The sequence below is a fragment of the Saccostrea echinata genome, unplaced genomic scaffold, assembly GCF_033153115.1.
Source record: "Saccostrea echinata isolate AGI-Se365-2 ecotype Australia unplaced genomic scaffold, CSIRO_AGI_Sech_v1 ptg000016l, whole genome shotgun sequence".
Lineage (NCBI taxonomy): Eukaryota > Metazoa > Mollusca > Bivalvia > Ostreida > Ostreidae > Saccostrea > Saccostrea echinata.
The window spans coordinates 11,964,429-12,028,660 of NW_026889765.1; the positions used below are offsets into that span (position 1 = coordinate 11,964,429).

Here is a 64,232-nt window from a genome sequence, read left to right on the forward strand (position 1 = left end):
AAACACTTCCTGTATATCAATATGACTACCTATGGCAATGTTGTTCTAAAGAATAAGATTTTTAAAAATTTTCCCGAATACGAGTATGTAAATACTCCCATGTAAAACTTTGAATTATCTCCCTTTTCAAGAGATTGTGATCCTTCATTAAAACAAATTTGTATCCCCCCAACCAGGGTGTATTGTGGCATATTTGGCTGAAAAAGGTCCAGTGGTTCTGATGCGAAAAACTCAAAAATGTAATAAACAAATAGACAGTCAGACGAAGGATGACACATTATCAGAAAAGCTAACTTGAATCTTCTGTTCAGGTGAGCTTATAGAAAATGTCACTGAATACAGGAATTACATGTGCCTAAATAAAATTCAAAATGATCTCAACAAGTAAATAAATATTATTAAGGGCACATTTTTAACCGGTTTGGTTCTCCAGTTGCATTGACATTTGAGATGTGTGTGTGTGCATGAAGTGCTAGCTGCTCACTACAGGAATGCTACTGATAGCTATCCTAGCTGTTATATTATGAGACTGGACCTGGAAGAAACAAGAAATCATAGAAGCAAATATTTAAGATCACCAAATAAGGTTTGAAAATAATGTTCTTTATTTGAGAGAGAATTTATTTCACAGAAAAGGTTGTTTTTAACCATCACTGTATGGTAATTCTCACTGGATAGATAGATAATATCAAATGACTATCATTATGACAGATGTCTCTTGTGAGAATGTAGCTTGAAACAATTTAGAAAATGTGCACTTTGACTTTTTCTTAGCTTACATTTTTCATTAAAATTTTGGCACTGACTTACTTGTGGAATTCTCCATGAGAAATATCACTGTGTCTAACAAACACCTCACATCTCCATGCTGTCAGAGATTCTAACCAAACACTACCACCGTTCATGTCTTTGCCCCCAAACAACAGGAGATAGGGCTGAGCTAGTTCCTGTCAAAAAGCAAAGATATCATCTAATCTGTACACCTCCATCAAAGCAAAGGTATGCATTAATGTACAAGGTACAAACAGAACAAACATAAAATATCTTGTCATACCTTTGAACCATATTATTTCAGACTGAGACCTAAATCTTAGCTAGATGCTGAATTCGTCAACTATGAAGACTTAATAGGACATTACTCCAAAAAAGTGAATCATTTCATAAGTAAAGAAAATGATGGAAAAGAATTCTGATTTTTTCAAATTCCACCCATGTTCAAAAGGCAAGGATTACTGATAACCAGTAATCAGCTTTCAAAGCAGGGATTGCTCACCTGACTAATGCAGAGGGATTAGTGCATTCACATCTAATCATCTAATTTTATAGATAGAAAAATCAGTAGAGGTATAATAGTCTTTTAATAGTTAGCTGCTAAACAATAAAATCATCAGTATTTGTGTAATTTTGTACAGCTTGTTCAGTTTCAACATTTTATAGAAAAATGTTTAAGAGTTTTAATGATCATGTCTGCTCACTATTTACAAATTGTGAAATAGATTGATCCACCCCTCCGTTTCTTTACGCTCTTTTATGGAACGCCATAGCTGCCTTATGTGGTTATTTCATGATAAGATGGTGCTTTTTGTCCCCCACTTTCACTGAAAATGGGTGATATTAATTTGGGTCTGTCTGTCCGTCCATCCATCTGTATTTCTGTCTGTCTGTAACACTTTCGTTTCCGCACGATATCTTGAGAACCCTTTAAGCTTTCACAATGAAATTTTACAGAGCAACTCCCTATGGCCTAAAGAAGACCTCTATTGATTTTGCAGTCAAAGTTCAATGTCGTAAATTCATACATTCCGACTGTGTGTAACACTTTCGTTTCCGGGCGATATCTCAAGAAGCTTTTGCAATGAAATTTTATACCATAACTCCCTGTGGTCTCTCTCCCCCCTCTCAAAGTGTCCCTCCCCGTTTTTTTTTTTTAATCTATTGTATTAAAAGTTGCTTGGCACTATTTTTAGCACAGGGGCATGTGGAGAGTTATTACGTATAATACAGGTTGTCGGCGGAATTTATATTCTAATTATATCTATTAGAACTGTTTAGTAAAGGCTAAATTAGACACCATGTATTGTGTAAAATTTTGACAATATCGAATGTGAATATAAACATTATATGTGACCTTATGTTTGCATTTAATTTGCTGTATAATCAAGTGCCTCCGTGGTCTAGGGGTATGATTCTTGCTTAGCAAGTGAGAGGTACCGGGTTCAAATCCCGGACGATCCTTTTTTTAGGATTTTTTTTGTGGATTTACTAACTGAAAGTATTCAACGTGTGAAATGAAAAAGTTATGACGTCTGGCGTGAACTTATAAAATCATTATTACAGTGTGATAAATATTCTATATAAAAGAATCTTTTATACACATATTAAAGAATAAGCAATCAAATCTTTATATCCATACTGGCATTTTTTATTTCCTTCAATATACATGTATACATTTAATAATTCTACAAATCTGGTGAGGGGTCCAACCCCCCCCCCCCCCCCAGGAACTGCGCATGCTCTTTGTTCACTAAGTGGGGGACATAAATTCTCTGAATTAGCTTGTTTATGTTATGCTGTGGTTATTTCATGTGAAGATGGTGCTTTTTTATGTTATGCTGTGATTATTTCATAAGAAGGTGGTGCTTTTTTATGTTATGCTGTGGTTATTTCATGTGAAGGTGGTTTTTATGTGAAGGTGTTTTTTTATGTGAAGGTGGTTTTTCATGTGAAAGTTGTTTTTTTATGTGAAGGTGGCTTTTTATGTGAAGGTGGTTTTTTTTTTATGTGAAGGTGGTTTTTCTTGTGAAGGTGTTTTTTCATGTGAAGATAGTTTTTTATGTGAAAGTGGTTTTTATGTTTTGCTGATGTTTTTTTCATGTGAAGGTGTTTTTTTTATATTTAATGAGAAGGTTGTCACTCGGAACTCCTCACAAACAAATAGTCAATGTAATCAAAATCATTTTAATACTCCATTGCTAGTTCCTCTTTTTTTTTTTTTTTTTTACATAGGCGCCTGGTTTCAGGATGGTGTATTTTGTGTATTATGTTTTTTTTTTCCTAGGTGTGTCTGAACACACTCGATAACATAAAAATAAAAAAAAAATCACTGAAATTAGCACTAAAATAGTCTTGCAAATTAATCAATATCTACAGATTTGGGTGAAATCTACATTAAAAAATGATTGAATAACGCCCTTCACTCGTCTGCCAATTTGAACTTGGCGTATAAAATATGCAGTAAACAAAAACATCCTGATACCTAGCACTGAAAGTGACTGTGTAAAATGTAGAGGCATCCCGGAATGACACGGAAAGTCTAGAGAGAGATTTTCCGAAAATCGCATCTGTCATACCTTCAATCTTATTATATACAGTAATATGACATTTTTAAAACGTGCTAATTTCAGTGATTATTTTTTTTATTTTTATGTTATCGAGTGTATTCAGACACACCTAGAAAAAAACATAATACACAAAATACACAATCCTGAAAACAAGTGCCCATGGAAAAAAAGTGGAACTAGCAATGGTGTATTAAAATGATTTTAATTACATTGACTATTTGTTTTACTTTCAAAATTTTGAGATAATAGCTGTTTAACTCAGTCTTCAAAAATATGAGGAGTTCCGAATGACAACCTTCTCATTAAATATAAATACACCTTCACATGAAAAAACATCAGCATAACCTAAAAAACCATCTTCACATAAGAAACCATCTTCACATGAAAAAACATCTTCACATAAAAAACCACCTTCATATAAAAAGCCACCTTCACATGAAAAACCACCTTCACATGAAAACCACCTTCAAATAAAAAAAAAAAAACATCTTCACATAAAAAAACACCTTCACATGAAATAACCACAGCATAACATAAAAAAACACCACCTTCACATGAAATAACCACAGCATAACATAAAAAAGCACCATCTTCTCATGAAATAACCACATAAGGCAGATATGGCGTTCCATACTCTTTTCTTACAAGTCAGTGACATTATAGATGATCTGTTAATGCAGTGAGATCAAATCCAAAAACACAATCAGTTTTATTACATTAAAACAGGACATAGTCAATGCATTGCAAGCAGGGCTCGAAATAATAGATGGCCCCTATTGTCTGGGGCCAGTGAATTTTCAACCTGGGCTAGTACATTGCAGAGGGCATGTGCCCTTTTGGTCAGCATTTTTTTATGCATAATAAAATTCATTCACAGTCAGGCTAGTTAACTTGACAGGGTTGTGTGTCCCAACTTCTACTGATTCTTGTTTTGTTAAGTTGTACTTCTAAGTATCACAATATAAAAAATTATTACTATTATTATTATGGTTTTGGGCCAGTCTTTTTAAAATCTACTGGCCTAGTGGGACAGTGAAAGTACTAAGCTGACCAGTAAAAATTTAAGGCGATAGCCCAAGTGACCAGTAAACAAAAACAATTATTTCTAGCCCTGGCAAGCGATTTCTTTGAAGCAGGAAACACAATAATTTTTTTGCATGATTCTCTATACATGTACTTATATTCCATTTCGCTTGTTAAATTTTTGTGTGACTTCACAATTGTTTTTCACGTAGTCAGAAAATGTAAATATGAAGCTTGTTTTTAACGCTTTTGCATTGTTCAACGATGTTAGTTATTAAAATGAAAGACTTTAGTTCAATTGTTAATGTTTGTAAAAATATTTATTGACAGAATTTTTTTTTCAAAAATGAGTTCTTGGGTGTTGGAACTGCCTTGAAAAATGCATAATTTTCTTCAATCCATAAGCAGTTTGAAATAAAACAAAATGCTTTGAAAATCTTAAACTCTATTTATTTTCTGAAATATTTGCCCTTTTTATTTGTACTTAAAAATCCCCATTGTAGACTCAATAATGGATCGAATCAAAACTTTTTAAGGACACTGTAAAGAGCAAAAAGGCAAAATCTCTTGAATAACTCAGGAAATCTTATGACAAAACTGCTTTACAATATGTAGGGTATTCTAAATTAGTAATATACAAAATAAGAAAAAAAATTGACTAGATTTTTTTCACCTCAAGGTCCTATTCTTCCTTAATTTACAAAAACAGGGTATATTTGTTTCATTTTTTGCTCTACTAGTCAGAGACTAGAAGAGCTACGGTAATATGCATTTGCAAGGTGTCAAGATTTATGTTTATATTTTTATTACAAAGTGTGGTGAATTTCAGTATGTATTTCCTCATGTTCATACCTACAAAAGACAATCCTACATTATGTCTGAAAATTCTTGAAATGCTTTCAAAATCCTTCTTCTCCTACAGTTTTTGTCCAATTTCAATAAAACTTGGTACACAAATGGACTATATATATACTAAGATACATAATTATGTATATTGATTTTTTAATTCAATAAACGGTGTTGCCATGGTTACAAAAATAAAATTTTCTTTTAAGTTCCTTTAAACTACTACTTCTCCTACAGTCTTGGTCAATTTCAATAAGACTGGTACACAAGATACGCAAAATTCTTTACATTGGTTTTTTGATTTAGATGAATGGTGTTGCCATGGTTACTAGAAATTTTTTTTGAATTCTTTTTAAATGCTACCCCTCCTACATTTTTGATCTGATTAGACTTTTCACATGACAAGTAAACTATACTAAGATACATCTTTCTTTATTATAAGTACAGACCTGTATAGCTACATGTATTGTCTCGTCAGAGACTTCTGGTTCTTTATTTATTATTTACAAGTCTATCTGACCATTAAAAACTATGAAAGAACTTTTTGTACATTTGTATATATGTATTATATATTTTAAAAATTCTGGTATAATTCTCTTAGTTATTCAATTGACGTTTCAATTACATTATTTACAGTGATAGGTGAATAGCAAAAGGGAATAACTTCTCTCAGAACATAATTAAAGAGCCTTGCCCAACACCAGAATGCTTAACCAAGTGGTCCAGAATTTCAAAAATCTGGTAAAAATACTCTTGCTTATCAGAACTTTGTACTCTGTTTACTCCTTAGATGCCAAGGAGAAGAAAAGATTTTCAAAGAAATAATGCATTTTCACTATAGATTTAACACAGCCCCACCCTAACCCTGACCAAGGGGCCATGAAATTCAAAATTTTGGAACAGGCACACTTGCTCATAGTAACCATGCATTTAGTTTACACAGGCCTCAAAATAATTATTTTTTTCACTGGTCACTTGGGCTACGCAACTTAAAATTTTACTGGTCAATTGATAACTTTCACTGTCCAATTGGGATAGTAGGTATGAAAAAGACTGGCCCAAGACCAGTACTTAGGGCACAGCAAGGTGGAGCATTCCCTCACAAAACAGCACATCAATCCCAATATAAATTATTACTTGCCTAACCACCATTACCCATGCACTCACTCAACCAAACAATCACGTTACTATATCCACTACAACTTCGTTGCAAGGGGGTCTCAAGAGGCCCATGGGCCACATCACTCTCCTGAGCTCATTGGCTAAGAAGAAGCAGAAATCTGTTCAGTATTGAACAGGGGGGCAAACTTTACTTTACACTACCTCAGGATGCTTCCATATCAATATTACTTATCCTGGCTTTTCTCTTCTTAAACAACAGAAGAATTTTAAAGATTTTTTCCATATGTTTTCCTGTGTAAAACTCTGATCTCTCATTGTGGCACCACCCTACCCACCCATAATTAGAATCTACACAAGTGAAGATGCTTCTAATATGACTAATCATGGCTTTGCTGTTTTTGAGCAGAAATTTTTTTTAAAGATGATTCCTATTATGCAAAACTTTGACCCTCTGTTGTGCCCCCACCCCTGGGGGTTACAATTTGAACAAAGTTGATTCTACAATACCTAAGGTTACTTCTGTATAAATATGACTAATAATGTGTTTGTTGTTCTTGATAAGATTTCAAAGATATTTTCTACGCAACGTGTATGATCAGGTTCTTACAAGGGATATATAGGTTTTCCTTTTACTCTGTGTTAGTTAATGTTTGGAATGATTATTAAGACAGCTCTGTCTGATGGTATATCACACAGTACTTAAATTTTCTCTAATCTAGAGATGGGGACTGGGTAAGGTACTACTTGCACCATGTTTCTCCCCTACATTCCCATTGATAGATAAGAACCGGGTGTCTCAATCTTCTTCAGATTTACTACACCCAGAACTTAACATCAGTTTCTTACGATACTTGCCACTGATGTTTATAACTTTTATACTTTTTTTGCTCTTACCCTTAATTAAAGTTTTCAATCCCTAATAGGACCAAATTCTCTATCCTTAGCACATACATAATACTCAGATATTAATTTAAAACATTTTACAGTAGAAAAGGATTTACCAAGAGAAAGTTTCAAAATGTAATTACCAAGCAGTAGTTAATTAACAATGATTACACTGAAGTCTATGGGGACAGGCGATTTTTTGAAAATAAAAATTCAAATAATAATAATATCAATAAATACTGTGGTGGAAAGATGCATCAAAACATTACAAATAGAATGACAATTGAAAATGACTTTTTAAACACAAGTTTTTTTAAAATTGATTTTTTTTTAATCTTTAAAAACAGAGGGAGATAACTCTTACCAAAATTCAAGGTCATAAATTAAAACACATCCAACCCTTACATGCTAATTAATAATAAATGGGAATTATGTCTAAATAAACTAAGTATTCAACCCTTACACATCTGATTTGTATTCAATTTAATTGAATCTGTTGATATTAGGGATGGAATACATTAACTTCTTTATTGCTGATTCAACGTCCAACTAGCTTCTGAATGCCTGACTTTCCCAAAGCTTTGCCTTATATATCCTTCGGTTTGGCTAGTCCATTCCAAGGGTTGTCAGGTCATTTCACTATTTGAAGTCTTCAAAGTGTTTTACTCAAATGCCCCTTAACAATTACATCTATATATTCCTATGTAAAACTTTGACCCAACTGTTTTGGCCCCACCCAACCCCCTGGTGTCATGATTTGAACAATCTTGAATCTACACTACCTGAGGATACTTCTCTATTAATATGACTAATAATGGCTCAGCTGTTCTTAAGAAGATCTTTTAAGATATTTCTTATATATTCATATGGTAAACTCTGACCCCTGTTGTGGCCCTGCCCTACCTCCATGGGTCACGACTGGAACAAACTTGAATGTACACTATCTGAGAATACTTCTGTAATGGTTATAATATGACTAACCATGGCTTTGCTGTTCTCGAGAAGAAGATTTTTAGGTCACCTGAGTCACTCAGGTGACCTATTGCTATCCGTTTTTGTCTGTCGTCGTGCGTCGTGCATCGTCCGTCAACTTTTGAACATTTTCAACTTCTTCTCTAGAACCGCTCAACCAATTTCAACCAAATTTGGCATATAGCTTCTTTGGGTGAAGTGGAACATAAATTGTGAATTTCATGGTTCCTGCCCCCCTGGGGCCCCAGGGATGGGGCTAAAACCACCAAAATTGATGCAATCTTTAAAAATCTTCTACTTTACTCCTGGACATCAAGCAGTCAAACTGTTGACATGATTGTAATAAGCATTGGGCCCTCTACCTAAATTGTGAAATTCATGGCCCCAGGGTCAGGGGTTCTGGTGCTAGGGCGGGGCTTTATTGATTATATAGTGAAAATGCATTAATTCTTTGAAAATCTTCTTCTCTGCTCCTGGGTATTATTTAAACAAACTAAGTGCATGGTTATGACAAGCATTGATGCCTTTTCCCAAAATTGTGAAATTCATGGCCCCTGAGTCAGGGGTTCTGGTATTTGGGGGGGGGGGGCTCTATTGATTATATAGTGAAAATGCATTAATTCTTTGAAAATCTTCTTCTCTGCTCCTGGATATTATTTAAACAAACTACGAGGGGTTATCAAAAAGTTCGTGGACTGACGCGATAAAATTAATAATATGTAGTCTTTGCTTACAAAATTTATGCGGAACATAAAACAACAAAAGTTTAAGAAATGTTGACAATTTTAGCTTGATAAGTTGATAATTTGCCAAATTATTCTAAAATTAAAAAGACTTTATGTGATCACCCGGCGCTGTCGCCGTTTAGTGTCATGACGTCCGCTTAACGTCATTGTTTCTTAATGTCCGCTCTCTCTACCTCATACACTTATCTTGATGAGATTACCTGGAGTTAAGTTAGGACTTAAACCCGTCTTATTTATATGAATTTACAATGTCATGAGCAGCTGTTTTCAATGCATATAATATTGTAAATGGATCTTTATATGGGGAAAGATCCTCACTTGATTATGCCAGAATACTTAGCTTGTTGGAGTTCAATTTCTACCACACATGATCAACGTCACTTTTCGACGTGACTGACTTTTGACACCCTGACTACAAATCGACACTAGCTGTGCATATTTCATCTCTCTGAATCTTTTTAGGCATTAAAAAACAAGTACTCTGGATGCATTTTATTTTTCTGTAGCCAGTTTAAACATTCCTTAGGTCAATACCAGTTTTTCCAGGACCGAAACTCTATAGAGTGTTTGAAAAAGAAACCCCTCCCCCCTTTTGACGTTATTTTCAAGCCCATAATTGTTTGGACACTCCATATAAAATTTACGATAAAATTTCATAGAAATTACAGAATGGGGTAAAAATTCCAAATTTTACTGAACAAATGTGTCATACCACATGCCTGAATTAACGAGATTTTCTGATGACAAATACTCATATCTAAAGAGTTTTTCTCAGTTACACTCAGGTAGGAAAAAACGTCATATTAGAGGTTGCGCCGCCTGGACATACCTTTGCTTACAAAAACACTAACATTTTATTAAAAAATAAAAATTATGATTTATGGTTTATTCTATAGATAGAAAGGATGATGCTAACTAAATGTGTAAAAATTCATTGATGTACCTAAAGCGGTTTTAATTTTATCACGCTAGTCCACGAACTTTTTGATAACCCCTCGTACGTGCATGGTAGGACAAGTAATGATGCCTTTTTAAAAAAAATTGTGAAATTCATGGCCCCTGGGTCAGGGGTTCTGGTGTTGGGGGGGGGGGGGGGAGGGCTCTATTGATTATATAGTGAAAATGCATTAATTCTTCGAAAATCTTCTTCTCTGCTCCTGGATATTATTTAAACAAATTAAGTGTGTGGTTATGACAAGCATTGATGCCTTTTCCAAAATTGTGAAATTCATGGCCCCTGGGTCAGGGGTTCTGGTGTTAGGGCAGGGCTCTATTGATTATATAGTGAAAATGCATTAATTCTTTGAAAATCTTCTTCTCTGCTCCTGGGTATTATTTAAACAAACTAAGTGCATGGTAGGACAAGTAATGATGCCTTTTTAAAAAAAATTGTGAAATTCATGGCCCCTGGGTCAGGGTATCTGGTGTTGGGGGGGGGGGATTTCTATTGATTATATAGTGAAAATGCATTAATTCTTTGAAAATCTTCTTCTCTGCTCCTGGGTATTATTTAAACAGACTAAGTACATGGTAAAGGTGCACAAGGTTGCTTTTTCCAAAATTGTGAAATTCATGGCCCCTGGGTCAGGGGTTCTGGTTTTAAGGGGGGGGGGGGCTCTAATGATTACATTGTAAAAAATGCAATGATTCTTTGAAAATCTTCTCCTTTTCTCCTGGGTATTAAGCCAATGAACAAAGAATATAGTTATGATGAGTAAGAGTGCCTCTTCTAAAATTGTGAATTTTATGCCCCCTGGATCAAGGTTCTGGTGTTAGGGCAGGGCTCTGGTGTTAGGGCAGGGCTCAGGGTGAAGTTGATACATGATACTCAGGTGACCTATAAGGCCCATGGGCCTCTTGTTAAACACATTTCCTATATATATACCTATGTAAAACTTTGACCCCTCTTGTGGCCCAACCCTACCCCCGGGAGTTATGATATGAACAAACTTGAATCTAGAGTATGTACTGAAGCTTTTACCTAAGTTTCATCTTTTCTTGCCCTGTGGTTCTTGAGAAAAAGATTTTTAAAAGATGCCACCAAATTTTCAAGAATTCTTAATTATCTCCCCTTGAATGAGGCTGCGACACTTTCTGTGAACAAACTTAAATCTTTTTATCCATGGATGTTTTGTGGCAAATTTGGTTGAAATTGGCTCAATGGTTCTTGAGAAGAAGTCAAAAATATGAAAAGTTTACACACAACAGATGGACACCGGACACTCTTTGATCAGAAAAGCTCACTTGAGCTCAGGTGAGTTAAAAATTAGACTACATTTAATGTAATCCTGAGTTTGCTTTCCAATTTTAAAATAACCAACAGTTTTAAAAAATCATATTTCTTCACCAGTGAATCTTGATTCTCAACCACCTCTAGTAGTGCCATTTTCAGATTCTGCATATAGCCCTTGTTTACTGAACATTCTGTAGAAGCACAAATATTTGTGGGGATAAAATTTCGTTGATTTGTCATCTAATAAAAAGATTTCATTGGCATTAATTTTCCTTGTTTTGAAAGTAACTCTACACAATATGTAGTCATATTAAAATTTCATGAGGGATTTTATTTCGTTGATAATTGTTAACAAAGAAATAAATGAAATTTAATCCACAACAAATATTTCTGCTTTTACTGTATTTCTTATTTATATAATGCATTGTATTTTGTTCCACCATGGTGAAACAGCATTTAGAAAACATTACAATGGTTAAGAATATATCTTCAAGATAATTTGTTCTTAGAAATATTCTTGATATTGAATTTACATTGTGTTATTTCATCTTACAACCTAATCAAACAAGGAATTAGACAAATAGAACCTGGATGCACAAACCTGTCGATTCCGACTGTGAATCGATTTTGATATGCATAAAATAATCACTGGTTGAGACCAGGAAATTTCTTTAACACTAACATGAGCCCAGCATCTACATCTCGTCCCTCAACTTTACGAAAGTTTAATCTCAATAACCTTACTGCATGATCTTAATGATGTATAAAAACTGTAATTTAAAGCAATTTAGTCTGATCTTTACATGTATATATAATACCTGAATTTCTATCCTGGTTTCTTGTTTTTTATTCGGTGGAACCTTTTTGTTAGAAATAACCTGGTTTTCATGCACAGTCTCTTTGTTCACAGGCTCAGAGAAATCTGTAGTCATTTCTACATTCGTTGCTGGGTTTGCTCCGACTTCTTCCGTAGCCTGATCTGAATCCTCACTTTGCCAACATAACACAGGACTATCTTTCTTTAGATTGTGAAGGCTTTTACTACGTAGGGCTGTTTTGGTTTCTGAAACTTTCTCATTTAGGTTGCGTAACTCCCCGACAGAAGAAGATCTATACCGATCTAATGTCATATCATTTGTACTGTAATTACTTGAGCGTTTCCGTAAATTTTTTATTTCCATCTTGTTTACTTTGTATTTCTTGCTATAGCCACCAAAATGATTTTTTTGACATTCCCTCTTCACAAAAGCTGTTTCATTCAGTTCTGAGAAGTAATTCTCATAAATTTCTAAATCCTCCACAACTAGGTCCTGTGTTAATTGAGGATAGGGCAACACATTGATCACATTATGACTAAAAGTTTGCATTTTTACAGGCTTCACCCTCTCTGGAGGTTTCTGGTGATATCCATAAGACTGAGTGAATGTCTTACATGAAGTAAAGTCCAATGAAGATATACCATCAGAACTGCTTGAGATATCCATCCCCAGGTTGTCTGCTCCTTTTAAGCTGCTTTGACTGCCCTCACTACACTGTGATATATGTCTCTCCAACAGCAGAGGTGATTTTTCTTCCTTCTGTTTTGGTGTTGGAGTTCTCATGACAACAGGGATGGAATCAGTCTGACTTTTTTTGGTCTGTAACTCCATCATTTTAATTGCTGATACAGACTGAGTGTTGATAGTTTGTAACTCTATAGTATGAGGTCTCTGTAAAGATCCTTTGGATGCTGTTGATGTTTCTTTGATAAAAGGATTAGCACTTGACTGACTTTTCAATGGCTGTGATTCTCCTGTTTGTGGTTTTTGTAAAGACATTGATAAATTTTCAGAGTTCACAGTCAAATTTTCTTTGTTCTGTTTTGGTGTTACCCTATTTCTGGCAGAGGAGTAGGCAGGACTTGAGCGGGGGCGGAGATTTTGCCTCCTTCCATGCTTGTTCTGGAGATATGGCATTGAGCTGGTCCGAGCTGAGCCATCCGTCTTTTTAGACTCTATAGTAATTGCTTCCAACGAGTGCCACATTCTTGCAGAAGGAACTTGATTTGGTATTTCTACATGTGTCCACTTCAAACATTCTGTACAAAAGAAAAAAATATTACTTAAAATTAACACAAAAATTTAAATGCTTTAAGAGATTTGAATTCTGATTAATGGTGACATACTTTGTGGCTTTTCATTACAATAACATAGCACTTGATCTGAATATCAAAACTATTTAGTCGCCCACATGGCACACTGGTTAGAGCGTCTGCTCTAGAGTCGCGGAGTAAGGAGCTGATCCTTACATCGCGGATTTGAATCCACTGCGGGACATGGAAACAGGTCCTTCGGATGAGACTGTATAAACCGAGGTCCGGAGTCACAGTAGGTCTTGGCAGGAAAAAGATCCCTCACTGCTCAATGGCCCTAAGTGCTGAGCATAGGTATAAATGCAGCCCTCCATTGGCAAGTGGTTGTGTCTCCATATGAGTGAAAAATTCTCAAGAGGGACGTTAAACAACAAACAAAATCAAAACTATTTATACACTGTAAATTGGGAACCATCTTTGAGTCATATAATGGCAACCAATCACTCTAAATCATATCAAATGAGTCATATAATGGCAACCAATCACTCTAAATCATATCCAAATGAGTCATATAATGGCAACCAATCACTCTAAATCATATCCAAATGAGTCATACAATGGCAACCAATCACTCTAAATCATATCCATATGAGTCATATAATGGCAACCAATCACTCTAAATCATATCCAAATGAGTCATATGCAAGTTCCTTATGTTGATCTGCTGCAAACTTCAAATATTTCTTAATTAATTTTTGTCAATAAAGAACTTCAGTATTTATAACTTTTTCTGAATAGACAATACCTCAAGAATATTTCTTTTTTTAGTGACTTAACCTTGTAAAAGTTGACCTTGAATCCTTCCTGTCACAATGTACAGTTACACAATAATCCACTTAACCTTATTGTCAGCATCTAATGGACAATTTTACAAGATCAGCCTCACTCACAGAATTTTTATAATGACTCAAATCTTTTTGACATATCAAAGTTTGCATGCTTATAAAATTATCCATGCATTTAAATTTTTGGGCTAGAAAATTTACATTTTTGGTGTTTCAGTGATTAAAAATTTGAATTTCTCAATAGTTCTTTATCTTATCTTAGTTATTATTTTCTTAAGGTTTTTAATGGACAGATAAGCTCAGCCTGATCGACTTAAAAAAATTTCATCATGACTCAAAATTTTTTTAATTACAAGGTCAGACAACATGTTCCTCAAAAATATATAATTTTCCCCAATATTTTGATAATGAAGTTCTCTTTCTTTAAGAAACTCCCTAATGTATGACCTTGTTTTCAAAAATATTTTAAAATAACAATAAACTCTATGTTCTTTTAAAGAGAAGGGCTGTTATATTTAACATGTGTAATGTCTCAATACAATTTTAAGAATATCAATCCTTATATTCCATTTTTAATATAATACCATCTAACATAAGACAATCTTTGGGGCCTAACCCTGTACCCAGGGGCCAAAAAATCATATTAATTTGTTCATTATTCAAAATATTCATAGGATTTAAGTCAGTAAGTTTGTATATCTACAGGACCATTTCATGTATAATACTGATCTGTATCCAAAGCAAGTCAGGTAATGTGTAACCCTAGACACATCATCATCTTAGTTTGGTAATTATAGGTCTTTTAGTTACTTGGGATTAGACTTGCCCATGAACTTAAACCAGGATGCCAGTGCATCCCATAAACTTCATCGAGTGAGCCAGAAATGAAAGCAAAAGGTCATCTGAGTGAAATAGTGCCCAGATAAGAGTGTTCTACACATTTATATCATGTTCCCAATTGCTGTCTAATTGATTCTTATAATGTATTGTTCTTGCAAAATTTAGCACTCACTTTATGATGTCCTATCTATTGTTAATTGAAATATAAAATAATTATGTCTAATCACTCACCGAAAGAAAAAACCCAGAAGTCATTTCTTAGTTCTCCATTTTGCTCTCCACCTTGCAAAACCATATTGTCTTTGACCTACATAAAACAACAACAAAAGGCCTTGACAAATTGGTGGTAGAAAAGAATTAATAAATTTACCTCATCTTGGTCTGAAACTCTGGATTCATTTGAGATGATCAAGTTTTATTATTTTTAAACAAAATCTTATTCATTTTTACAATCCCTCCTCGATGTCCAGGAGTACAGAATATATTGAAACATCTAAACATATAGGGATAAAAAAGATATCAAGAGACAAATGGGTCACTATTACAACAAACTCTCTGATATCATGGGTCTAGAATATGTTTTTCCATTGCATTGGGCAAGTGAAAAAGTCATTTCAGGAAATTAAGTTATTGTGCCACTCTAACTTATAAGGAAAGTAATAAAATCCAGAAACACATTTTATATATGTACATGGTTGTTCATAGTATATGTTATACATGTATTTTTAAATGTAAATATTTTCCTTACATTTCAAAATCAAACCACATATCCTTTTAAAAATCAAATCCTGTGAAAAAGGATGCCCCCGTATTACATCTAAGAGCAAAGGTTAAGTTTCTCAATTGCAAGTCAAACTCCAAGGTAAAGGTTAAGAGATAAAAAATGTAGGTACCCAAAGGAAGGTCTTGTCACAAGGAATAAAAGTGTGAAATGTGTAAACCATAGCTCCAACAAATCAAAAGTTATGAGCAAAAATTTTGTGGAAAACAGACAGACAGAGAGATGGACAGAGCAAAATAATATATGTTCCCAAATCTTCAATTACCCCAACATAAAAATTTGGACACAGTTGATAAATTTTCACCAAATTACGTATCAGTGGATAAGCTTACAAAAAAAACATTTTGAATAGTCTCTTTGAAAAAAGTGATATCAAGGTCAAAGGGAGGGTCAAGGTCAATTTTGATGCAGTTCAACAGCACTCACCAAAATGTATCAGTACATGAAGTTAAATAAAAACATCTGTTTCTTTAAAACCGAGCTTCTTATAATTTTGTGAAATGTGAGGTCAAGGTCAAAGTAAAGATCAAGGTGAAAAATGTTGAAGCAACTAAACAACTCTTAACAATATGTATAAGCAAATGAAGTTTGATAAAAATATCTTGAATAGTTTCTTTAAAACAGCTAAACATAAATTTAAGAAAAGTGAGGTCAAGGTAAAAGAAAAGGTCAAAGTCAAAAAATTATGACAAAGTTGCACAGCTTTTAACAATTTATATTACATGTAGCATATAAGGTTTAAAAAAAATATCTTGAATACTTTCTTTAAAACTTAGCTAAACATTGAAATCAAGGTCAAAGAAAAGGTCAAGGTCAAAAAAGCTGATGCAAGTAGCTCTAATCAATATGCATCAGCATAAGAAGTTTAAAAAAAAAAATATCTTGAACATTTTCTTTGAAATGAAATATGGAAATATTCAAGCTTAAAGTCCATTAAAACAATACAAATCGGGATCAGAGTAAACATGGACCTCCAAAAACATCAGAGGTGGGATCAGGTGCCATGGAGGAGTGAGCATCCCATGCCGACTGTTCACACCTTCCGTGTGCTCCTTGTCATGATCAGGAAATAACGGAAAAATCTGTTGACAATTCAGTGTGTAAATGATGGCCTAACAATTAGTATGAAAAACGTCAGTCAGCATATGACTTAATGATAGATTGTATTTGCTAACAAGGTCATTGTATCGACTATAGAACTTAGGAAATAACTTTAAACAAGACTGTTGATATTCTTGTTTCATCAACTTGTTTGTCAATAACTTACTTCGTTTCAGAAATTGCTCATACGTAGGGCGTGCTCTTGCATATCGAATCAACTGAGCTAAACACAGTGTGATAAAAGAACAGACCGAAGGACGGAGGGATGGAAGGATGGAAGAAGGACATGACAAACACTGTATGCAGAGACCATATTCATGGTGGGGAATAAAAATAAAAATGAATCCAAGTTTCAATCAACAATCAGAATTCTACATATGCTAACTAATGCGATAAATCAACTATTGCAGTAAAATTACGCATGCATAAATCGCTTTTCATGGTTAATGAAAAAAATTTAAATTGAAGAATCAAACAAACAATCATGTTATGGTTTTTTGTTTAAATATTGCTTCATTTAATTAGAATTTTTTTTTAAATTAAGTTATCAAATAATGATGTTTAATGAATCTAATATACATCACCATTTTTTTTCTTGGGCAAGGTGAATTTGGGAGTTGAGCAAGTGAAATTCCTCTTGTTATTCTGCTTAAAAAGCTGTCCAATGTTTTTTTTTTTTCATTATAAAAATTCAAATATGCATTTTTTCTCTTTCTTTGTCTGAAGAATTGAGTCAATGAATAAATTTGTTCAATTTATTTCATCATCTCATGATGAATAAAACAGGATAGGTAATTTGGGACAATTGCTATTTTCTCCTCTTGGTGAAAAATCTTTCCTTTAAGGCAGCTTCAGTGTCATGACTGCTACATTGTATGCTATATCACTTAAAATCAATTCTTTGACTAATTTTGAAACAAATATAGCATCATTATTTATCCAGGTGAGGGGTTAAAAAATAATTTCTTTCTGAACTTTTACAAAAATCTTCATAACATGAACATGGTGAAGATTTAGTTTCTTCATTATAATTTGTGTATAATCATAAACAAGAGGCCCATGGGCCACATCGCTCACCTGAGTAACTTTGGCCATGCTGTTCTTTACCAGATTTTCCCCCTTGTAATACTTATTGTGGCCCAGCCCTACCCCTGGAGGTCATGACTTTAAAAATTTAAAATCTACTGGAGTACACTATCCCAGGATGCTTCCACATAAGTTTCAGTTTTTCTGGCCCAGTTGTTCTTGAGAAGAAGATTTTTCTTACACATTTCAATGTAAAATTGGATTCCCTATTGTGGCCCCACCCTACCCCCAGGGGTCATGATTTTTACAATTTAGCATCTACACTACCCCAGGATGCTTCCACATAAGTTTCAGTTTTTCTGGCCCAGTTGTGCTTGAGAAGAAGATTTTTCAAGATTTTTCTTACATATTTCAATGTAAAACTTGGATTCCCTATTGTGGCCCCGCCCTACCCCCGGGGGGTCATGATTCCACATAAGTTTCAGTTTTTCTGGCCCAGTTGTTCTTGAGAAGATTTTTCAAGATTTTTCTTACATATTTCAATGTAAAAACTTGGATTCCCTATTGTGGCCCCGCCCTACCCCCGGGGGTCATGATTTTAACAATTTAAAATCTACACTATCCCAGGATGCTTCCACATACCGTATATACTCACCTATAAGTCGGATTTTTTGGAGTTAAACTTTGATCCAACACTGTATGTCCAACTTATAGGCGAGTTATAAAAAGAAAGGTATTTTAGAAGGCCAATCCCTCTAATATAAGCTTCAAAAATACAACCGACTTATAGGCGAGTATATATGGTAAGTTTCATCTTTTCTGGCCCAGTGGTTCTTGAGAAGAAGATTTTAAAAGATTTTCCCTATTTATTTCAAATTAAAATTTGGATTCCCTATTGTGGCCCCACCCTACCCCTGGGGGTCATGATTTGAACAATTTAGCATCTACACTACCCCAGGATGCTTCCACATAAGTTTCAGCTTTTCTTGCCCAGAGGTTCTTGAGAAGAAGATTTTTCAAGATTTTTCTTACATATTTCAATGTAAAACTTGGATTCCCTATTGTGGCCCCTCCCTATCCCCAGGGGTCCTGATTTTAACAATTTAGAATCTCCACTACCCCAGGATGCTTCCACATAAGTTTCAGTTTTTCTGGCCCAGTGGTTCTTGAGAAGAGGATTTTTCAAGATTTTTCTTATATATTTCAATGTAAAACTTGGATTCCCTATTGTGGCCCCGCCCTACCCCCAAGGGTCATGATTTTAACAATTTAAAATCTACACTATCCCAGGATGCTTCCATGTAAGTTTCAGCTTTTTTGGCCCAGTGGTTCTTGAGAAGATTTTTTAATGACCCCACCCTATTTTTGTCTTTTTTTGATTATCTCCCCTTGTAAGACGACTTGGCCCTTTATTTTAACAATTTAAGCTCCCCTTTACCCAAGGATACTTTGTACCAAGTTTGGTTAAAATTGGCCCAGTGGTTCTTGAGAAGAAGTTGAAAATGTGAAAAGTTTACAGACGGACGGACGGACGACGGACAACGGGTGATCAGAAAAGCTCACTGGAGCTTTCAGCTCAGGTGAGCTAAAAAATGAGCAGATACCAACTCAGACTCTGTGAAGAGACTTCAACTGTTCATCGAAGATTAACTAATCACTGAAGATTAACTGATCATTGAAGATTAACTGATCATTGAAGATTAACAGATCACTGAAGATTAACTGATAGATTAACTGATCATCAAAGATTAACTGATTGCTGAAGATTAACTGATCATTAAAGATTAATTGATCACTGAAGATTGACTGATCATTGAAGATTAACTGATCATTGGAGATTGACTGATCACTGAAGATTAACAGATCACTGAAGATTGACTGATCATTGGAGATTAACAGATCACTGAAATTTAACTGATTATTGAAGATTAACTGATCATTGAAGATAAACTGATCACTGAAGATTAACTGATCATTGAACATTAACTGATCATTGGAGATTGACTGATCACTGAAGATTAACTGATCATTGGAGATTAACTGATCACTGAAGATTAACTGATCATTGGAGATTAACTGATCATTGGAGATTAACTGATCACTGAAATTTAACTGATTATTGAAGATTAACTGACCATTGAAGATAAACTGATCACTGAAGATTAACTGATTGCTGAAGATTAACTGATCATTGAAGATTAACTGATCACTGAAATTTAACTGATCATTGAAGATAAACTGATTACTAAAAATTAACTGATTGCTGAAGATTAACTGATCATTTGAGATTAACTGATCACTGAAAATTAACTGATTGCTGAAGATAAACTGATCATTGGAGATTAACTGATCATTGAAGATTAACTGATCACTGAAGAGTAACTGAACATTTAAGATTACAGGGTGTAAGATATCTTACCACAGCTGCCGCATGTCCTACTAATGGTGGTGGACCAAACCTACATTTCATCCGTGTCCACTTACCAACATCTACAAAATATAAACATAGAATAAACTTAAAGTAATCAAAGTCTGAAAAAGAACAAGAGGTCCACGGGCCTTATAGGTCACCTGAGTATCATGCAACAACTTCACCACGATTAAATTATATTCATGTTTTAAACCAGAGGCCATGAAATTCACAATTTCATGGCGCACTTGATCATCTTAATTTTACATATAGGAAGCTTACTTAATACCTAGAAAGAGATCAGAGGATTATCAAAGAATTAATGCATTTTCACTATGTAATCATTAGAGCCCTGCCCTAACACCAGAACCATGACCTAGGGGCCATGAAATTCACAATTTTGGAAGAGGCACCTCACATATCATAACTATACTCCTAGTCAGCTTAATACCCAGGAGAAAAGAAGATTTTCAAAGAATTATTGCATTTTTACTATGTAATCATTAGAGCCCTGCCCTAACACCAGAACCCCTGACCCAGGGCCCATGAAATTCATAACTTTGGAAGAGGCACCTTTACTCATCATAACTATGCATCAGTTTGTTTGCTAAATACCCAGGATCAAAGGAAAAGATTTTTAAAGAATTAATGCATTTTCACCATATATTTAACAGAGTCCCGCCCTTACACCAGAACCCCTGACCCAGGGGCCATGAAATTCACAATTTTGGAACAGGCACCCTTACATATCATAACTATACTCTTAGTTCATCGGCTTCATACCCAGGAGAAAAGGAGAAGATTGTCAAAAAATTATTGCATTTTTACTATGTAATCATTAGGCCCCTACCCTAAAACCAGAACCCCTGACCAGGGGCCATGAAATTCATAAAATAGGAATAGGCACCCTTACTCATCATAACTATGCATTCAGTTTGTTTGCCCTGGATCAGAGAATATTTTTAAAAGAAATAATGCATTTTCACTATATATTCAATAGAACCCTGCCCTAACACCAGAACCCCTGACCCTCGGGCCATGAAATTCACAATTTTGGAAGAGGCACCTTTCATCATCATAACTACGTATTTATTTTGTTTTCATAATATCCAAGAGCACAGAAGAAGCTTTTTAAAGAAATAATGCATTATCACTATATATTCAACAGAGCCCCACCCTAACACCAGAACCCCTGACCCTTGGGCCATGAAATTCACAATTTTGGAAGAGGCACTCTTTCTCATCATAACTATGTACTTAGTTCATTGGCTTAATACCCAGGAGCAGAGGAGAAGATTTTTGAATAATTAATGCATTTTTACTATTTAATCATTAGATCCCCACCCTAACACTAGAACCCCTGACCCAGGGGCCATGAAATTCACAATTTTAGAAGAGACATCTTTCCTCATCATAACTATGCATAATGTTTGTTTCCTTAATACCCAAGAGCAGAGGAGAATATTTTTAAAGAATAATTGCATTTTCACTACATATTCAACAGAGCCCCACCCTAGCACCAGAACCCCTGACCCTGGGGCCCTAAATTTCACAATTTAGGTAGAGGGCTCAATGCTTATTACATTCATGCCAACAGTTTGTCTGCTTGATGTCCAGGAATAAAGAAGAAGATTTTTAAACAGATAGCAAGAGGTCACCTGAGTTTACTAAAAACAAATCAGATTCAATTTTTTGTACAGGTACTCTTGATACCTCAAAGTCCAGGGGACCATGGAAAAGTTTCTAGAGATCAAAGGTTGGAGTTTTCAAGAATCCAGAATTTTCTGAGTTGGTTGACAGGTTTTAAAATTAGTCTAACTGGATTTATGATTCTTCATTTTCAGTGCTTAATGATGCACAAGCTTTAACAATGATACTCCTTTGTTTTTTGGTTTTTTTTCAGAATGATGAATATAATAAAGATTTGGATGTTTTATTAAACTCAGAATAAACCAAAAAAATGCATATAATGTGATATATTGTCATTATATTTATTTATAATATGTACTTGGAATGTAATATTGTTTTGTCAAAATTAGTGTCTCATTGATAATTAATATAATTTTACTTTCACAGTGTGTCTTCAAATTATTGTAGGATGGTCAATGTTGATAATTTTAAGAATTGACAGGCAACACTATGATCAATCATTTAATTATCACCTTGCAGTACAAGTGTCACCTGGATAATCATCCCAATACATGGGTCATACGTCTAACACCTGGAGCCATTTAAATGTCCAGATGAAGGTGTTAATTAGGTAATGCTTGCATACACATAGCCATTTCAAGGTATCCAGGGTAAATTACAATGGATTATGTATACAGGACTGCATTTTGACTTTGAGGGATAAAGGTTTTCTCAAGATTGAGAGTTTGAAAAATCAAGAGTAAATCAAGCCATGAAGAGTTACATGTATTTTATTTATTATAAAGTGACATCATACCAGTACATATGTAGATGTACATGTGGATTTTCACACACTTATTCTGAATCACAAATTTATTTTTACAAAGTCAAGAAAGAGAAGTCAAGGTCCAAAGGCAAAGTACAAAATTCAAAGCTCTCAGAGAGATTATCTACATATGTTCATTAAAGCTATACAGGATTTGTAAAAGAAAGAGTCAGAGTAATCTTTGACATGGACATTGCTTTTCTTTCTATGATGTTGGGGGGGGGGGGGGGGGGTTTACCAATCTCTTATCTCCATCTTCTCCTATATACCACTGCATGGGACTTTCACAGAATCTTTATTACATAGTGCCATTTTGTACCTCATATTTTTCAATTAAATCAGACAGAGGTTTTCCCATAACAAAACCCGGGCACTGCCATTTTTCTATAACATTGGGGGTACTCTATCACTTATCAGCTGCAACTCCTCCTAAATGAAATTTAATGAGGATTTCACGAAATCTTGATTATATAGTGCTGCATAGTGACTTCCTATTTTACAAATATTACAGCAAAAAATCAACTTTGACTTTATTCTCATATGGGAGCGCAGTGCTCACAGTACCTCTAGTTTTTGGATGTTGTCAGTTGTATAACAGCACCTGTCCTGTGACAACAAATTCAATACTGTGCATTAAAGAGTGGTATTGATTTGTCGGCACAGCAGGTGCTAATACAAATCTGATGACATCCAAAAACAAGAATTCAATTCTTCTATTTACATTCTCTATTTTTCTCTTTTTAAATGTTAATTAATTTCATTCACTTTAATTATAAATTTTGTGTCTTTCAGAACTGGTGTGCAGTGCTTAATAGACTTAAGAGCCACTTTGACAAAAGTTATATAATGCTAATGAATATTACGAGGGGAAAAAAAGACAAATTAATTTTAAATGTACAATTGTTATATTTTTACAACTCAATAAAGAGGGTAGTTGTTTTTAATTAATTTAAAATTGAGCCAAACCAATATACATTATGATGTTTCTAGTATATTGAAAGTGCATTTAGTTCTTATTGCATATTCTACTGCGCTGTATGTGACAAAGTTTCGTGTCTCACAGGGAATTGAATGTGGTAGATTTCCAGTGGATTTCAAAGAAAAAATCACACTGAATGTAAATATTGAAATTAAGTTTTAGCACTAGAGTCTAATAAGTCCTTAGTAAATTTTAATTTTTAAACACTCACGGAAGTTGTAGTACCAAAGGTCTGATTTTGGAGTTAGCCCAGATAGTCCCCCATAGATCCACATATTCCTGCCATGGAGGACAGCCGTGTGACCGTGACGTCCCTCAGGCATGTCTGACCTGGTCTGGCGAGGTGTTATTAATTCCCATTCTTCTTCAGCTGAGAGTAAAAGAATCATAATTACAATTTTAACTTGAAAGGTGAAAAAAAAATAATTTGTTAAGGAAATATGTTTTGCAGAAAGTTCTCTGTCAGCCAATTTACATTTAAATAAATAAATCTATTTTAAAAATATTTCACAGCAGTCATCAGTTATTGCCCCCATATGTCTTATTATCGTAATCCTGAATTAATGTCTTTGTCTACAATATAATGTTTTAAGGCTTTTCTTATTTAATATATCAGAGTTAGCGTACGTAGTTCTTTAGAAAATCTCTTAAATTGTAACATGCATTTCTTACAATAGCCCTGACCAAGTTCAAGAAGAAATTAATCAAAATGTCTTACAAATGTGGAATGCCCATAATTCAGAGCTGCTTCCTCTGAGGTCTACATATCCTCCATACACATACATAATGCCATCATGGACAACAGCTGAATGATGACGTCTGCTGCAAGGCTGAGGAAATCCGGGCTCACATGAGACCTGTCGTACATGCAGGACATCTGTCACAGAGAAAACTAGGCATTATAATGAGCACGATGTGTCTGTTATACAATCTGAAAGCTGATTAAAAGATGTCCTTACAATTACATGTAGGTTGAATACTGGGTGGGTATTTGGCAAGTGTGTGTGTGTGTAGGATGGGAGGGGTCTTGTTCAGGTTATATGCAAATTATTTATTCCTGACAGAATGAACTTTTCTTGTTGTGTGTCCTTGACATAGATTCAACTGTTTAAGGAGGGAGTTTGGGTTAAATGGACTACAATATTGGTCTGGGAAGCTCAGTTGTTAGAGCACCTGACTAGTAATTTAGGGAGCCTGGGTTCAAATTCGGGTCTGGTTCCTCACATTTTTCTCCCATGCTAAAAATTCAATCAAATGATACACTAGGCCCATGGGCCATAATGATCACCTGAGTCCCTCTGGCCTGTTGTTTTGCATCAGCTTTTTTCCCAATATACATGTTTTCCTATGTAAAGTTTTGATAATCTTTTGTGGTCCAACCCTTTACACAGGGGTCATGATTTGAACAAAATTGAATCTACATAAGCGGAGGATGCATCCCCTGGTATATGATTCATCATAACTTTGCTGTTATTGAGTCTAGGAGTTTTAGAGATTTTCCCCTATGTATTCCCTATTATGACCACACCCTTCCCCAGGGGACCATGATCAGGACAATTAACAATTTACACTAAATCAATAAACTTCCACATAAGTTTCAGCTTTTCTGGTCCAGCAATTTTTGATAAGAAGATTTTAAAGTTTTTTTTTCTACATATTTCAATGCAAAACTTTTATTCGCTATTGTGGCTTCATCCTATTCCTGGGGACATGAACTGAACAATTTACAATCTACACTACTTCAGAAAGCTTTCAGCTAAATAAAATCTTTTCTGGTCCAGTGGTTCTTGAGAAGAAGATTTTTCCTAAATATTTCAATGTAAAACTTTGATTCCCTATTGTGGCCCCACCCTACCTGCAAGGGACATGACTTGAACAATTTAATTTACAATTACACTACCTCAGAAAGTTTCCATTTACAACGTAAGTCTCAGCCTTTCTGGTCCAGTGGTTCCAGGAAAGAAGATTTTTAAACATTTTTTTCCTACATATTTCAACGGAAAAATTTGATTACTTATTGTGGGCCCATCCTACCCCTGAAGTCATGACGTGAATGTGAACAATTTAGAATCTACACTACCTCAGGAAGCTTTCACAAAAGTTTCAGCTTTTCTAACCCAGTGGTTCCTGGGAAGAATTTTTTTTTCCTTTATATTTCAATGAATAATTTTGATTTCCACATGTGGCCCCACCCTACTCCTGGGGCCATGATGTGAACAATTTAGAATCTACACTACATCAGGAAGCTTCCACAAAAGAATCAGCTTTTCTAGCCCAGTACAGTGTAGTTCCTGGGAAGAAGATTTTTCCTTTATATTTCAATAAAAAACTTTGATTTTCTACACCCTCCTCCTGGGGCCATGACGTGTCTGAACAATTTAGAATCTATACTTCCTCAGGAAGCTTCCACAAAAGTTTCAGCTATTCTAGCCCATTGGTTCCTGAGAAGCAGATTTTTAAAGATTTAGTATATATTTCAATGAAAAACTTTTATTTCCTAATGTGGCCCTGCCCTACTCCAGGGGCCATGATTTGAACAATTTAGAATCTAGACTAATGAAATATGGAAATAATGAACAGTATTCAAGCTCAAAGTCCATTAAAACAATACAAATCTGGAGCAGAGCAAACATCGACCTCCATAAACATCAGAGGTGAGATCAGGTGCCATGGAGGTGTGAGCATCCTCTCCTGACCGGTCACACCTGCCATGTGCTCCTTGTTATGATCGGGAAATAATGGAAAAATCCGTCGACAATTCAGTGTGTAAATAATGGCTTAACAATTAGAATGAAAAACGTCAGTCAACATATGACTTAATGATAGATTGTATATGCTGACAAGGTCATTGTATTGGCCATAGAACTTACGAAAAGATGACTTTAAATGAGACTGTTCATATTCTTGTTCATGAAATTGTTCATACAAATGACCCATATGCAGTTTATAAGGGTATATTGCTGCATAAGTAAGGGAAGCTGATGAGTTAAAGTCATCACGTTTATCATAAAGCTATGTTGTTAGATTACCATTGACATCTTTTTCTAGAAAAATATCCAAATATGAAACAGGTGTGTCAGACTCTGTGGTATCTTATTTCAAGCTCACTGGGATATATCGTGTCAACATATGAATGGAAATAACTATTGTTAATTCATTTGATAATACATTGTTGATATGTCTAAATGTCAAGTTGAAGGCCAGAGCAAGAGATTTCTTTTTCTCAAGTATAAGATTCTGAATATATTCTGCTTCAAATGAATACAAAACTAGGTCTGCTGACAAGGGGGCACATATCCATTACCCATGGAAATTCCAACAGATTGTTGGAAGACCTGGTCTCCAAAAACCACATAGCTATTGTCAATCAGAAACTCAAGCATCTTTTTAATATCAACTTCAGAGTACTTATGTGTACAATCAGAATGTTCTTTAACAAAATAATTTTGCAAATGACCAATGGCAAGGTTAAGTAAATTTACGAATTCCATTTTTATTAAAAAAAGCAGCTGTCAATGATGTCAAAAAGCCTAGATTTTAATTTATTGTGCAGAATGGTTGTATACAGTGTTGAGTACCGTATTTGGCCGAATATAATACGCATTGGTGTAAAATATGCACCCCCCTTTTTGAGCCTGAAACTGGGGGAAAAAACGCAGTTCGGTTGTATTATACGCAGCAGAAAATTTTACCAAGCGGTGTTCTGAACTTTTGAAAATCGCGGTAATTTGCTATGAAAATCGGCGCGGAGATAAAGTGCCAAAAATTTACAGAACACGATATTTTATTCAAATGCGTTTTTATTTTTTAATCTTGACTTTCCATATCGCGGCAATCTGGAGGAAATTATTTATTTTAACAAAGCACGAGATAATGTTGCATTAAAGTATTAACAGAGTTTATTATTAATTTTTTTTTTTTAGCAAACGGTGATATTGAAATTAAACGTCGCCGTATTCTAACTATTCTTTGTGGAAATAATTTTATTTCAACAAAGCACGAGATATTGTTGCAAGTTTAACAGTTGTCATATTTATTTTTAGTTTAAGGTAATCATGTTGAAAATTATGTAAATTTAACAGGGCAAGCAATATTGCAACAACAAAGTATTCAAAGACTACGATTTTCCTCTTTTGAACTTGAAATTGATTAAATAAATAGCTGTTGTTATAAAAATAAAATCAAAATTTAACAAGCGTATAAAGTGTAGTCATCAACACACCTCCGAGGCTGTGAAAAATGATGTACAAAGGTGGGATATATGTCTTCATACATCGAGGTAATCTTCGTGGATATCTTATTTTCTACAGCGCACGAGTAAATGATAAGCTTAAGTTTCAACATACTTCATATTTCCTTTTTTAACTCTCAAACATTTTAACACGAGGCCGATATAAGATGTAAAATTACATTCAACAAGCGTTTAACTGCTTAATGTGTCGTAATCAACGCACGCTTATACATACGAAAGATCATAAACCAACCCCCAATTTTTAACAAAGAAAATAATCAAAGCCATTAATAAGGGCAGTAAATAATCAGTGCTCTAACTGTAAAAACAATGCTTTGGAGTCGGTAAACAATTGAATTGCCTGGAGGGGTGTTGAGGGGTAATTATCAAGTGACAAGCGCACGTGTTCACAACATTGGCTTCCATTCATTGGAACGTATAGAGGGGTGTTCATGTTGAAATGAATTTTCACTGAGTTATTTAAAACCTAAAATAAAATTTTATTTTATTGTATTTCATTAAAAAATGACTTATTACTTTTTTGACCGAGTGTCTGACTGATAAGGTACATGTGTACTATGATTACAGAAGCACGTGGCAAAGGAATGCGTGAACATCTATAAATAACATCGTTACTGGCGGCCTACACGGAGACGATGAACATGCAGCTCAAATTAATTTTAACTTGCTTTTAAAATTAATTTAATTATCAAAAGGTTATAAATATAACATTTTTAAGAAGTCTACATTCCAACAATAACTTTCCGAAGTTTTAAATACGGCGATAAACAGCAAGAAATTGCACAAGTCTCTAGGTAATACTATGGTATGTGCGTATGATAGCCGTGTTTCACATGAAAGAAAAACCTATCAAAATCCCATTGTGGTGTAAAATACGCACCCCTTTCTCACAGAAAATTATTTTGGGAAAAAAGTGCGTATTATATTCAGCCAAATACGGGGATGCAAGTTTTTATGTTATTGATTTTAAAATTTTGTGATTTCAAATTTTCCAAAAATTCCTTGGAATTTTTAAGTATCCACGTCTGATTTACACCACTCCTCGAATATATTGTTGCACAGCACTCCTGAGGTTTCTCTTTCACTGCTGTTCACACTTCACTAACTCCACAAAAGTTTCAGCTTTTCTTACCCAGTGATACCCCAAGGGGCCATGAATTGAACAATTTTCATCTACACAACCTCAGGAAGCTCCCACATAAATTGCAGCTTTTCTGGTCCAGTGGTTCTTGAGAAGATTTTATAAGATTATTTCTATATACATGTATTTCAATGTAAAACTTTGATTCCCGATTATGGCACCACCTTACCCCAGGGGGCCATGATAAATGGACCTTCCGCATAAGTTTCAGCTTTTCTGGCCCAGTGGTTCTTGAAAAAAAGATTTTTTAAGGAACCCACCCTATTTTTGCCTTTTATTGATTATCTCCCCCTTGAAAGGGGGATAGGTATTTAATTTCAACAATTTAGAATCCCCTTTACCTGAGATGCTTTGTACCTATTTTGGTTAAAATTAGCCCTGTGGTTTTTGAGAAGACGTTGAAAATGTGAAAAGTTTACAGACGGACAAAAAGAGGGACGGACTGATGGATGGATGACAGACAAAGGGTGATCAGAAAAGCTCAACTGAGCTTTCAGGTTAGGTGAGCTTAAAAGTGAGCAAAGCAAACTGTTCACTACTTACCAGGATTAATTATCCACAGAGATGAATCTGTGACATTATCACCAAATGACCCTCCAAACAGCAAAAGATTTTTCTAAAGCAATGAAATTATACTGAATTCATCATCTACCCATATAATCTGAATTAAATTTATACTTTAGTTTCATAATCTCACATTGTTACATGTATATGTATACAAAATACATTCAGATCCATATTTGGTCACTACAGTGTATATAACAATATTAAAGCATTCCAAAATCAAAACAGAAAATCTTTTTTCTGTAAATTTCCCCCCAAAGAATATCACTGATACAGTATTCATGCCTCAGAAAATGCGAACATTACACTTTGAAAATCCCAGAACTCTACAGGGTAAATTTCCTCTCAAAAATGACATTGATACCGTTTATATATAGTAGTTCAAAGCAAAACCAACCATCTCGATGATAGCAAGACTTTACGGGGTAAATTTCTCCCCAAAGAATACCACTGAAACAGAATTTATGCTTTGCAAAATCTTGGAGGTAGTAAAAATCTATGGGGTAAATTAAAATCCTCTCAAAAAATATTATTGGTACAAAAAAATTCCTAAGATTCTGAGAGATATTTATCCCCTTATTTCTTAGTTTTGAAAATATTGTCAACTATTTTGATTAAAAAAAATTATTCCTTGAATTCTTAAATTTAAAATTTTAATCTGTAACTACTTAAGGAAGGATTCTTCTCATATTTCTTGTATTTAACAAGATGTGTTCGTGAAACACTGATGTCCCCATATGGCAGCTTATGGCGAAGGTTAAAGTTTCTCAAATGCAAGTCAAAATCCACGCCAAAAGATAAAAAATGTTGGTACCCAAAGAAAGGTCTTGTCTCGAGGAATATACCTGTGAAATTTGAAAGCCATTAGCTGCAACTGTTCAAAAGTTATGGCGAAGGTTAAGGTTTTTTCAAAATAAGTAAAACGTCAAGGTCAAGGTCAAAGTTGTTGGTATCCAAAGGAAGGTCTTGTCACAAGAATTACATATGTGAAGTATGAAAGCCCTAGCACTAACCATTCAAAAGTTATGGCCATGGTTAAAGTTTCTCAAAGGTCCATGTAGGTCAAACTCCTAGGTCAAGGTCAAAGGGTCAAAGTGGTTGGTATCCAAAGGAAGGTCTTGTCACAAAGATTAAATATGTGAAGTATGAAAGCCCTAGCACTAACCATTCAAAAGTTATGTCCAAGGTTAAAGTTTTTCAAAAGTAGGTCAAACTCCTAGGTCAAGGTCAAAAGGTCAAAGTGGTTGGTATCCAAAGGAAGGTCTTGTCACAAGGATTACATATGTGAAGTATGAAAGACCTAGCTCCAACCGTTCAAAAGTTATGGCCAAGGTTAATGTTTTTTCAAAAGTAGGTCAAACTATTAGATCAACGTCAAAGAGGTTGATATCTAGAGGAAGGACTTGTCACATGGAATACACATGTGAAGTCTGAAATCCCAAGAACCAACTGTTCAAAAGTTATGGCCAAGGTTAAAGTTTTTCAAAAGTAGGTCAAACTCCAGGTCAAGGTCAAAAGCTCAAAGTTGTTGGTATCCAAAGGAAGGCCCTGTCACAAAGAATACACATGTGAAGTTTGAAACCCCAAGCTCCAACTCTTCAGAAGTTATGGCCAAGGTTAAAGTCTCATAAAATTTTGCAAAAGTAGGTCAAACTCCAAGGTCAAGGTCAAAATGTCAAATATGATGGTACCCAAAGAAAGGTCTTGTCACAAGGAATACACATGTGAAATATGAAAGTCATAGCTCCAACCAATCAAAAGTTATGGGCAAGGTTAAAGTTGACAACAGACAGACAGACAAACAGACAGACAGGACAAAAACAATATACTCCTGGGATCTTTTGATCCAGGGGCATAAAAATAAATGAAATTTTCATAGATTCAAGAAGACATTATCAATAAGTGATCATGGTATCAATTATATTAAATTTGACCATTTTTTTTTAGAAGCAAGGTCAGGTCAAGGTCATTATCTTTTTCCTTGACATTAAAAATAAAAAAATTACTGTTGCCATTATCATGCAATGTTCTATTACAAAAGATTAAATGTTTTTCTTTTTGCACAAAAAGATATTACCACATAGGGTCTATCAGATGATACTACCCAATTGACATAAATAATTTAACTAAAATAGATATTGGCTAATCCAAATTTCTTCTATTTTTCTTAATTTTTAAGATATATTAGTTATTTTTATATGCTTTGTATATTTAAATTTTTTCTAATTTTCACATATGGTAAAGTAGTCATATAAATTAAGATACAAACATTACTGATACAAAAACAAAAACTTTTGACTGTTTACTAAGAGAGAAAAAACACTTTTTACGAATTTTTTGCTTAAATCTGTACTTAGATTGGACGCTTTTAAAAGCTAACAAAATTGTAGTTTGCATGGAAAATCATATTTTTATTTAATATAGTTTAAAACTTAAGTCCTTTATTAATAATTTTACTTTTCTTTGAAAGTTTCTTTAAGTCTATGATTGTTTAAAATTTTAACTAAATTCATTCTGTAATTTTGAGAAGCAAAAAAGGAGTTATTTTCATATGCCAAGGTTCCACCAAAAATATAGTCCCTGCTAGATTTCAAACTCAGTTTACTATTTCTATCTAAAGTTGTACAGTTATGATGAGGAAATAAAAATATGATCTTTTAAATCCCTTGCATCTAAATATATAAGACATATAAGCAAATATACTTTGAATATTTCATCTAGATGTAGTCAGAAACCAGACAAGAATCCCTCCTTAATCTCAATTGACTAGTCTGTCAGATACTGAGGAAAATTTTAGTTAAGCTATCGGGAGGGGGGGGGGGGGGTTACCCTATAAAGTCTTGCTATCATCAAGATGTAATGTTAGTTGCTTTTGCTTTTAATAAAATATACTGTACATTGATATTCTTTGAGGGTAAATTTACCCTGTAGAGTGTTGCTAGCATCAAGATCTTAAGTTTGTATTTGTTTTTGTAAATATGACGTTTTGTCTGCCCCAATGAGTCTTCCTTAAGAGCTTGTTTGCATTTGATGTGAAAACTATATTTTATCATTGATATTTTTTTCTTGGGGTTGGGTGGGGGGAGAGAAATTTACCACGTAGATTGAGTCTTGCCATCATCAAGTTGTAATGTTGTTCGTGCTTTGGGGAAAAAAGTATGTTATTAATATTCTTTGAGATGAAATTTACCCCCAGATCAGTCTCTTATTGCCATCAAGATGTAATGTATATATACATGCTTTTTCTGTAAAAAAAAAATATATATATATATATGTATATACATGAAGTATCAGTTTTTATTCTGAGAGGAATTTTGCCATGTAAAGTTCTGCTGTTTTCCATAAGTAATGTTTGTTTGTTTTTTTTCTGTGAATTATTAAAACTGTATCAGTGATATTCTTTGGGGGAAAATTTACCCCGAAAAGTCTTGCTATCATCAAGTTGCATGTTTGTTTATGCTTTGAATAATATAAACTGTATCATCGAAACTCCTTGGGGGAAATTTACACCGTAGATATTTGCTATTTTCAAAGTGTAATGTTTGCTTTGTCTACGTATAATATAAACTGTACCAGTAATATTTTTTTAGAGGAAATTTACCCCGTAGATTTTCAATACATTGTACCTCTAAGATTTTGCGTAGCATAAATTCTGTATAAGTGATATTCTTTGGAGGGAAATTTACCCCGTAATGTCTTGCTATCATTAAGATGGTTGCTTTTGCTTTGAATCACTGCATATACGCTACATTAATGTCATTTTTGAGAGGAAATTTACCCTGTAGAGTTCTGCAATTTTCAAAGTGTAATGTTCGCCTTTTCTATGAGGAGTGAATACTGCATCATTTATATTCTTTGGGGGAAATTTACCCCCCTAAAGTCTTGCTATCATCAACATGGTTGCTTTTGCTTTGAATTATGCATGTAAACTCAATCAATGTCATTTTTGAGAGGACATTTACCCTGAAGAATTTTTTGCTATCTTTAATATGTTGCCAATCATAAATACTGTATCAGTGATTTTATTTGGGGGGGGGGGGGGGGATAAATTACCCTGTAAAGTCTTGCTATCATCAAGATGGTTGCTTTGCTTTGAAATACTTAAATATAACCTGTATCAGTGTCATTTTAGAGAGGAAATTTACCCTGTAGATTTTTGCTATCTTTAAGATGTTGTGAGTCATAAATACTCTATACCAGTGATTTTCTTTGGAGGAAAATTTACCCCGTAAAGTCTTTCTATCATCAAGATGGTTGGTTTTGCTTAGAATTACTATATATAAACTGTTGCAATGTCATTTTTGAGAGGAAATGTACCCTGTAGAGTTCAGTGATTTTCAAAGTGTAATGTTCGCTTTTCTATGAGGCGTGAATACTGTATCAGCGATATTCTTTGGGGGGAAATTTACCCCGTAAAATCTTGCTTTCAGGAAGAGGTTAAGTTTGCTTTTGTTGCAAATAATAAATACTGTATCAGAGATATTCTTTGAGGGGAAATTTACCCCATAGAGCCTTGCTATCATTTTATTGTAGATACGTCAAATTGTCAGTATTTCCTCTAAATATTTACATTTAAGTTTTTAGTGACGGTAGATCGTCTTTCTATTACAAAAAAGCTGATTTTCACATTCTTACCAATATCTATCTTATAAAACTGTTTTTTGTTAGATTTTCTCAATGCCTGAGGGCAAAATGTTAAAAACAGAAAAAAAGATTTTCTGTTTTGATTTTGGAATGCATTATATATCATTTTCTTTCTGCTTGAACTCAGGTTTGCACAGAAAGGTTGACCACAATCAGTTGACAGAAACAACAAGCATTCTGAGAGTACTGCAATAGCAGCATAAGGAATAGAAGTCCCTTACATGTACCTGTATGCCATTATAATGGTAATTTTGTCAAAATATTATTGAAGCAGAACAAAATATCAATTTGATATACAAGTTATAACTTGGTTTTTGTATAACTTTTAAATTCATTTCTTGACTCGGACAACATTTTTTGGTTTATTTGAGTTTATAAGGTGAAGATTATGCTCATTTGACATCATATTGTATATCTAGTTTTTCCCCAATAATAGCTATATTTTCTCGATTGTTTTTTAAGATTTCAATATTATAATTATTTCACCCTAAAACAATTTTAAAAGGCTGTTTTTAAAAAAATGGGTGAAAAACTAGATATATGCATCTTGGAATTATGCAGAGATGCATGTATCCTCAATAATGAGGTTTCGGTTTGTGTAAAAGTGCTTTATTGTCTTCTTAGGCGAAAGTCTTAAGCAAGCTTTGATTTTTATTTTAAAAAATAGACAAATGTATTTAAAATTGATTACTTGAAAATAGATGCCTTTTTTCAATTTTTATAAAGAAATAACGTTCTTTCAAAAAATCGGTCTTAGTGCAAAAAGGTCAAATTTCTTTATTTTAGATGTAAAAGCACACATTACGTTTAAGGTAGCTCCATGGTTTACTGTCTGCCTGAAAACATATTCTGAAAATTTGTCAGATCCATTTGTTTCAAAATTTTATTTCTGAATTTTTTTGAGATTCATCTGCTTGAGTATGTTGTAATCGTATCTCAAATGCACCCATGTTGAAGGACACAGATGACACCATTTCAATGAAACGTATAGTAGAATGCACCTTTCAATAGAGTGTTATATGCCAAAATGGTTGGATCTGGTTCAGAGGTTCCAGAAAAGAAGCTAAAAATGTTGAAATGTCAAAGCACAACACACAGCACATGATGGACAACAAACAGGCTTACCTTGTAAGAGACCAGGCTACAATGTATGTCCCTCTAGATATGACAGCTAGAGACACAGTGACAGAACAAACAGACCAACCTTGTAAGAGATCAGGCTGTGTCCCTCTAGATATGACAGTTAGAAACACAGTGACAGAACAAACTGACCTACCTTGTAAGAGATCAGGCTGTGTCCCTCTAGATATGACAGCTAGAGACACAGTGACAGAACAAACAGACCTACCTTGTAAGAAGGCTGTCTCTCTCTAGATATGACAGCTAGAGACACAGTGACAGAACAAATCGACCTACCTTGTAAGAGATCAGGCTGTGTCCCTCTAGATATGACAGTTATAGATACACAGAACAAACAGACCAACCTTGTAAGAGACCAGGCTGTGTCCCTCTAAATAAGACAGACTGTCTCCTTTTAGTGTTAATCTCTCCCATTGTGAAGTTTCTGTAATAACATAAATTTTAAATTTGGTATAATTTATTATTAGTTAAGGGTGTGTAGGGATTTACCCTGGGATGTATTCCATACTCCCTACAGCTGAAGGTGTTTGGTGCAAACTTTTTCTGTAAAACTCCTACAAGACTAGTATAAAGTCTCTTTAAATTTTGAATTATTATCATTGACAAAAAATGTTATCACTACAGATGAAAGTAAATACAAAAAAATTCAAATGAAGTAAATATGAATAGTGTTATTTGAAAGTAATACATGTATTGTAATGCAAATTACATGTATTTGGCAAGTAAACACTTTGACTGAATAGTCTAATTAGGCAATATTGGACATTTTAATATATCCTAATGAAGTCATTTATTTTGTTAATACAATTGGGTTTAAATGACTTCAGCCTGTGCATCCAGAATTTGTTTTTTCTCTTAACATCAGTCCATCTTGGGTTATGGCCAATAATCACTACTGTCATGTCCTCCCATTGTTGATCTTCAAGGATGAAATGTTCCCCAACTGGTTCATTGTTTTTCTTGGTCTTAATGGTGGAATGATGATTATGGATTCTTCTGCGTAGATCTCCTGTTTCCCCAATTTATAACATACTATTTATAGGCAATAACCAAACAGTTTTCAGAAAAAAAGCAAAGAAAAATTGATTTCAGAAGATTTTTTCTTATATATTCCTGAGTAAATTTTTGACCCCCTGCTTTGGTTCTACCCTAGCCAACACCCCACCCTTTTCTGCCTAATTGGCTCTTGGAAAAAATTTTTAAATGACCCGATCCAATTACCAACCTTTGGTAAAGGGGATGGCCATTCAATCAAAGAAAGTTGAATCCTAATTACACCCAAGGATGCTTTGTGGCAGGTTTGAATGAAATTACAGCCCATGCAGCATTGTTAAGGCTCCATAGAGGAGGGGGACCTATTTTTTTTTTTAGAAATGTTTACCGTCATGCGAGATCACACAAAAATAACAATTCCTCATTATACCAGAAAATGAAACAAGAGGCCCAAGGGCCTTAACGGTCACCTGAGTATAATACAACAATTTAGAGGATCCATAGAGTATAAAATGAACTGAAAGGTGAAGCTTTGTTGCCCAAAAGCAAGAAAAATAGGGTGATCAGGATTAACAAAATAATTAGTCTAGTATTCACTAACAGTTCATAAATTAGGTTCTAATCTGTTCCCTATTTATCACTCTCACCAGACAATATATTAAGAAACTATCAGTGCTTCTGTACTCTTTTAATTCCTTGTGGAAATCTCTTACATTGGCCTGAGTAAGACTCTTGGTCTTTGATGAACATTTAAGGTACTGGTATTCCATCCCTAATAGTCTCAGATTCAATGAATTTGAATACATAACAGATGTGTACGGGTGGAATACTCAGTATATTTAGACATAATCTACATTTATTTCTATTAGCATGTAAGAATGGAAGTGTCCTAATTTATGACTTGACCTTTGTTGAAGAGTTATCTCCCTTTTTTTTTAAGTAATAAAAATCAATTTTAAAAAAATATACGGTAAAAAAATTGTTTTCAATTGTCATTCTTATTCTAATGATTTAATGGATCTTTCCACCACAGTAGTTATTGATATTCTTATTATCTGAATTTATATTTTAAAAAAATCGCTTGTCTCCATAGACTTCAATGCAATTTCTATTAATTAAATACTGCTTAGTTAATTACGTTTTTGAAACTTTCACTTGGTAAATCCTTTTCTACTGCAAAGTTCTTTGAATTAATATCAGAGTATTATATACATGATTGATATTTAAGGATAGAGAATTAGTTCCTATTAGGGATGGAAAACCTTAATAAGACAAGTCTACCTGATCATTAAAACTATGAAAGTACTTTTTGTATTATACAATAAAAATTCTTGCATAATTCTCTTATTCTATTAACCTTTCAAGTACATTATTTACAGTGATTAATTATCACAAGTAAATGGCAAAGGGGAATAACTCCTCTCAGTAGAATACAAATTAATAGAGCCCTGGCCTGGACTAGAACACTTGACCAAATGGTCTTGATGTTCAAAAATCTGGTAAAAATACCCTTCCTTATTAAAACTTTTACCCTTTTTGCCTCTGATATGCCCAGGTGCAGAGAAGATTTTTAAAGCTGCATTAATGCATTTTCACTATATAATAAATAGAGTCCCGCCCTAACATCAGAACCTCTGATCCAGGGGTCATGAAATTCACAAATTTGGAAAAGGCATCCTTGCTTATCATAACCATGTATATGTTTAAATAATACCCAGGAGAAGAGAAGAAGCTTTTCAAATAAATAATGCACTTTCACTATATGATCTGATATAGCCCCACCCTAGCACCAGAACCCCTGACCCAGGGGCCATGAATTTCACAATTTTGGTAGAGTCACTCTTGCTCATCATAACTATGTATTTGATTTGTTTCAATAATACCAAGGAGTAGAGAAGAAGATTTTCAAAGAAATAATGCACTTTCACTATATGATCTATATAGCCCCGCCCTAGCACCAGAACCCCTGACCCTGGGGCTATGAATTTCAAAATTTTGGTAGAGTTACTCTTGCTTATCATAACTATGTATTCAATTTGTTTCAATAATACCCAGGAGTAGAGAAGAAGATTTTCAAAGAATTAATGCATTTTCATTATATAATCAAAAGAGCCCCGCCCTAGCACCAGAACCCCTGACCCAGGGGCCATGAATTTCACAATTTGGTAGAGTCACTCTTGCTTATCATAACTATGTATTCAATTTGTTTCAATAATTCCCAGGAGTAGAGAAGAAGATTTTCAAAGAAATAATGCACTTTCACTATATGATCTATATAGCCCCGCCCTAACACCAGAACCCCTGACCCTGGGGCTATGAATTTCACAATTTTGGTAGAGTCACTCTTGCTTATCATAACTATGTATTCAATTTGTTTCAATAATACCCAGGAGTAGAGAAGAAGATTTTCAAAGAAATAATGCACTTTCACTATATGTTCTATATAGCCCCGCCCTAACACCAGAACCCCTGACCCTGGGGCTATGAATTTCACAATTTTGGTAGAGTCACCCTTGCTCATCATAACTATGTATTCAATTTGTTTCAATAATACCCAGGAGAAGAGAAGAAGATTTTCAAAGAAATAATGCACTTTCACTATATGTTCTATATAGCCCCGCCCTAACACCAGAACCCCTGACCCTGGGGCTATGAATTTCACAATTTTGGTAGAGTCACCCTTGCTCATCATAACTATGTATTCAATTTGTTTCAATAATACCCAGGAGTAGAGAAGAAGATTTTCAAAGAAATAATGCACTTTCGCTATATGATCTATATAGCCCCGCCCTAGCACCAGAACCCCTGACCCTGGGGCCATGAATTTCACAATTTTGGTAGAGGGCTCAATGCTTATTACAATCATGCCAACAGTTTGACTGCTTGATGTCCAGGAGTAAAGAAGAAGATTTTTAAAGATTGCATTAATCTTGATGGTTTTGGCCCCACCCCTCAGGCCCCAGGGGGGCAGGGGCCACGAATTTCACAATTTTTGTTCCCCTTCACCCATAGATGCTATATGCCAAAATTGGTTGAAATTGGTTCACTGGTTCCAGAGAAGAAGCTGAAAATGTTCAAAAGTTTATGACCGACGAACGACGGACGACGACGGACGAAAAGAGATAGCAATAGGTCACCTGAGTGACTCAGGTGACCTAATAATTTGCAATTTTAAATGTATCTGAATATTAATTATGGTAACTACATCAAGATTGCATTTATTTTTGTCAGATGTTAATAAATACCACACAACAAGGTATGCAAAAGTAAACTGATCTCAATTCACCTGGCATCATGATGTCCATAAAATTTGTTGCAATTTATGTGCAGTAAGAGGTCCATCAAGTAATTTAATGCATTTTATTATCAAACAGAAAGTATACAATGATGTTTATTAGACCATTAAAACCAATGTGTAACCTTTGTTTAATATGGCATCATTTAATTATTATGGAGAGAGTTTAAATAGAATTTCTAAAATACAGGGATGGCCTATGTTTAACATTGATTAACCTCATTAAAATGCCTTTTCGCAAGGGCATACACTTAATAGATCTTGACCACTTATAGATAAAGGGAATGTTTCTTGACGTGAAAAGTGCTGCTGGGTGCTTTCATGAAATCAAAAATGTTACTTAATACGTAAACACATAAAATACTTAATTGGTAAAGGGCACTCATACGATAGTTGGAAATGTGGGATAAATTGCATAACGGGCAAAGCCCTTAATGCATAAACTATCCCACGTTTCCAACTATCATTGATGTCCCTGGCATACTCTACTAACTAAACAGTGATTCCTTAAATTTCCATTTCATTGTGAAATAAAATTGTAAATTCAGATTTTAAAAATGTAGACTAATAGATTTAAATTATACGAGGCCTCACATGTCAATTTCAATAGTCCCCGCCCACTGACTTCAAACACAAAGACACCCACACAAGAATTACATGCATATTAGGCCTCCTTAGCGTCAGACGCAAAGACAGCCGCACAAGAATTACATGCATATTAGGCGTTCTTAGCTCCTGACCTTTCGCTTGGTGAAATTTACATTCCGGTAGAATGATCAAGAAATCAACTCAACTAACTTTCAAAGAGTTATACCAGAGAAAACAAATAGAAATGGAAATATTAATCAATATAGGGACACATGAGGGGTTAGTCACAGGAGGGGAGTGTCTATAGTGCCCCTTCCACTTTTGAAAGTGATTGTGAGAAGTGTAGAATATAGAGCTCTGAACTTGAATGACCACATCACCAGCCTAATTTACTTCATTTCATAATTATGGATTTTATGAAGCCAACGATTACCTAGGGCAGCTATTGTCTTATCTAGTCTACCTGAGCTCTGTGTGCACTGACGCGATGGAAAATTTTGTTACTAAAAAGAAAAAAACAAACAAGGTGACAAAAAAAATATGACATGCCCATTGCTAAAATAATTTTCTCTTCCTTTAAATTTCTTTTTGTCTCTTCAGAAAAATCAAAATTTTTGAAAATGTGGCTTCAACGTTCTTAAGAAGAAATTTTTTTTTATATTTTTATACATATTAAAATTGATACAGTCAAACCTCGTTATCTCAAACTCTTCCCAATCACTTCGACATATCCATGTTATTCAAGATATCTGTGTTCGAGATACCAAAGTTCAACTGTATATCCTTATATACCTTTGTTTAACTCTGCTCCCCTGTTATGGCCCCTCTATACTCCCAGGGGTGTCATGATTTGAACAAACATGAATCTACATCACATGAGGATTATTCCATATAAATATGACCAATCATGACTGTTCTTGGGAAGAATTTTAAAGATTTTTCATATGTATTCCTATGAAAAAAATTTTGATCCCCCATTGTGGCCCAAGCCTATCCCTGGGGTCATGATTTGAACAAACTTGAGTCTTCACTACCTGGGGACCACCTTCCATATAAATATGACCAATCATGGCTTTGTTGTTTTTTGAAGATTTTCACAATGTATTCCTATGTAATACTTAGATCACCTATTGTGGCCCCATCCTACCCCTGGGGGTCATAATTTGAACAAATTTGAATCTACACTACCTCATGATGATTCCACATAAGTTTCATATTTTCTAGCACCGTTGTTCTTGAGAAAAAGATTTTTAAATGATGCCATTAATTTTTCATAAATTTGTAATTATCTCCCTTTGGAAAAAGGCGTGGACCTTCATTTGAAAAAAAAAACTTGAATCCCCTTTACCCAAAGATACTTTGTGGAAAGTTTGGTTGAAAATGGACAAGTGGTTCTTGAGAAGAAGATGAAAATGTGAAAAATTTACAACAATGACTGCGACAACAACAACAACGACAGACAACGGACAAATTTCGATCAGAAAAGCTAACTTCGCAGGTAGGTTAAGGCTTCCTATAGAATATCACAGTGCACTCTGTGCCTTCACTTCTCTGAACTACCAAAATATGACTTCATAATGGAAAATGACGTCAAGTCACTGCTAACTTGAGGTGTTAGAACGGGGAGAGTGTCATGAACTTTACACTTTATTTCAAACTGCATGTAAAATGCTAGATAGCTATTGCAAAATTCACAGGTCGTTAAAGGTTTTTTAAGTTTTATATGTCCGAATATTTTGAAAATAAATTGCTTACGTACCCTTGTTTGAAATTCAGCACGTTCAAAATGCTTACAAAAAATATATTTTTGTGTAAAAAGAGTCTGGCGCAGGTAATTAATGAGGATTAATCTGATATTTTTTTGGCAGAAATCTGTAAGAAGAGGTTGTTCTCTATCTGAGTCTTGCTTGGGAAAAATATTTGATGGCTTTTTTTAATATAGATTATGATATTCTGTGGAAAATACCCTCAAATTTGTAGGTAAGTTGAATTTCTCACGAAATATTTTGTACCCAAGTAACACTATTACTTTTCCAATTGGCAACCTCATTTCAGGTACACAAGGATACGATGAGTTTATTTAACAAATTGCTAATAATTATTGTGTTAATCGGCTGCGCCAAAGTGATTTATGTGAAACACTTCAAAAAATTATAAATGACCATCACATGATCAACAAAGTCATATCATAATAAATATGTTAATATATAGCCGAGGAAACCCTCTACATAAACATGATAAATTGGAAGTACTAAAGTACAATACTTATAAATTAAAACCAAAATTGACCTCGCAATGAAATATTATGTTTTGAGCGCAATTTTAAGCTTCCGGAAGCCTTAACATAGCTGGCGTTGAGCCTTCGGTTCAGGTGAGCTAAAAATCACAAATAATACATGTACATGTAATACATCCCCTCCAAAGTGATGGCTTTTCAAGTGATAGCTATATGTTAAATCCATTGTTGATATGGAATTTGCAGCTATGCAAATTAATAAAATGTATTTATCTGATTATAAATTTACATGAGTGTTAAAATATCCACAATGATGTTAATTGAAGTGGTAAAATTTTTCATTTAAAAGGAATGTTTGTTTATGTACACATTTGCCACGTCTATTTAAGTTATCATAACTCATGTATCGATTGAACAAGTGTTTACCCAGTATTTATGTAGATTGTCAATGTGATTGCCTATTGTATTTATAGAATATTTGTTCTATAGGTATTTGAATGAAGCATGCCAGAAAATTTCGGACAATCGAGGGCTCTCCCTTAGTGCAGACTGGTGTTATCCCGCTCACTATCCTCCACAATAAACCGCTATCTCCTTCCTGAAGAAATGGGTGCATCATTATGGTACATACAACCAATGTTCAAAAGAAAGCTCAAAGCATTTCTTTCCAATGGAAAACTTCAACACTTCAATGTGCATCATTATATACATACAATGTTTCATGTGTGTGACTTTCAAAAAAATCTATAACCTCATTTAATTTCTTGAATTTTGATTTTTACCTAGTCAGACACAACCTCAAAATTCACTGACTTTGGTCTAATAGGACCACTGAGTTTTTATGATTCTATAAATAGTTAAACCTTGTTATCTCGAACTTGATGGGACCGAGAAAATACTTCAAAATATCCGAGAATTCAAGATATGCAGGGTAAAATACTTAAGGAATAAGCGTTTGGGACTTCCAAATCACTTTGACATATCCATGGTGTTCGAGATATCAGTGTTTGAGATACTGAAGTTCAACTGTACATCATTTCCACCATTACCAAGTACAAGACTGTACATGTAATACAAATACTGACCTAAACAGAACTTCCATATATCCTTCAGAGAAATTCTTCCATCCTTTCCCCCGATCACATATACACAATCACCATGGAGACAGGATGAGTGACGACTACGAGACCTTGGTAGTGGTTTCCCTGGTAACGGTTTGATCTGACTCCATCTGAATGTCAAAGAAAGTCCTGACAACTTGTTCTGCATTATTCAGCCATTTTGTTTCTATTCATTCTGTACCCCTGAAATTCAGTCAATTATTTTTACTTTGTGTACAATCAAAATGTCAATAATTGAATGAAAACTCTTTGGATAACTTGTTCAAAACAACAAACCAATTTAACAATTGCATTACATACATTTTATAAAAAAAAAAAAATTGATAAACGTTAATTACCGTCTGTTTATATTTATAAGATATGAATTTAATTTTTGAGAATTCATGAGGTACATTAACTAAAACGCTTCACGTCTGCATATTTATCATGAAGCGCTAACGTGCTTCATGAAATATGCCGGCTTGAAGTGTCGTAGTTCATGTCCTCATGAATTCTCAAAAATTAAATTCATTTCTTAAAGTACATACAGGAAATTTGGTCTCTCATTTTCATAAGACCTGTATCATATGTGTGCAGTGTAATGTAACATGTAATAAATATGACAACTGCATTTGAAGTTTGTTTCACCTGTATTTTTGTCACACTTCCTGAGCATCATTATCGATATGAATGCAATGTATACACATAGGTCACATGCTACCCACAATAACCTGTGTAACATCACAATTTGAATGATGGAAAAAGAACTACTTTGACATATTTGAAGTACACGAAAAACACATTCTATAGTATATTAAAAAGTGGTTGCTGTCATCTGATAATCTACTTCTGCACATGCAGTCACAATGTAATGTACTGTATCAACTTTTCACGGAATACAATTTGCGAGAAATGTTTCTTTTTGCAATTATATTAGTTTTTATCACTATAAATCTGTTCTTAAAAGTTTGTGAATCCTTAATTGATCTGCATCTGCATCCATAGCAACTTACATAAGCTTGTATTATGACATCATAGAATTCAATTTATAATGAAAAATCTACAAATATTTGAAATAACCGTAAATAATGCTATTGAAATATACACTTAAAAATAGTTTAAAGTAAGTCAATCTATGTCTGGTCTCACAATAAATGAAATCAAGCAGCACTTTTTCTCTGAACAGTTCACTGCCGTGTAAAATAAAAGTTAAAATTTTGATGTGATTTGTCCCTTAGGATAGAGGTCAGTGTTGGCTTGATGACTCTATGTATAGAATGATATAAATGACCATTTGTTGCTAGTCACAGGAAATGCAGCCCGAAACCCACAATCAAAAATAAAATTGATACAAACACATCATCTTTGTCCATTACTTTTAAATATGAAAAATAAATGTGAAAAATAAAAGATACAAGGTAGAACAATATAGTTCTTTCATAATTTCAATTAAATATCAATTGTTTTTGTCTGTTTATCAAATTATTTATCTTATGCCCTGTTCACACGGATGCACATTAAATATTTGATTTGCAGTAAATTAATCCGAAGTAAAATAATGCAAATTACACTAATGCAAATTAAATTGCATTCACACAACACTTAATGCAAAGTTAACTAATGTGCATCAAAATTCTATAGTTCTACAGTACTGTAAGGCTATTTAGTAAGGCAATTATGATGTCATTTTCAAATCACGTCATCTCATGCCAGTCAGGGGCATGATGTAAACAAGTTATTTTTCAAAGTAACATGCTAAGGTTACTTCACTTATTTATGACTAAACAAAGGATTGATAACTCATTTGAATTATTCTTAAAAACTAGAATGCCTATTAATTTTGTAAAAAAAAAAAAAAACAAAAAAAAAACATCAATTTGAAAATTTTGAGTTTGCTGCTGATATAAAATGATGTATTAAGGCTGAAAAAATTGTAAATACATGTACTTTTCTTGATAGACTTGACAGATCTGATATCTCCTGAGCAGTTAATTAAGATGATATTTATCAAAATATCATAATATTTTTCAGGAAAAAATAATTGCATTTCAAGAACATTTCAGTGATCAATTGCACAACTTCTGCCAATTTTGCCAACAGTGAGAATAATTTTCCTAAAATCCATGGATATTAATGTACAATGTCTATGTCTTACAATTTTTGTGCAAAGCTGTAGATTTTTGTGCAAGAGTTCTAAAGTGAGGTGGGTCAATGATGAAATAACTGAAATAAGTTATGATTTGTTGAATTTCAACTTGTGAAATCTTAAAGATAGATTATACTTAACTGCCATAACTCTTTTCTGTTTATTAAATATCAGCATGAATAAACCTTTTCAGATACCAGTAGGTTGGGAAATAATGAATAGTAAAGTATCAATAACCTGAATAAGTTACTGAAGAAAAACAAAATCAGGGAAATAATAACTCATATTAATGACATTTAATAACTTAAACAATTTATTCAAAAAATAGAATCTGGGTGGTTTCGCCCCTATTACCCGTTTGCGTTGAGTGGTTTCACGCTGTTTCCCTGTTCGCCTGAGTGGATTCGCCCCGAGTGATTTTCTTCAAACATACAGCGTACTTGATGTTTATTTAAGCAAAAGTCGTTTGATCACCGAGTGTTTAGATTAGCATAATTCTTGAGCACTTTAATTAAATTTAATTATGAGTTGTTGATCAATTTCCGATTTTAACGACAGATAATATGAACTTTTCTTTTCGTGAACATGGGAAAAAAAAACAACTTAATTCATCTGTGTTAAAATATGTAAAATATATAAGTTAACTTTAATCGTTTGAATTTTCTTCCAACAATCTCCATCTTTTTCTCAAATTTTGATCGAAGTAGATTTACTTTATTAAAATCGTAATCAAATAGGTGTACAGTGTAGATCGCTTTAGATACTGTAATAATAAAACCTTTCCCATAGCACACACGCAAAAACCATAAAACATTGAAGATTTGTCATAGCAAACTGCCACAATACACACATGGTTAAATTTAATTACAGGTTACAGGTATAACTGGGGCGAAACCACTCAAAGCGAACATGCAATCGGGGCGAACCCACCCTTTACCAAAAAATAATTTGTTTCCACCATGGCCCTGACTGTTCACTAAATATTCACAAAGCCCCACAGCACCCTAGCGCCAAAACCCCTGATCCTGTAGGGCCATGAATTTCACAATTTTGGTAGAGGGCTTAATGCTTATAATATTACAATCATGCCAACAGCTTGACTGCTTGATGTCCAGGAGTAAAGAAGATTTTTAAAGATTGCATTTAGTCCCACCCCTTTTGCTTATAAACAAATTTGCACATTGAAAAATATTCAATAAATACCATCAAAGATCATGATATTATGCAATTCTTTTTATTCATTGTAATAATAAAGTAAACAAAAAGTAATCAAGATTACAAGACTTTTTTCAGAGTTATCGATTTAATTACGATTACTTAAGAATTTAAATTGTAATCAATAAAATCAGAAAAACGGATGATTACTGATTATTCATGATTACAAAACAAACTGTAATCGATTACAGCTGATTATGATTACTATTATCCTATCCCTGTCAGTGATAGTATTGTTGTGGACAAAACATTTTATGAAATGCAAGGGCACCTCTGATCAAAATATACTAACCTTAAGTTAACATGGCATGTGAACTCTTGTGACCAAGTGGAAATTTTCACTGAATTCATCTATTATTGCTAATATGAAATGTTAATTGAATTACTTTGAATATGCGTATATGTAACCCACTAACTGTTTTGACATTTCGAAATTGTAAACATTGAACACCAATAGGGACTTCCGGGTAATGTATATCGAACCCGATCTAAGTCTTGTATACTGGATTCTGCTAAATTGTATAATGGTGTTGAAATGAAACAAATATTTAAAGTTCAGAATTTATTATAATTCATATTCATCAATTATTATTCATTTCATCAATATTTATAAAATCAATACACACAGATGATGGCAACTGATCTTTGACAGTTCCCCTTACTTTCATACTGACATTTTACCGATTAGTTAAAGGAAAAGAAATTCGCAAGACATACCATTTTAATAAATATATACGTTCCTGAACAAGAACTAAAAAGCTACTCCCACCCTACCCCCAAAAGTGATTTATTGAAAATGAGTGGTAAATCCAACACTTGATTTTTTTCCAAGGTGGATCCAACATTTTTAAGTTAAAGAACTACGCACGCTAACTCTCGATTCCCGCCTACATTTTACACCCATTTAATTCAATACTAATGGCAATTTGGCCGTAAAATTTTTGTTGAATGCAAAGAACAGTTCAATTGTAATTGTCTGATAATTTTAATTCCAGTGTTTAACAGTTAATTATCCCTAATTCCAGCTCTTTAAATAAGGGGAGTAGACGATATTTTTCATTGAAATCGGGCTTTAAAGAATCACCACATTTTAAAATATTCTTGGATATGAATAAATGCTCCTTAAATCTTTTCTTATGTTTTAATCATATAAAATTAAACATATATCATTAATAAAATACAATGTTTTAGTTGTAAATCCCTTTGAAATTGGTGAAAAAATAAGCATTTTTGTAGTTTTTTTGTCTGTAAACATATGCCCCCCCCCCCCCATGAAACACAAAAAGCTTTGGTATGAATTTGTGAAATGACAGTCAATATCACCTGTAAAAAGGAATTTTTGTTTCAAGGGGGGGGGGGGGAGATGTTTTAAAACTATTTTCCGTTTTCCGTTGATTTCTATAGTGAAAAACACAAGTTTTACCAAAATTAAAGAGTTTTCTCTCTTCGTATTCCCAAAGAAGTAATGTTTTATGAAAATTCATATAAATATCTATATACATATGAAAAATCATTCAAATATGTTAACTTTTGAAAATTGACTTGGAGGTAGGCGGGAGAACAATATTATCATTCGCAGTTCTTATACAGTTTTTACCCCCCTTCCCCTCCTCCCAACACCCACAGCACTGCCTTTATGTATTAAAGAAAAATAGTGTAAGCACATGTATGACAGCCAATTCCGATATCTTGAATAGTGTTCTTTTTCTCATCTGAGTACAACATCGATTTCAAAACCCACCCACCCTACACCCACCCCCTGCCATACGAAAGACGAAAGCACATGCATCACAAGCAATTCCGTTATCACGAATAAATCGTGTTCTTTTCTCAGCTGATTCTACGTATGGCTATCAGCTGTCAGACAGTCTTTTTCTCGTCATCTCACTGATTTTAAAGAAAGAAGTTACTCGAAATGATGAAATTTATGTTTTTGGGGGGTGTACTTTCCATAACTATTTATAAACTTTTTGAAAAATTAAATTAATGGGATCGGAGGTAACGTCAAGCGAACAACCAGCAGCGTTCTGGAATTTCAAAAATGCGCATGCCTTTATGAAGTTAAAATAAAGTAAGTATACGAAGATGTCTAAAACTAAATTACTTTGATACACAATAAGTAAAGCGAAAAAGTGAAAGATTTAAGAACATTAACATCTTTCAAATTTCAAATCAATGATTGTAATTTGAGACAAGTAATATTCCATTTAATATTTTAAAAATCTTATTTGAGAATTGAGACTATAAAAAATATTACAAATCGAATTTCAAGTTAAAGTAAAAAAATATTTTGATTTATTGTAGTACATATACATGTAAATACTTAGATTGATTTTCTTTAGTAAGCTATTCTTTAATTTCTTTTCTACATGGCCGTAGGAACGGGGGGGGGGTGCACGGGGGGCCGTGCCCCCCAATAATTTTGCCGATATATAGATTACTATAGTAAACATAGATACTATATGCTTGTGTCCCCTCAATAAAAACGTCTGATGACCTTTTTTTTTTTCTTTTTTTTTTTTTCGCTTTCAAGGAATTTTTGGTAGTTGACGACCTTTTTTTCTACTTGTTAGAAAATTTTTGGTAGTGTCCCCTCAAGTGTGAACTGAAAAATGTTTGGCTGTGCCCCCCCCCCCCAACTTAAATTGCTTCCTACGGGCCTGTCTATATTGAAACTATAGTTTGTAAACTAAATGTATGTTTTTATTTTAATTTGTTTCGTTTTCTGTTTTGTTTTTCTTTTTTCGTTTGATTTTTTGGTTATGTTTTGTTTCTTTGTTGATTTTGTTTTGTTTTGTTTTTGTTTGTTTTGTTTTTGTTTTTGTTTTTGTTTTTGTTTTTTTTTTTTTTTTGTGTGTGTGTGTTTTTTGTGTGTTTTTTTTTTATTTTGTTTATTTTTCTTGTTAGGTCAAAATAATCAAAATTAAAGCAATCTTCAAAAAATCTTCTCCAAGAAAACTATAAGAAGCAATAAGCCCTCTACTTTATTGTAAAATTCATAGCCCCCGAGTTCCAAGGAGGGCCTAAAGTGATCAAAACCCATGGGGGATAAATTAGAATTTAATGTATGAGTTGTTACTGAATACTAGACTAATTATTTCATTGATCATCCTATTTTTCTTGCTTTTGGGCAACAAAGCTTCATCTATCAGTTTATTTTATACCCTATGGATCCTGTAAATTGTTGTATTATACTCAGGTGACCGTTAAGGCCCTTGCCCCTCCCCCCCCTTTTTTTTTTTTTTTTTTTTTTTTTTTTTGATAAATATTTTTTACACTACGGGAGCATATGCAAGCCCCTGCAACTAAATCAATCAATATCCGCATGAAAGTGTAGAACGTTTCGCTCTAATGCAGGTTCGTGTCATATCATTGAATAGAAAAGGGAAAATAAGAAAACCATTTTTATTTAAAAATTGTTTAATGAAGTTGACAGAATTTTTTTTACGGAAATTGTTGAAATAGAATGTTTCACGATCACTGCGGTACTTTTGCAGGGCAAAATGATATACTTTGGTGAAATATGTTTTTTTTTTTTTGTTTGTTCGTTTGTTGTTTAACGTCTCTCTCGAGAATTTTTCACTCATATGGAGACGCCACCACTTCACTTGCCGGTGTAACGACGAAAAATTCTACGACTCTACGACTACGACGTTGAAAAATGGCCCCCATAGAAATCTGAGATAGGCATTCATCCCAGGTTTGGGAAGGGTCAGCGAAGGCCAAGAGATAACTGCGTCCCCTGATTTTTTTTTTTACTCTCAAATGTATGTTGGGGAGGAAAGTATACCTCCCCTTTCCTTAACGCCTCTTCGTAATACTAGCATTCGACAAACCTGTAGATTTACTTTTGTAGACTTGTGAACTGCACGGCTGTATATATGTATACTAAAAAACACATAAACTGATTCGTAACTTGCAACATATTCAAGTTATATATCTTAAATATTAAACAGAAATGATATCAAGATCTTTCTCTCCCTACTCTCTCCATGTCAGTTCCCACTCTCTCCCCAACTGCCACCCCATTCACTCTCTCTGACCACTCACTCACTCTCTCCCCACACTCTCTCTATCTCCTCACTCACTCTCTCCTCACATTCTCTCTGTCTCCCAACTGACTCACTGTCTCCCCACTCACTGACTCTCTGTCTCCCCTCTCGCTCTCGCTCTCCCCACTTACTATGTCTCTCCCTCCCCACTTACTCACTCTCTCTCTCCACTCACTCTCTGTCTCCCCACTAACTCTCTCTGTCTCCCCACTTACTCACTCTCTCCTCACTTACTCTCTCTCTCCCTTCTATCTCTGTGTCTCCCCACTCTCTCTCTCTCTCTCTGTCTCCCCACTCACTCTCTCTCCCACTCCATCACTCTCTCCCACTCCATCACTCTCTCTTACTCACTCTCTCTCTCCCCCACTTCATCACTCTCTCTCCCACTCACTCTCTCTCCAACTTCATCACTCTCCCACTCTCTCTCTGTCACTCACCCAATCTCTCTCCCACTCACTCACTCTCCCACTCTCTCTCCCACTCACACACTCTTTCTCTCTCTTCAACTCACTCACTCTCTCTCTCTCTCTCCCACTCAATCCCACCCACTCACTTCCACCCTCTCCCTCCCTCCCCATTATCTCACTCTCTCTTTATCTATTTCTTGTCCGTCTAACTCAATTACTCTGTGGCCTTGTGGAATAAACTATATATAAGCATAATACATATATGTTTTGTAGTTTGTTTAGAATAAAAAAAATAATCGGAAAAATACTTTTTCTATAACAAATAGAAAATTCTTATCGTTATTTTAAAAGAAATTATAAAATGTTTATTCTGGATCCTTTTACTTTAAAATGGATTTAGCAGAATTGTTTATTTATGCAAAAAATGAAATTAATTTAAAATTATAAGGGCGATAACTTCATACAACAGAAAATATTATTACCTAACCTACTATATAATTGTAATTAGGCATTTTGAACTGTTTCCTGATTCTTTTTAATGTTTTTGCAAATCATGAAACAGTCAAAACTGTTTACCCGGTCACAGAATGAACTGTTGCATGGCTGAACTGTTCCATTATGACGTCATAATTAGTTCCCCGTACTTTACAGCTTTAATATTAAATTATGTATTAATTAAAGCATTTTCATTCAATTTGAAATTATCATCTGAAAAGTAATCCTGATATATAATCAATTTAATATCATTTCGAAGAAGAGGCCATGAACACCTTTTCTTGGGGTAATTTGAGAAAAATGTAGGCCACTTTCACTTAGTATAGGTCTTTGCCATAAACGTGTAATATTCAAATCTTCAAGACATCATTATGTTGTTTACGTTTTTATTTAAATTTATTAGTGCATGATAATATCATATCCATTAATTTTTCTGAACACCAATCGGTGTGAGAATTTGATTAATATTCATCTGGTTTAGTTTGTTTTTAAAAAAATAATACATGTACAAACATTTGTCGATGTATTTTAAAAGCCATTGATTATTATGTCGATATCATTACTTTAAGAAATTATATAGTTGGTTAGGTAATAAAACACTTATTTCATGACAACTCGGGAAACAGTCAAACTGTTGTCCCTCGATAATGGGGAAGACCTGGGAAACTGTTGCCCTCGGCCTTCGGCCTCGGGCAACAGTTTCCCAGGTCTTCCCCATTACCTCGGGACAACAGTTTGACTGTTCCCCTCGTAGTCATGAAATAAGTGTATACTGTTTCCCAGTTCACAATTAGATCATTGCTGTGGTTTGTTTGAGCATTTAATGAAGAAGAGTTTTATATGCAAGGAAAATGATATGTCAGCTTGAAATCTCACTTTGATATTATTTGTTGTACCGTTATGAAAAGTATCTAATATCCACATGCTGAGAGGAGGTCTATAAAATATTCTTTATTTGACCAAGTATGTAATAAGGGTTTGACATTCACTATCCCTTTCCCTTGTATGCATTCAGTTTACTTAAATTTTATGTTTTTATAATGTTTGTCTTTGTCCTGTTTAGATATCGTGTCGTTGCGTTGAATGTTAGCCAAAATGCATTTGCATCATGACTCCCTCGTTGTTCTACGCACTATCCGGTATGTCATATTTTCTCATTGCAAATGAATGTTCGTTTGGTGCTTTATTCAAATGCATACTGTTAATAAAACCTACATGTAACCTTTACTTGTTGCATGGTTCTACTCTACTAACCATAGATTTACGATTTATTTTGAATGGATAATGATTTACCGTTTGGCCATCAGTGTAATTTGAATAAATGTTCACCTTATAACAGGCCTTAGTCATGCTTCTGGGAAAATTACAATCATTCCATTAAGCAGTAGAGCCATTCAATAAAAAAAGAGAGCCATGCAAAACGTGTGCTTAAAAATCAATGTTACAAGGTTGCCTCTGTCGCGCATACCCCCCACCTCAAGCCATGTAACATTGTAGAGATAAAGTTTGTAAATCGTAATGAATTTAGAACAATCTGCATTATACAATGCACATATGCATAACGTAAATAAGAGGATTTTCGGTGAAAGGAAAAAAAGATTTCTTTTCACTTTTATCCTAAAAACCCTTTTATATTTTTATATGCCGCAGAGGCACAATCTATAGTACCTATGTTTTCTATAGTATTCTATACATCGTGCCCCCCTCCCTCTCCCCCCCCCCCCCCCCGCGTTCCTACGGCCATGGGAAAGACGTACATGCCCAGAAAGGTTTTTTTCCTATAGGCTACTAGTAAATTTAAAGAGTGGGTTACAACTCTGTAATCCCCTCTCCTCAAAACTCGCCACTATAGATACACTCAAACGAATCTCACATGGTACTTGATTCTAACACAATTTGTTACAATACTATTTTGTCCATTTCTATATTTTTTGCACACGCAACTTCAAATGAGCTAATATTTCCAATCATACTCAAGAAAAAATTATATAAATTAAACTGAGAAGCTTTTTAGCTCACCTCGACGAAGTCGAGATGAGTTTATGCTATACCCCCGGCGTCGGCGTCCCGGTTAAAATTTTAGGAACAAGTCCATTTCCAAGTAACTATAAGCCCTACCTCGACCAAACTTGCATGGATGATGCATCTAGGAATGGACACTACCAGACTTGCTTCGGATGCTGGATCTGACCTACATTTTCCAGATGAGTGACCAGGTTAAGTTTTTGGAGCAGGTCCATTTCCAAGTAACTATAAGCCCTACCTTGACCAAACTTGCTTCTATGATGCATCTAGGGAAGGACACTACCACACTTGCTTCGGATGCTGGATCTGATCTAGATTTTCCAGATGAGTGACCAGGTTAAAGTTTTTGGAGCAAGTCCATTCCCAAGTAACTATAAGCCCTACTTGGACCAATCTTGCATGGATGATGCATCTAAGGATAAACACTACCACACTTGCTTCAGATGCTGGATCTGACCTAGATTTTCCAGATAAGTGACCAGGTTAAAGTTTTTGGAGCAGGTCCATTCCCAAGTAACTATAAGCCCTATCTTGACCAAACTTGCATGGATGATGCATCTAGGAATGGACACTACCAGACTTGCTTCGGATGCTGGATCTGACCTACATTTTCCAGATGAGTGACCAGGGTAATTTTTTTGGAGTAGCTATATATTAATATGGCCTGTTATGATTAAACTTGCATAGATGGTGCATCTAAGGATGAAAACTTCCATACTTGCTTTGGATGTTGGAACTGAGGAACTGACCAAAATTTTCTTGATTAGTAAACAGGTTAAAAGTTTTTTGAGCAGGTCTATTTTCAAGTAACTATAAGTCCTACTTAAACCAAACTTGCATTGGAATTGATCTTGGGATGTACACTAACTAGAAAAAAAATATGATGTGAAATTTGCCTTACTTATAGATAACATTCGTCGAGGTGAGCTTCGTAATCTTTGATTACCTGTTTTTAATATTGAAACATTCGGGTTTTTTTCTATTGGTACATTTTTTTTTTACATGTAACTAGAAAGGAGAAAGACGATACTACCGTGTATAAACTTATGTCAATTCTTGGTATACCAAACACCTCTTTTTTTAAGCTATCAATTTTTTTATGTAAAAAAAGCCTCATTTTGTTAAAGACTTTGTTGACACTAGCAATTAAAAGATAAAATTAAAGACATTGGTAAAGATTCTGAGCTAATCACTTTTAAATTGTGCCCCGAATATCGAAAATCAGAGGCATATTGGTTTAGTTCTCTGTGTTATTTTTTCACAAATGTAATCGTCCCTACTTTTATGAGAAGAAGTTTGAGACTTTATTCATAGAAAATCCAAGATATTCAGGAGATCGAATTTTTTTATCAATCTTCAATTTTTTTTACGCAAATCTTTTGGGTAGGGTTCCAAAACGTTAACCTTTCTTTTAACTTCTAAAGAAAAAAAAAATACATTTTTATTTGTTGCACATTATTTTCCCATCTGAGTAAAATCAAAGAGGATCACAATTACGGAAGCTGTACTTTTTTTTTTTTTTATCTTTATGTTTCTCTTTCTTACACCAGATGGGTACATACCTCTAATTATTTTTAGAATCGGTAGGAGAAGAAAGTAGTGCAGAAAAAAATTACAAGTTCCTTAATTTGTAGACCTGAATAAAAAAAACTGTGATAAGGTATTAAATTGAGCCTCATACTTGTTGATAAGGAGTATGTTCCCTTGCAAAAAAGCTTGTCAGATGTAATTTATCAAGAAGATCAGCAGAATTATTTTATGTATTATAACACCAGTGAGAAGTCTTGAAATCCCCTACTTTCACTTTCATTTTCAGAGGTTAACGCAGACAGACGCATTTTGCCGGAAAACGAATCTGACATGCCACCTCGAGATTTTAACCAAGGAAAGACAACTTGATGTGCTTTGATTTGAGGGGTCACTCAATGCTGAACGAAAATTAGGGACATTGCTATGTGAAGAAACGTTAACATTGCCGCCTATGGGAAAACAATTAGTGGGCTGTACCCAGATAAGAAAATGATCTTGATTTTTTTAAATAATTACAACTGTGGAAACTTATTTTCTTAAATGTGATAAAACAAATCGAAGAATGTACGTACATGTATTCTTACTTTAATAGTGATAGAACATCATTATAGCCTTGCTAGATTTTCCTTTAATGGAGATAAAACATCTTGTATTATTAATGTAAAGTATAGTATAACCTTTTAATTTTGTCATTTAAACTTAAAAGCTTTTAGAAATGAACACTCCATATCATAAGGCTCTATATATATGATTAAGCCTCTATGTATTTATGTATTTGCCTAACAAGAATTTTCCTACCAAAACCATACTTTTTTTTGGGGGGGGGGGGTATCAAAGAATGACATTGGGTCATTATTCTATAGGGTCATTTTTCTGCAATCCACATGAAGAAAAATGACCCGAAGGCCATAATTTCTACAAAAAAGTGGGTCATTTCTCTACGTAGAATAATGACCAGGGGGTCAAATTTCTACGTAGAAAAATGATCCCTGGTCAATATTCTACGGGGGTCACTTTTCGTCGTTACACCGGCGGAGGGCTGCAAATTTTGACCTATACTCAGCACTCAGGGCCATTGAGCAGCGAGGGATCTTTTTCGTGCCAGCACCTACTGCGACATGGGACCTCGGTTTATACAGTCTCATCCGAAGAACCGGCCTCCACGTCCCGCAGTTGTTGGTATGACGTAAAAGCAAACGTCATTTTATTATCTCGCAACAAACCTTCGCCAAACATTAATTTGGCCTACTAAAAGAGTTATCGCGAATATTATTAAATTTTGCAATATTTCCATTCAATATTGATTTTCAAATTTAATAATATTTTTTGTAAAATAATAAAATGTGCATGCATGTCAACCTGACTCTTCTTGACCCATTTTATTTGATATTTACGTTAACAGCAAATATTAATCTCCAAATATTTTATTTGCAACCAAATCTATTTGCCAGGTCGTATAAATTAATTAAGAGCTTATATTGGTCTCTTAATGTTGAATTAATTTGTCAAAAGAAACACTTTAAACATCAATTAAATAGTTTTTGTATGACATACCACCTTGATAATTTTTGTGTATTTCACTTACTCATCTGTGTCAGTTTCACATTTTGATACCACGCTGCACATGGTAGGCAGTAGACATATTAAACTTATAATGACACTGCGTTATTGCATTTCATAGTTGCATAGAAAAAAGTAAATAAAAGTGACATTAGTGTACAACAATTTATTATGCCCCGGGATCGAAAGATCTCGGGGGTATATTGTTTTTGTCCTGTCTTTCTGTTTGTCTGTCTATTTGTTTGTTTGTTTGTTGTCAACTTTAACCTAGCCCATAACTATTGCGCTGTCAAGAGCAAGGCTTTAATATTTGACATGAGTGTTCATTATGACAAGACCTTTCCATTGGTACAGAAATTTTTGATGATGTGACTTCAACTGTGACTTTGACCTACATTTGAAAAACTTTAACATTGGCCATAACTATTGCACTGTAGTCTACGTACAACTCCAGAATTGTGTTACCATCGGGGGCATAGTGTTTCACAAACACATCTTGTTTTTAAACTTATTCTTAATATGTTTTCCTAAACAAAGCTGCAACACAGGTTAAAAAATGTGGACAACTTGTGTTATAATTATGATTACTATGTTTTGTTAAACACAGCTATCAGCTATTAAGAGTGTTAACAGATCAATATATAGATGTATTGTCAAATGTTTTCTTGAGTGTGTCGTTTTATACTACAAACATTATTTTAAAGTGTTCTTTTATGCACGTGCATTCCACAATACATGTGATTTTATTCTAGTTGCAACGTGCTATTTAATTTGGTAAAAATATCCAATAAAAATTTTGAGATAAAAATCTCACAATGGTTGTTTTAGCAATGTTGTACTGGCACAATTCGAATGTCAAAAAACATAATAACTAAATAATTTTTTTTAATAAAATACATACTTTCTGTTGTCAACAATCTTTGAAAATCCAGGAAATAATGGATTTTAAAGTTAGCAAATTTAAAATTTTAGTACAATGTCTAAAAATAAAAAGGTGAAGATAACGAACTGTGAATAATCTCATAAATCCTGTAAACAATACTAAACATGAACATGCGAAAACAAGGATCTCTGGAAACACCAGGCATGGGATCAGGGCCTAGGGGGAGTAAATGTCCCCTGTCGACCGATCACACCCACCATAAGCTCACTGTATTGATCTGGTGAACGTAGTAATCCGTAGTGAACATTAGTATAAAAAATGCCTTACAATGCTTCAGTATGAAGCCAAAATACAACCTCTAGATAGGCTGTATTTGCAAACAAGGTCATTATAACGACCGTAGAGCTTGTATATAATGCTGACTTTAAATGAGAATATAGAAATCCCTGCAGTCAAACCTATATGTCAGTAGCCTGTTTTGATTTAAGGACAAAAACGAGATGTAGGTGATAATGGAATATGATAAATATTATAAATAGAGGACGATAAAAAAGTTGAAGCAGTCTTTTTATCATATAGTTTGGTTGTTTGTTCTCAATTAACATAGTCAGTAAAACACCTAAATATAAAACAGATTTAACACACTCTGTTCTTCTCCATTGGTTATGTTACGTCACACTCAACTTTTTCCTCAACACAATAACAATCCAAATTTGATGTATAACCAACAGTATTTTTTCAGTAAGATCCATGCCAACCAAAAAAACCCAACACATATTCTCTCTTACTGAAACTTTAACTACAAAAACAATCATACTTTTTTAGATCACATTTTGTCCAGCGCCCGCCTGTCCGTTTATCTATGAACTTAACTCTTATTTTTTTACTTCTTCTCCAGAACCACTGAACCAACTGCAGATTGAAGGTTGTTCAAATTTTGTTCCCTGGGGGTAGGGTTGGACCGCAAAAGGAGTTCAAGGTTTTACCTGGGAATAAATGGCAAACAATTTTAAACAAGAGGCCAAAGGGTCTTAACGTCACTGAGTATAATACAACAATACAGCATTTACATAGAGCATAAAATAAACTGATAGATGAAGCTTTGTTGCCCAAAAGCAAGATAAATAGGATGATCAGAATCAACGTGATAATTAGTCTAGTATTCAGTAACAACTCGTAAATTAAGTTCTAATGTGTCCCCCATTTATCACTCTCACTAATTCTATTAACCTTACAAATGCATTATTTACAGTGATAAATTATTAAAGGTGAATGGCAAAGGGGAAAAACTTCTCTCAGTAGAATACATATTGAGCCCTGGCCAGGACCAGAACACTTGAACAAATGGTCCATATATTCAAAACTCTGGTAAAAATATCCTTGCTTATTAAAATTTTTCACTGTTTACCTTCGATATGCCCAAGAGCAGAGATAATTTTCAAAGAAAAAATACGTTTTTCACTACAGATTCAACACAGCATTACCCTAACACCAGAGCCCATGACCCAGGGTCATGAATTTCACAAATTTGGAAGAGGTACCCTCATCATTATCATGCACTTTGTTTGTTCAAATAATATCAATAATAGCAGAGAGAAAGATTTTCAAAGAATTAATGTATTTTCACTGTCTATATAATCAATCGATCCCCGCCCTAACACCAGACCCCTGATTCAGGGGCCATGAATTTCACAATTTTGGAAGAAGCACCCTTGCCCATCATAACCATGTACTTAGTTTTTCTATTTAATACCCAGGAGCAGATTTTCAAACAAATAATGCACTTTCACTATATGATCTATATCACTCCGCTCTAGCACCAGGAACCCTGATCCTGGGGTCATGAATTTAATAATTTTGGTAGAGGACTCAATGCGTATTACAATCATGACAACAGTTCAACTGCTTGATGTCAAGGAGTAAAGAAGATTTTTAAAGATTGCACTTATTTTGATGGTTTTAGCCCCACCCCTCAGGCCCCATGGGTGAGGGCAGGGACCATGAAATACAAAAATTTTGTTCCCCTTCACTCATATGCTGTATGCCAAAATTGGTTGGAATTGGTTCAGTGGTTCCAGAGAAGAAGCTGAAAATGTTCAAATGTTAACGGACGACGTATATCGCACAACGCACGACGACAGACGAAAACAGATAGCAATATTTTTTTTATGACACTGACTTTTTTTTCTAATCCACGTTTACTAATTGTCCCCCGCTTTCGCGAAAGCGCGGGGACATTAATTTGTCCGACCGTCTGTCAGTGTTTTCTGTCACAAAAAATTTAACATTGGTCATAACTTCCGAGTGATAGAAGCTAGGACTTTCACATGTGCATTACCTGTGATAAACCCTTTCCGGTGTAACGACGAAAAGTGACCCCCGTAGAATATTGACCGGGGGGTCAAATTTCTCCGTAGAAAAATGACCCCACCGGTCAATTTTCTACTGCAAGTAGGGTCATTTTTCGACCGTAGAAAACCCTTCCAGGCCGGTAATTCTACGACTCCACACACGTTGAAAAATGACCCCCATAGAAATCTGACCCCCTACTTTTTCACTATATTTTATAATTAAACCTTTAGAAATGAGGTGTGATATGCGTTAATCCGATGTTGGGGAGGGTCGGTGAAGGCCTAGAGTCTCCTGATTTTTTTTTTCTTTCAAATGTATATTGCAGAAGGAGCCTTCCCCTCCTTAACGCCACTTCTCAATACTAGCATGATATACAATGTACGTGGTATGGATTTTTTTTTGCTTGCATCCCATTGAGTATACCTTACTGTGGAGCATAAATTATATATATATATATATATATATATATATATATATATATATATATATATATATATATATATATATATATATATATATATATATATATATATATAATCCGTTTTGTTTGTTTGTTTTTTTTCTCACAGGTTTTGTTCCGAAAATGACATGATATGTTTCTGACAACGATATATCTGTATGGAATGGATGTTATCGGAAACCATTTAAAGGATAAGTTTGTAGCCTCATACTTCTAGCTTAAAATTTGTGCCCGCTTTCAACCTACCTCCACCCCAGCTTTTACATGTATCAGTTTCTGGATACACCATTGCATTGAAACAAAAAACGTATTATTATTTTTAAACAAGGAAAGAATTAGAGAAAGCATGGCATATGAAGCGTCCAATATGGAGATGCTATTATTAATTTTGATTACTGCTTCATTTTCAATATCATGTAATATCTTTTTCCCTCATTTAGGTTCATTTATCCTTATTTATTACATGAATATTAATACCCCCGCTTCGAAGGAAATGGGGGTGTATACCTTGTTACCCTGCGAATCTCTCTGTTGTGTGTGCGGGGTGATCGAGTTTTTGTGTCTGTCTGTCCGAAACAATTTTTTTCGTTGCAGTTTTCTCAGCAACAGCTCATTGCAGATGCTTGAAATTTTAATACACTCTTTGGTTCGGCATGATATTCATTTTGGTACTAATCTTGTCCCTGTCTGTTCGGTTGGGGTATCACTAGAGAGCACTGGCTCATAAATTTCTTGTTTCCCCTGTAATTTGTGTACTTACAATTACTGTCTGTAGAATTATATTATCTCTATTTTAGGAAAAAAACGAATGTAGCTAAATAACGTTAACTTTGAAACACTAAATATATTGTTTGTATCAGGATCGCTATATGAAAAACACTGATAGTCTCTAACAAAAAAAAATAGTTTACCAAAGTTAACTATAATTTAATGCAGTATCAAAGTTTTTACTATAGTAAATCAAAGTATTTTTTTGGATATATGATTGTGATATTTTATGCTCTTAAATTTACATATGAGCATTTTTATATTTTAGGGAACTACGAGGGGTGATCAAAAAGTTCGTTAACTATCTCGTTATTTACAAAACCACAGTTCAGATCAAAATGAAATTTGGCACACATTTAGTCATAAACATGTTCTATAAATAGCAGCTATTTGCTCCACGTTTGGACGTCACAATATAAAAATGACTCAATATATAGATGACGTGACAAAAAAATGGTTGACTCAGTCGCACTTGAGCAACGAACGGCTTTAAAGTTTAACGTTTATCTCAGAAATTCCTTTTCAGTAGCATATAATAATTTGTACACGATTTATGAAGACAAAAACACATGGCAGAAGTTCAATCATTAATTGGATTGATTGTTTTAGTGAAGGAAGGGAGGTGGTTAAAATGATGTTTGTTCTGGTGCCCAGTGAAAGCAAGCTTGGGAAGAGATGTATACTTAGTTGAGCCATCTGTAACGAAAGATCGCCAAATTACAGATAAACGCCGCACCCCAATACAAAAGAGTCGGGTTGTGATGGTCACTATGCTCATTCTGGGAAAAGATATCCTAATCCACCAATCCTATATGTGACAAATGGGCTATTCTTGTTATAAAAAAAATAACTTGCATGGTAAGAAATATAAGACTCGGAAAAATCTTTTAATTTCTGTGAACAGAACGCTACGGAGCATGTCACGTGAACGCCTGGATCACGTGATTCGCGCATGGGCAGAACGATGGCAGATGTGCATTCAAATCGGAGAGAACCACTCAAAAAAATAACAAGAAAACATTGATGTAACCATCAATTGTGGCCGGGAAATAAATAAAGTAAACAATGGAAATGAGTCTTTATCATCAAACCGCTTCGATATGTGTGAAAAAGGCATGCGTCTAACTGATGGAGACGATAGTCGAGAATAATTTGAAAACTTATAGTCGGATGAAAATCGAACAAAAACGATACCCTTTTAAACTTTATCAATTCCAAGTAAATGTTGGCTGCATAAAATATAATTTGAAACCAGACACATGCATCACCTATTTTCAAAAATATCTTTCACTTTAAGAATATAAAACACGAACTGTGTAAAGTACATTTTTACGTTTTTCTGCGATAAGTAAAATTCGATGTTTTAAAAAAAGAGACCTGTCGTTTTTTCGATAGTAAATGATAAGCAACTTTATATATTAAATATGAAAAACAGATATATTTTTACAGATTCACTTTATGGAAGTAAATATATTGTGTATCTCGTAATTTATAAAGGGAAAGAACATTCTGATTAACAATCTTTTTAATGTTTAGAAAACCTTTAATTCTGAATAACTTCTCCCACCTCAATCCCCATATACCAACACTTAAACTTATATGTATAGAGCAGCCCGGTCCTCCGGGCTGCAATAAACATCGAAATCTGATTTTATTTTTTTATGGAAGTAATTCAATCAGTTCGCGAACTTTTTGATTACCCCTCGTATTTCTTGTTCATTAACATATCATCCTAAAATTTTACATTACTGATATCAATTTAAGAAAGTTTCAGCTTTGAAATCTCAAAAAAGTTCCAAACAAAGTTTCATAGTTAATCAAAGTATTTACTATAGTTAATAATAGTAAACTATAGTTATAATAAACTATAGTTTACTATAGTAAATTTTTGTTAGGAGTGCCCTTCGATTGTGATAGAAATACTGGCAATATACTCCCCTTCCTTGATCATTATATAGATACATGTATAATCTACATCATCATGCGCATATGCATTATGTAATTCCTTATAAGTAGGGTTTTTGATGTAAGAAAAAAAAATTTTTGTTTATTTTATCCTAAAAACTCTTATATTTTCAAATCCTCGTATCACACAGCAAGATCGCTTAATTTGTGTATAGGAAAGACATGGCCAGATTTTTTTTTCTATAGGCTAGCAACTTTAAAGAGAGGGTTACATCCTCGTTACCCATCCCCTCAAAACTTACCACTAAAAATACGCGACACGAATCACGTACTTGATTTGAACACAATATGTGTTACAATATTTTTTGGCACAGTTCTATGTAGTCTTGCAAACACAACTTCAATTGTGCTAATATTGCCAATCATACTTAGGAAAAATAGTAGGTAAATTAGACAGAGAGACTTTTTCATAATGCAACATTCGGTTATTTCTATTGGTAAAAATAATTACATGTAACTAGAAGGGGGAAATACGTACTACTGTGTATAAACCTGTGTCAATTCTTAGTATACCAAACACCTCTTTAATTAATTAATTAATTTTTTTTATGTAAAAAACCTCTTTTTTTACATTATTTACCCAGAGTAAAATTTAAAGAGGATCATTACAATTATACACAGAAACCATGTATTTTTTATTCATATATAAGTTTCTCTCTCTGACACCAGCTAAGTAAATGACTTTGTTTTTTTTAAATGACGACTCTGGAATCTTATATATATATATATATATATATATATATAT

The 64,232-nt window shown here is 34.1% G+C and overlaps 1 protein-coding gene across 1 annotated transcript; it reads right to left on the reverse strand.

Annotated features, from left to right (window-relative positions):
• Positions 1-461: 461 nt before the first annotated feature.
• Positions 462-43,830, reverse strand: LOC133188462 (uncharacterized). The gene is made up of 11 exons (XM_061323902.1): positions 43,615-43,830; positions 35,762-35,841; positions 29,613-29,685; positions 24,395-24,553; positions 23,888-24,046; positions 20,252-20,322; positions 15,156-15,231; positions 12,931-13,245; positions 11,987-12,861; positions 811-947; positions 462-535 (listed from the first exon to the last, which is right to left on the reverse strand). The coding sequence occupies exons 1-11, from the start codon at positions 43,796-43,798 to the stop codon at positions 517-519; spliced, it is 2,148 nt and encodes a 715-aa protein (XP_061179886.1). The 5' UTR covers positions 43,799-43,830; the 3' UTR covers positions 462-516.
• Positions 43,831-64,232: the final 20,402 nt, after the last annotated feature.

Coding starts and splice junctions, on each gene's coding strand:
- LOC133188462 (XM_061323902.1), bottom strand. CDS start 43,798: ATGCAGAACAAGTTGTCAGGACTTTCTTTGACATTCAGATGGAGTCAG. Junction 24,554..29,612: donor TCTGTGGATAATTAATCCTG/GTAAGTAGTGAA, acceptor TCTCTGTGACAG/ATGTCCTGCATGTACGACAG. Junction 13,246..15,155: donor CTTCTGGGTTTTTTCTTTCG/GTGAGTGATTAG, acceptor TCTTTTGTACAG/AATGTTTGAAGTGGACACAT.